General features: G+C 39.9%; 2 long non-coding RNA genes across 2 annotated transcripts; one reads left to right on the top strand and one right to left on the bottom strand.

Moving 5' to 3' along the window:
* Positions 1 to 27,641: 27,641 nt before the first annotated feature.
* On the bottom strand, positions 27,642 to 53,691 carry LOC123371625. Its single transcript, XR_006579872.1, has 3 exons — positions 53,594 to 53,691; positions 37,414 to 37,549; positions 27,642 to 27,771 (listed from the first exon to the last, which is right to left on the bottom strand). It is a non-coding gene; the product is annotated as an uncharacterized LOC123371625 (long non-coding RNA).
* On the top strand, positions 30,980 to 42,152 carry LOC123371627. Its single transcript, XR_006579874.1, has 3 exons — positions 30,980 to 31,054; positions 40,779 to 40,865; positions 42,009 to 42,152. It is a non-coding gene; the product is annotated as an uncharacterized LOC123371627 (long non-coding RNA).
* Positions 53,692 to 72,089: the final 18,398 nt, after the last annotated feature.

Raw genomic sequence — 72,089 nt, 5'->3', positions numbered from 1 at the left:
ATGAATGAGTTTTGGATGCTGAATTTACCAAGATAGATACTAATTACAAAAAACTCTTACATTTGCATTTCTTTCATGAGCCTTAAGTTATATTCAATAATTGAAAAAAGTAATATTAGCCAGGTGTACCTTCCTGTGGGACTGAAAATTCATTATAAGGTCTGATCACTATCACGGAACCTGTTTTGTTTACTATACTACCAATGTCTCAGGAATGCCACCTCTAGAATTGCTTGGTAGTCAGTTAAGCTAATTGAATTTATTTTTCCGACAAACTTTTTTATTGCATTTATTTGAAAGTGAAATTAATTTATTCTGTCCTCCTTTTGCCCTAGTTAGCCAGAGGGGGGTACTGAGGGAGGGGTAGAGTAAGCCACCATACCTCAGTGAGGAGAGAGATATGACAAGGATACACCATCTGCTTGTACAGGGAGCTCACTTACATAAGTGCCCCTCCTGAGAAGTTCTACAACTCCCAACCATGTAGCAGATGCAACTTCTCTCTTCCATACATTATGTGTACCCTACTGATGAGTGTGTGTTATAGGTCCCCCTTTGTGCAATCCACAGAGGGTATGAATTGTTACAGTCCTCAGCTACAGTGCCTTAGCTATTTAGCTCAAACTTATGTTTGCCAATGAACCAGGGACTGAACCAGGGATTTCCAAGCTAAACACATCAGCTACTAAATCTTTATCTAAAGCCCTGTATGTGGGTGTTATAACAGCTCACATGGATTGGAATATATTATCTCCAGTCTCTTATGCATTTTATATAACCTGGATTCTGAGATTTTTATCTGTCCAATATTAAAGAGCAAAACACACATTAAAGCAAGAATTGAGTACCATCAGCTATCGCCAGTGAATGTGGTATTAGGGAAAATCAAAGAGGAGTCACCATGCTGGATTGCCTTCTCCCTATTATCTATGCGTGGTTGCTACATTTTTGCAACTGGCTAACTGTTTTGAACTATTTTTCCCAATAGAGTGGCAGTGAGTTGTATTAGAACAAAGTACTGAATGTGTAGTGAAGAAAATAAATCTTGCTAATGATTTAGAATAATCTAAATTCAGAAATTATTTTAGTCCAGTGGAGAGTAAAATTATAGGGTGTTATACTCTTTCCAATTAGAAGAATTGGAATGGATGAGATATGGAGATTAAGTTCAAAATACTGCATAGATTCCATATAGTGCATACATATACACAAAAAATGAGTGGGTAAAGGAATAAGGGAATTCTGGGAAATTATTTTAAAGAAAGACTACTATCTCATTAACTCCAAAGCATCACACAAGTAAGATATTTTATAAATGTAAAGCATTTAATTATCAACGATGACCCCAATTAAATGACAAAATTGAAAACTACTGCACCCACAAATAGCCAACTCAATCTATTAGAATGCACAATTATGCAATTTGCATATATGTTGGCAATAACTGCACACCCAATTTCATATATTACTCAGGACAGTGGACCCTCTAACAGCAGGAGACATCTCTGCTCCTGCTGCATGACCCAGTTCTTCACTTTTTTTTGAGAACAGCACACACAATGCTACCACCAAAGCTGCTTAACAGAGTTGCTTTGTTACAGCAGCTGTGATACATGGACTGAAGTCTCAGGTGCTGTGTTTTGCTATCGCCATGGTGCTGCGAAATGGAAAATTTATCATGAGTCTGTTCCAGAGCCCAGTGAAGAAAAACAGAAAGACTCCCTTTGATTTCACTGGGTTTTAGGTCAGGCTTTACCAAAGTCCAAGCTACAGGACACTTTGCCACAACACACAATCTGCCCCCAATTATTATTGCTATATAATAATCACTTATGTGACACTATAAGTTTTCATGGCACTTTTCAAAAACGGTGGAAAACACTCATTCCTGAACAGAGAGGGGTTTCTTCAGATCTAGTCTGTCTGAAGTAAGAGTCAAGGCTACAAAAAATTTGACTATCCCATAAACTGTAGGTGTAAAGAGCCTCAGCATGTGCTTTCCTTTCTTTCTCCACACCACACTCCCACTTCACCCCTCAGGGGTCTGCTTGTCCTGGGACTACTGATCAAAAATGTGTGCTGCATGCCAACTAGCTGTGCAGTAGAATAGGCTAACCTGATATAGAGACAATATTTGTCACTGTATCGGGGGGGTCACCCCACTCCGGCCCTGAAGGGGTTAAAACAGCCCTGGGAGAGGGCTGCTCTGGGGAGCCAATAGTAAAAGCAGCCCTGGAGAGGGCTTTGGTTGGGGAAAAGGGGTTAAAAAAAGCCAAGCTAGGCTGATTGGAGTAGGAGCCACAGCTGTGGCCAGTTCAGTTAGGGCCCAGCTAGCCCTGATAAGAGGGCTGTGGGCCAGAAGCTGGAGGAGTCTCTCTCCAGCCCTGGAGAGAGAGAGAGTGCCTAGCTGCTGGAGAACACAAGTACCTGAAACTGGAGCAGTGCTGGGGAATAGGGCAAGGGAGTTGGGGAGCTCCAGCCTGGTAAACCCCCAGGCTTTGGTGAAGGCCTACACAGGTACTGGGGTTGCAGAGGTGTAGCCCGGGGTTAGGCAGAGGCAGCAGGTTCTAACCCCTTGCTAATGATGAGTGGCCAGCAGACTTCGGTCTGCCCCAGTGATCGGGGGCTAGATGATGACTGGCAGTAGCCACTGAGGCAAGGTGGGTGAGAGAGTTGGGGGTTTCCCTGAGAGGGGAGACCCAGTGTGCGGGGGTACTGCTGGCGCAGAACCCCAAGGTAAAGGGGCACCAGGGTCTGGGAGAGACATGGGGCCAGTGGCAGGTGACACACTGGCCAGCAGAGGATGCTCTGAAGCTGGAGTTGAGCTAATTCCCTGGATGACCTTCAGGAGGCGCTGCACTGCTGAGTCGTCCCATCACTATAGTCACCTTTTATGGCCTTGCACAGAACACACAGGTTCAGATACGTTTCAGTTTAAATGACTCCTACTGGGCTCAGCAGAGAGTTTCTAGTTTAACTTTTAAGTAAGAAGTAATTTTTTATCTTTTCAGAACTATTTCCATTAAAAATATCTTGGGAGATCATTATTTAGCCAATAATGGTTATCCAATCTGGAGTCTATTTTATACATACAGCTAATGCTACTAAAGAATTATTACTAACAGTACTAAAGTTCTAATACTACTTCATTGAACTTAGTTTTAAAAAAATTGCTTCAGGTAATTAATATCATTTTATATAGTTTTAGCATCTTTCCTGAACTATGAAATTATTTTTAGTGCAATGATATATATATATATAGAGAGAGAGAGAGAGAGGTAAACTAAAACTAAATATCAGTTTCAGCAACATAATCATCATAAAGAAGATTATTATATCTAAAATGATATCTTGAATCTCTCTTGCTACCATGACAGTAACATGTTTTCTATCTCTGGCTACCTGTCACATACTTGCTGTAAACTGCATGCAGTTTTAAAATATTTCAAAATCTGATGAAATGAACTATTAGTAAATTGCAACTTGATGATGATTAGGCAGGTGGAAAACTGATGACTCTACTGATGGCTAAGAATATTTATTTCTTATCCCATCACTCTCATTCTACCTTAACCTACTTGTTTATGTCATAGATCTATTTTATCTTTTCTTTTAGATGGCAAGCCCTCTGAGGGACAGGAATTGTCTTTTTGTGTATGTTTATACAGCATCTAGTACAATGGGGCCTCAGAACCTGGTTGTGGCCTATGAACTGTACCACAATATAAACGTTAAATAACAAATAATACTGTTTATGTAAATTAAATTATCATATATACTCATTCATTAGCCTGTTCATTTATAAGCTGACCCCCCCAAGATGGATAGGTAAAAACAGCAAAAACTGTATGACCCTTTCAAAAACTGACCCTATATTTCAGGGGTTTGCAAACTTTGGCTCCTGGCCCATTAGAGTAAGCTGCTAGTGGGCCTGGATGTTTTGTTTACCTGGAGCATTCACAGGCACGGAGCCCCTCAGCTCCCAGTGCCTGTGGTTTGCCATTGGCTGGGAATGGTGAACCGCAGCCACAGGGAGCTGCGGGGCTCCATGCCTGCAGACACTCCAGGTAAATAAAACGACAATGTATTAGATATTCAATTCAGTGATTCCATAGAGTTGAAAATCATCAAATGTTGGTGTAGACCCATTTATAAGACGACCTCCGCTCTTTGATGCATCACTTTTTTACCAAAAATATTTGGCTTACGAACAAGTATATATGGTATTATACACACACCATTTTTTTTTAAGCACACTAGTTTGCCAAATTGACTTCACTGAGAAATTTTACTTGATTCTGGTCCTAACTAACATGATGATTCCTAAAAATAGACAGACACTTAAAAAGAAATCACATTTCTAATTCAGTATATCTTTTTATTGTTAAAAGTTAAGAAATCAGTCTCATGAACAGCAGAACTTTAAATAACTGCTTAAATACTAATAATAATTCATAACTTGTAACACATTAGAACCTTAGAGCCCCCAAACAAGGACAGGGACCAATTGAGCTACATGCTTTAAAGAGATATAGAAACCCAATCCTTCCCCCCGAGACCTTAGAGTCTACATAGACAAGATGAAGAAAGTGTGGAAGAAATGCTTTGATTATCTGTATTCTATAGATTGGAAACTAGAGAGATTAAGTGACTTGCCCAAGGTCACACAGAAAGTTATAAAGATTCTACTTCCTGTCTATTCTTGCCATTATGAATAGACTGGGAGATACCAAGGCCCACATACCACAGGAGAGCAATTTCCCATGTACAATAAGAGAAAACAGAATACCTCTCCAAAATCGTGATGCCTGATTTTAAGCTGTTTCATGAATGGAAAATATGAAATCTAAATAAATTTAGAACTTGTATGAATGTTTCTAACACATTTATAATATCCACAGGCATATTAGATTAGACTGAAAAGTGTTTGCTTGATCTTTATAGTCCAGTTTTCATATATGGAGCAATTTAACACTCCCCACAACTTTGCTCCCTTCCAAAACTAGAAAAATGTATTAGATATCAATGGAGCTCTCTTCGTATTGCTGCAAAACTCTGTGGGAGTTACAGGTGCTTAGTCCCTCTCAAGATCAGCATCGTAAAGCAGACAAAATAACAATAAATGAGGGAGGTTCCCTGGTAAAAAGGAAGAAAAACTGTACAGAAAACTGAAATCAAAGTTATAGAATGGGGTCTAGCCTCATGAAAGGGAGGAAGAATTTCAATCATATATTCTGAGAAGCATTCAATAAAGGACCCACTAGAAGAAGTGTGAAAATTTCAGTTGCAGAGCTCAGTGGATGGGCTGAAATGATTGTATGTTTTTTCAGGAGCCTAGAGCAATAAGAAGTTACCCATTTTCTACTCTCCTCCCCATTCTTTCAAACACCCATCTCAACAATGGGTCCAGGATCACATCCTTCCTTTCCCTCCACCCCCAATATGCAATAAGTATTGCCAAATCCAATCAATCAAAATTCCTGAATCGAGCTACACAAAATCATGACCCTTTAAAAATATTAAATTCTGACTTATTTTCATTTGCCTTTGGGCGCTGAAACATTTAGGGTTCATTTTTCAAGCTTTTCTGTTCAGACATAAGGGCTAGAAAGTTGCAGAAAGAAAGAAAATGATGATATCATGAGAGTTGGCTACAGTGTTTAAATGTTCCCTTTCCTGTTCCCTTCTGGATCTGGGTTGCCCCCTTCTCAGTGTTCAAGAGACACCAAATCACTTCTCCTTAGAGACAGAATAAGGCAATCCAGGATCCTACCTACCCCTCACATATGATAGTTTTTGCCAGTTTTCTAAAACTCCAGATACAGCTATATGGAGTTCTCATGTGGTAGAAAGTATAAATATATGCTTTCAAATTCTTCTTCGGTGCAACACTTTTAAAGAACTCAATCTCACTTGGATAATTCCCAGATAAATAAAATGATGGTGTAATATTGTGATGGGGTATACAAACCCTACACTGGGCAACAAGTGGTTAAGGGATTATTTTGGGCTCAGCCTGCCATGCTGCCACGCCTGCAGCAAATGATTTATCTGCTGGAGGAATTAAAAGACAGGGAATTTGCTCATTTAGGTGGTAGACCTGCAGGTGAGCAGACCTGCAGCCCACAGCTCCAGCAGCAGAGACAATCCTAAGACTCTGATATAGCTGCTCAAAGGGGTAATCCCTGAGGGGGGCCACCCCAGAGGAAATCAGAGAGGGAAGTATCCTGTGGATCTTGGACATGGGTAACCCCCTCTTATTTATTGCGGTTTTGATTTTTCCACCGGGGAAAGCCTTGCACTAAGCTGACCTGGGGTGGGGATGAGAGGAAGAGGCCCAGGGAGGACAGCCTTGGTTGCCAGATTACTGATAACACAAAGGCCCCTGGGTTGGAGCCCGTTGGAGTAGAAGGGCCCAGCTCCTCTCCCCACAACCCACTTGACAGTCAGAAGTTGTGGCTGTGACCACTAGGCCATGCTCCCTAACCAGATCCCAAAAGGGGATTGTTACAAATATAGATAAATAAAAGGAAAAAGTCACATGGCTTATCTACCTCACTGCTCTTTTTTCTTGTTTTTCCTCTTTGATTTCTCTACTGATTCCTGATGTTAACTTTCCTCACCTCTGTGTTATCAATTAACTGAATGCCTTGATACATCTTTCAACAGCATACTCATTTTACCCATGTTGAATCTTCTTTATGATAACTATGGGGCTGAGACTGATTTTTTTTCTTTTTTTAATGATTCCTGTCTCTTGTTTTTCCTAGTGGGATTTTTTTTTAAAATCAATGTGATAACATTTATTTATAATTTTACACTAAACAGTCCAAAACAATTTAAATGAAATATTAGGCCAAAATTTTAAAATTTGGCTAACTACAATTAGCGACTGAAATCTATATTTAGGAACCTGATTTTCAACAGCTGCAGCTCCTGATTGGCTTTAAAATACCTCCCCCCCCATCCCTGCATTTGGAGGTCTAAATCTGTATGAGTGATCATTCCAGAGAATTGAATATTTTTGACATTGTCTTATTTCTTTGAATGCACTAATTTTCTTGGCTACCTGTGAAAGTGCCATCTTGTATGAGCATCGAAGTGAAACCAGATCTAAACATTTCAAAGTTGTCTTTTTACAACTTAATTTTTGTTCTGTCAAAATACATGGGTTCAATTAGCATTTACAGTCATATGAGTAGTTATTACAATGTAAAATATACATTAATGGGAGCATAACATCACAGCCCAAAGTTTCCTAACTAAAATTAACTAGTTGGCACTCTGCAAAAGTTTGCAATTCTTTCACACTTAGGCCTTTATATTACTTCAGTGGGCTTTGGATCAAGCCCATAATGATTAATGGTGAATATTGTGTTATTCTAAATGTTATCTTTCCTCTGTAAATAGTTTGTCTTATTTTAGAGTTCCTTGGTCCGTTAGATGTAAACATGTATTCTCACAGCATGATAGGAGATAGGCTACCCTTTTAAAATTAGGTAGCCTATCTCATAACTAATTCAGTTTGATTCAGAAGAATCATTTATGAAGACTTTAAATCTAACCCCAGCTCTGAAGCTGCCCTGCACAGAGATATATGTGTCAACCTATATTTACACAATCACCAAGAGATGGGAAATATACATGTGACATAAAAAGTTACAGCCAACACATTGCAATAGTAAAGGAACCACCAAAAATATAAATAGCAACTACAATTTACCCATTTTAACATGCTGCAGCAAGAGGCTTACATGCGTTCATTTTCCATTGATGCTAGTTATCTTAGCAGGAAAATGGCTGTTTTGGCATTATTGCTACATAAGGAGACATATTCTTATCACTTTACATTACAATTTACTAAAAAAAGAAGCATTCAGAACGCCTACCTACATACAATGCTCAATGCCCAGCTGCACTGGAGGGTACACTTTGTCTAACTGAAGAGGAGGGTCAAGATGGTCCTAAGTCCTGTGTCCACTTCCCGTATCCAAGGCCTTTAAGTTAAGTGGCTGACCACAGCCAGCCTTATAGACAAAATGTCTGGTCTTGCACACCCACCATCATATGGTGAGATGGGAACCAACCATGCAAGCTTTTCCTTAAAGCGTCAGGCTGCACTTTATCTCATAACACACAGCGCTTAATAAAGTGCATGACACTTTGTTTGACCATTATAAACAAGTAAGTATTATAGATTCAAATCATATTAAATAATTTTTATGGCAATAACATAAGCATCCAAGTTTGACATTTTGATGTATAGTTTTAAATGGAAATAGGGCCACCTCTCAATTTTTGACAGTTCAGGGTTCCTTTCTGTAGTGCAGAAGCAAGCAAATTTTCTATTGCCTTCAGTAGGGATTTTGCCAGTGTGAAAACTACAGGATTAGACTCATATTGTGTACAGTTCTGTTGCCATTTTATTGCCTTGGTCACAGCAAGTGAAGCTTAAACAACATCCAGAAAATGAAATGGCAACAAAACAGTATACAGGGAAGAAGGTATCAACCGAAAAGTTTACCTAGCTGCCTATCTTCTAGGAAGAAACAACTAAATTTTAGAAGAGATTGACATTTTGAGGTATTCTACCTAAATAAATGTAGAGGAAACTTAAAAAAAAAAAAAGTTAAGAAAATAACTTTAAAGTTAGATTTAATAAGGTTTGGCTTTCTATAGGCTTTGAAGAAAGGAAAGCACTTTGAAAAGGCAGCTTCCTATTCTTGCTTTTATCATTAGTAGGGGGTCTGAATTTGAAGTGTTACCAAATTGATTTTTTTCATGACAAAAACTGCAGCAGATTCCAACTCTAATGAATAAGCTCCAATAATAAAATGTCCCCCTTTCCAACCACTGCTCACTCAAAAAATATAGGCCCATGTCTCTGCTCACTTTCAAGCCTTGGACTGAGCCCACAAGCCACTGAAATAACAGTGATTGAAACTGGCATTGCTAGAAGACAGCTGCCTTCATGATTACTTTCCAGTGAAAAGACAGAAACCAGGACTGATAATGTTGGTGAAGAGAGATGTAGGGAAAATACTGTTGCAGATGCAGGATGGATTGGGTGTGTGTGTGGGGGGCGGGATGAAGAAGCCAAACTGGGCCTGAAGAGCCACTACATATGGGTGAAGCTTATTTTGGGGCATATGAGGATTAAAGAAGTGGAATAAACTGTCAGGTTTATTGACAAGTAAAGGTCAGAAGTTTCAGAGATTTAATGTGGGTATCAAATTAGATTCATAGTTTTGAAGGAGGCGAAAGCATCAAAGCCTGATGAAAAAAGTCCACTCAAGTTTAGGACCAGGGGAAAATGTCAGCCATTTGTTGTCAACCACGTGTTTTCTTGATCCAAGTCTCCCTTCCCCATTTTATAAATTCAGCCACATGTATTTGTATAAATATACCAGGATGAAGTATTGGGAACATCTCACTTGCTAGGTTATTTAGTCTATCTTCTGCTAACAGGTCACTCCATCTTTGATTTCAATGATCCTATAAAATGTAGTCCTGTGAGATGCATTTGTTAAATCTAGATTATATCTCATCATTTTTTTCCCCAAAGACTTCTTCTGACTGAGATCACCTATTTTTGTTCAGGTGATCTCATGGTACAGCTGGACCAAGATTTTTATTGTCTTCACATTGCCCTTTCTCCCCAAAACCAGAGAGTCAAATATACATGCCTTAGATATGCTGCACAAAGGGTCATTTGCGTCTTTCTGAACACAAGACATGAAAACTTTCATTGCTAGTAAAATACTATCATGGGACAAAGCATGGGGAAGTTTTCCTTCATTGGGAGGTCATTCTGTCTTTGATTTTGATGATCTTATATTTGTAAAAACTACATAATACACATTGTTTTATAAAGGACATTGATGCTCCTAGAATTTATTGAACCCTAATAAAATTAAAGCCCATTCCAGTAGAGCAACTTAGTTAAATGGGAAGAAATCTCTTTATGAATAATAATAAAATAGAAGTTTTATATAAGGGATAGGTCATTGACTTTAATATTTCCACTGATCAGTTTACACAAGCTGATGATCTGATCAATGGTATAGACAACAGTTACAGGGCACTACTTGGACACAAGGTCATCCTTGGGCATGTTTCTGAGAGAACGGGTCTCCTGGTGCTGACTTTTCCACTCCTTTCTTAATTTTTGACTACTCATGATACCCTACAGTCCCTAACTGCTGCAAAGGACCATGCAGAAAATCAAACTGGTCTTTAGAGAACTTGGAGAAAATATGAGAAAGTAAACAAATTTATAATCACCCACACACCTTCCCCCACCTGCTTACACAAACTCCTTTACTCTTTCAACCTCTCATCAATTCTCCTTTGAAATATTCCCTACTACAATTAGGCTCAGAAAACAGATTAAAGCCAATTTACTTAAGGGAGAAAGTTTAGCATCTTCCCCTGTTAGTATGGAGAGAATCTTCCACTATGAATTAAGCACAAATATGGCTTTATGCTCATGTAAGAAAATATGGGATTAACTGACTGACTGCTATTGAATAATTGATATTTAATAGCAGTACTTTACTGCCCCTTGCCCAGAAAATCTTTCTGCTATGCTAGTCATTATTCAATTAACTGTAGGCATTGGCTAAATGGTATTTGTCCTGTAGACTCATGTAATTCATATTTTAATGTCCACAACATCTAAACTACTTGATCCATAATAAAAATATAAATTGTAGACCATAAAAATGTAAATAACATTCTGATGCCTCAGTAGTTTGGTTTCACATCTTTTCATAATATTGTATTAGCGATAAACAAATGTTTAGTCCTGTTTATTTCCTTCAATGAATACATTGTGGTTCATTACTGCCATTTTTCCTTGAGTTTTTATGTTCTTTATAAAATACATTGTGATGTTATATCTCCAAAGCAAATTTTAACCTATTTCTAAGAGAAAATGAACATCTCTTCCCAAGGATACTATAATTTAAAAACGTGGTCTACTGTCTTATTTTAATACCTGTTTGTTCTGCAGCTACTAAAAATTGGAAGAAAATTGTTCTTGTACCAGCAAAACAATTTTTGTAATCACAGAATGAATTTTATCTTTCCGCGGTTCAAAAAATACCCGCTCAAATCCAATGCCCGTCCAATAACACCTTCATTTTCCTCTGTTGGACCAGAAAGATGGATTTTAGATAATTGATTATCACATGAGAAAGTAAAAATTAGAAAAAATTGAAAAACAATACAGGACTGAAATGCAGGTATTAGAATTGGAGCTGGTTAGGATTTGTTTTCTGTCAGAAAATGCTATTTTGTCAATCTAAACTTCACATGTAGCACAGATTTTTTGGGGGGGCGGGGATTTGGATAGAATTGGAGTATTTTAGATTATTTGTTTAAAATAACTGTCTAAATGTATGTTGATATAATATAAAATACAAATTGAAATTGGAACAAAATATTTTGACTGATCTTTAATATGTTTTTGAAAAGTTTGAAGGAAATGTTGACATTTGTGTTTGTTTCAATTACAAGTTCTGATTTTTTTTTTGAAATGTCAGAATATCTCAGAGCATAATTTTAGAATTTTAACATTGTCTTCAGTTTATTGCTTTTCTGATTAATGACTTCACATGTTTGATGGTACTTCAAAATCAGAGGTAAGAGGAAATCTTAGCAGCAAAGTTTCTTAACTCTTTGCCAAGAGTGGCAGTTTCCTGGTGGTTTGGAATATGTTAGTTGCCTGGTGGAACAGTATTTAGTGACAAAGAGGCTCATGATATTTCCTAATTAGTATTTTCATGATACATACACAAGTCCTCTTTGCCATAAACGGAGATGGTAATCCATTGTGAAGATACACAGTCAATTCCACTTCAGAAACCCCAACTAAAACAGTAAATATTAAACAAATTCTGAAAATATGTAATTTACATATTTTCTTTCAAAATATGAATTTTCCCCATTTTGAAAGTGAATCCTGCTGATCTCACAGGTGATATTTAGAGTGATTCAAAACAAGGCATTCACTACTTCTCTCATCTCTGATGTGAAAATTCTGCCTTCTCTAAGCCTGAAGCTTTACCACAGCAAAATCAACTCATGCAAAAGTGAGTAAAATTACACTGGTTTAAGGGCAGGGGGAACAAATCAGATTAGCATCTAATAACATTTTGCATTGCTCTGTTTAGAGACCAATGATAGTTTGTCTATAAAACCTAGAAATACTACTAGAACAACAAAATTAGAATCTACATAAAAGAAAAAAAACCCTCTTTGCTCAATCATTACTCTAATGTAACTTTGAGGCTTCTATATTCATAGTAGGCTACATGCCTTCTAGACCATAAGCAGATGAAGTTCTCACTCTACTCCGAACAGAACATAGGTATAAATTATGTAAGACTTGTTTATGACCCTTCCTTGGTTCAGGCCTTAACATCAGTCTGAATTTTTTCCACAAGCTTGGCTATTTCTAGGGGTTTTTTAAATTATAATCATTTAGTATTACAGTAGCAGATCTGGGCCCCAAATAACTGGCAGGCCTCACTTTTCTAGGCACTGTAAAAAGCAGATGAGAGAGACATTTCCTGTCCTAGAGTGCTCAAAGCCTGCAATTATAATAAGAAGCAACTGAACATATAATGGGGTCTGGAGTAAAGCAAACAGTTTTGCTTAAGGGTTTTCTCAGCTCGCCACCTGCCTAGCCATTGCCAAATAGCCACGTTCTGTAGGCACCATGGCAGAGTTAATTCTTATGGAAGTTTTTAAAGGAAGACAAGTTGGTGGCCAGGTCTGGTCAAAATTCCCTCAAAACTGTATTATCATGAATGAGTTTTTGATTATTTTTTTCACAAAAAGTTTCTGCTTTCTGCAGAAATTGAAATATTTCATTGAACTATTTCAGCTGAAAACAAAACTTTTTCAGCCCAAACTGGGAGCTGTCACATATCATGAAATTTGTACTTTGCTCCTCATGTCTCCATTTTCCACTATTGGCTGGGATCCCTCATCTTGACTGCATCACCCATAATGCACCATAGCCAGGGACTCCAGGTTACTCAGTTTTCCCTCACCAAAGGTTTCACCTTTGGTGCTAGAGGGGGAAGCAGGCTAGAGGACAATAAAGTCACTGGTAGAGCAGAGACTACAACTTTCCCTTTGTCCCAACTCCCCTCTACAACAGAGATGTTCCAATTCATCTTATATTCCAGTTGGAAGTAAAAGAGTAACTGCCACTGCCAATATGTATCAGCACCAGTTATTATTTATCTTTAGTCAGCTTTCTAGCACTTGAAATTAGGATAATTTAATGGTAGAGCTGTGCATTCCATTACAGGGTGCCAAAACCTACTATCCCGTTAAACAAAATTGATGCAGAATTTAATTTGGCAGAATCATTGTTGGTTGAGAGTTTTAATACATTGCAGTACCAGTCATTCCCAGGTAGACAGCCACCTCTGAGGATGTTGCTTGACAACCCACTAGTCCAGCACTGAATTGTAGGGATGCATGAAAGTAAAAGATATTATAGAAATAGGATTTTCAATACAGGATCTAGTCACTGGACCATCATGCATAATGTCTCCTGCAGCAGCCAGCATCTGAGAATGCAATGAATAAAAGATATAATGTATGTAATCAATATAGGGAGGAGGGTTGCTATCTCACACATACACACACACACACACACACTTACTTCATGCCTTGAAGCACAAGTGTTGTTGACTTTAGGGGTTGGGGAGGAATCATGTATTTTCTTTAGCCTGTGGAAGAGTGTGAAACTGTTTTCATGATATGTCAAATTTATCTGCTATATCATGTATAAAATTAAATATTGTCAGATAATCAACAACATTTGTAATGTATTAGCTATGTGTTAAGGGTGACCAGAGAGCAAGTGTGAAAAATTGGGATGGGGGTGGGGAGTAATAGGAGCCTATATAAGAGAGCCCCAAATATCGGGACTGTCCCTATAAAATCAGGACATCTGGTCACCCTAGAAGGCAATTAATTATGTAAGGACCCTAGTTTCATGCCTCTTTAGAGGACTTTCCCCCCCATGATGCTGGCACCTGTACTACAGTATGTTAATTTTCTTGGTGTATATTTTTCTTTATATTTATGTAGAGCAAATTTTAAATGAACGGCAAAAGAAATACGAAATGAAATCTCGACACAGAGTATGCTAGCAGCTGCATAGAAAGAAGTAGAAAATAAGCAAAGACTCTCAATAGATGAAGCAAAGCTGGAATGCTAGCACTGAACCTTTTGTAAGACTCGTACTTTTTGAGCAAAATGCATTGGAGATGTTCCACAATGGGAACATAGGAAATAAAGGCAGATCATGAAAAGTTCAAGATCAAAGCCTGAATCTGTAATGCATTTTCTCAGAGTAGATATATGAATCTCTTATTTTAGTATTTCACTTCCAGTTGAAGAGGTATATAAATAGGTCATCACTGTACTTGAAAGGCGACTCAAACAGGATACTGAAACATCTTTACTAATGGGCCAAATCCTGGACTCTTGGAGTGCATTTCACATAAAAGAAATAGAAATATAAGTCTGGAAGGGACATCAACAGGTCATCTGGTCCAGTCCCCTGCACTGAGACAGGAGTCAGTATTATCTAGACCATCCTTGACAGGTGTTTGTCTAACCTGTTCTTAAAAACCTCCAATGATGGAGATTATACAACCTCCCTAGGCAATTTGTTCCAGTCCTTAACTACTTTTATGCTTAGGAAGTTTTCCCTAATGTCTAACCTAAATCTCACTTACTGCAATTTAAGCCCATTGTTTCTTGTCCTTTCCTCAGTGGATAAGGAGAACAGTTTATCACCCTCCTCTTTAAAACAATTGTTTTCATACTTGAAGATTTATGTTCCCCCTCAGTCTTTTCCAGACTAAACAAACCCGGGTTTTTTTTCAACCTTTTCTCTTCTTTAATCATCTTCATTGATCTACTCTGGATATTCTTCAATTTATCCATATCTTTCATGAAGTGTGGTGCCTGAAGAGAACCTACCCCAGTTGTGGTCTTTTCAGTACTCAGTAGAGTGGAAGAATTACTTTAAATTTCTCACTTATGACACTTTTACTAATACATCCCGGAATGATGTTCACTTTTTTTGCAACAGTATTGACTCCTATTTAGCTTCTGATCCATTATAACCCCAAGATCCTTTTCTGCCATATTCCTTCCTAGGCAATTTTCCTTTTTGTATTTGTGCAACTGATATTCCTTCTTAAATGTAATACTTTGCAGTTGTCCTTATTGAATTTCATTCTATTTATTTCAGACTATATTTCCAGTTTGTCAAGCTCATTTTGAATTTGAATCCTGTCCTCCAAAGTATTTACAACCCCTCTCAGCTTGCTATAGTCCACAAAGTTTGTAACTGTATTCTCTGTGCCATTAACCAATTCATTTATTAAGATACATCCATGTGGGAGTCCCCTCAATATGTCCTCTCTTGCTTGACTGTGAACCACTGATAACTTCTCTGATTATGCTTTTCCAAGCAGTTGTACAACCACCTTATTAGATTTGTCTAGGCTATATTTCCTTAGTTTGCTTATGAAAAGTCACATGAACAGGGCTGGTGGAAGGATGTTTCGCGCCCTCCCCTGCCCTGAGGCGCCCCCCCACAGCAGCTCCCCATCCCCCACCCTCCGCCCTGAGGCACCCTCTCCGCCCCAGCTCACCGCTACCCCGAGCATGCCGTCACTGCTTCACTTCTCCTGCCTCCTAGGCTTGTGGATCCTAAGCTGATTGGCGCCGCACGCCTGGGAGGCGGGAGAAGTGAAGCAGCTCACCCCTGCCCTGCCTCCTCCCCAAGCACGCTGTGGCTGTTTCACTTCTCCCACCTCCCAGGCTTGCAGCATCAATCAGCTTAGGTGCTGCAAGCCTGGGAGGCGGGAGAAGTGAAGCAGCCACGGCGTGCTCGGGGAGGAGGCGGAGCAGGGGTGAGCTGGGGCAGGGAGTTCCCCTGCGTGCCGCCCCCCCCAACCCTACTTGCTGCAGGCGGCCCTCCCCACACTCTCCTGCCCCAGCTGCCTCCACCTAAATGCCGGCGGTGACCGGGGCGGCTGAAGAACCGGCCGCCGCAGTCGCTGCCGAAGAAAATTGCGCCCCACCAAATCCTAGCGCCCTAGGCAACTGCCTAGGTCGCCTAAATGGTTGCATCGGCCCTGCACATGAGAGCATCAAAAGCCTTACCAAAGTTGAGATATAGAATATCTAATGCTTGCCCCTAAATCCACAATATTTGTCACCATCAAAGAAGCATATTAGCTTGGTTTGACATGATTTGTTCTTGACAAATCCGTGTTGACTGTCACTGCCTTATTATCTTCAAGGTGATTGTTTGATTATTTTTTCCATTATCTTTCCGAGCACCGAAGCTAAGCTGGCTGGTCTTTAATTCCCTGGGTTGTCCTTACTCACCTTTTTATAGATAAGTACTATATTTGCCCTTTTCCAGTCCTCTGGTATCTCTTCCATTTTCTGAGTTCTCAAAAATAATTGCTAATGGCTCAGCGATCTCTTCAGCCAGCTTGTTAAGTATTCTAGGATGTATTAAGTGAGTCCCTGCCAACTTGAAGACATCTAGCTTGTCTAAGGGCATGTCTATATTTAAAATGCTGCATAAGTGCAACTGCACCAATGCAGCTATGCTGCTGGAGCTCTTAAGTGAACATGCTCCTATGCTGACAGGAGAGTTTCTCCTGTCAGTGTAGTTAATCCACCTCCCAGAGAGGCAGCAGCCATGTCGATGGGAGAAGCTCTCCTGTCAACCGAGCACTGCCTATATGGGAAGTTAGGTCACTGTCACTACATCTCTTTGAGGTGTAGATTTTTCACTCTCTTGATCATTGTAGTTATACTGATAAAGTGTAGACCTGGCCTAAGTACTTCTTAGCTTGTTCTTTCCGTAATTTAGCCTGAGAACCTACCCCATTTACACCAATGTTCACTGTGTTATAGTCTAATCACTGCTAGCCTTTTTGGTGAAAATAGGAACAAACAAGGTTTAACACTTTGGCGATTGCTGTGTTTTCTGTTATCTTTTCCTGCTTGAGTAATTGGCCTACCCTGTCCTTTGTCTTCCTCTTGCTTCTAATGTATTTGTAAAATGTTTTCTTCTTACCTCTTATGTCCCTAGCTATTTTATCGCATTTTGTGCCATGGTCTTTCTAATTTTGTCCCCATATGTTTGAGATTATATATAATTATTATCATCCTGAATAATTTGACCTAGTTTCCATTTTTTGGTATGACTCTTATTTAGTTAAACCCAGGTTTAATACTTCCTATATTTCCTATGCTTTGGGATAGTTTGCTCTTGTACCCTTAGTAATGTGTCTTTTTTTAAAAACTGCCGAATGTCCTGAACACTTTTTTTTCCCCCTTAGACTTGCTTCCCATGGGATCTTACCTTCCAAATCTGAGTCTGATAAAGTCTGCTTCTTGAAGTCTATTTTCTTTATTCCGCTCTTTTCCCTCCTACTATTCCTTAGAATCATGAACTATGTTTTATGATCACTTTCACCCAAGCTGCCTTTCACCTTCAAATTCTCAACCAGTTCCTCCGTCAGAATCAAATCTAGAAAAACCTCTCCCCTAGTTTCTCTCTCCAACTTCTGTAATAAAGTTGTTTCCAAAATATTCAAAGAACTTGTTTGATAACGATGCCCTACTGTATTATTTCTGGGTAGTTGATGTCCTGTGCTTTGGATGATTGTGTAGGTTGCTTTTAAAAAAAAGCTTCACCCACCTCTTCTTTCTGGTTAGGTGGTGTATAGTAGATGCTATCATGACATGAGGCCTGTTTGTGGGTTTTTTTTGTTTTTTTTTTACTCCTTTTATCCATACCCAGAGACTTTCAACACGTCAGCTTCCCACTTCTATCTCAATCTCATTGCAAGTGTATCTTTGATATACAAGGCAACACCTCCTATGGTAATGGTAAGTGTCCCAATGTCGGAAGAGTAGAGATTATATATTAGGTGGTTTAATATTTCATTCCTTTGATTTCAAGGGTTTGTGCCACGTGTTGTCAGGAATCAGGTCCTGCAGCAGAGCCAATCTCTGGGCAGCCTAAGGCACACAGCTGGCCTGCAGTAGGCTGCCTGAGTGGCTACATCTTCTCATTGACTGAAAGTCATCCCCCTCTTAAACCCAGCAGCAGCAACAGTTCAGCTGCTGCTCAAAGCATTTGCTGATAGATGTGATAGCTCCTGTGCTTGGTTGTACCCAGCCTTGACTCACTTTGGGCTCTGATTCCTGATCTCCAACTTCGGTTCTGACCCTTGATTTGGCATCTGGCCTCTGACTCTGGTTCTGACCTTGGGCTCCAATTTCTGGGTACTGACTCCTGATCCAACCAGTAGGCTCAACTACCCACATCTTTGTCATGTGACAGGTGTTTTTTGTGTGTAACAACCTTAATTACTTCATAGTGAATATTTTTGAATTTTAATTCATATTTCTTAATGATTTAAGTGCTCACATTGTGTCCAGCACACTCCAAGATAATAAGAATAGTTGTTGCCTCAAGGAGCTGATCCTTCACAGAGAGATGTAGAAAAAGGACATGCTTGGAAATCCAAAGGAGGAAACAACTTACATTTTAGAAAGCTCACTAATTCTGTGACTCTGTCTCCATAGTTATTAATAATATTATGGACTCTCATATTGTGGATTAAGTCCATTCCTGGAGGGATTTGAATGAAAAACTATAGTGGGTTTGTGTAGCAGGATCTGTGAAACTGGGAGTTCTGCCATTGTTTTCAAATCCACTGAACAGTAGAAATGCCACTGCACGTGATTAACTCCCAGTATCTGATCAGATTAATAATCATTTTAATGATGGAATCAATTTATATCCACCCTGAGTGTCCTGTAAGCATAAAGTATGTGTGTGTATATGTGTGTGTGTGTATGTATGTATGTATGTATATCAAAATAAGGTGGGTTTTGTTTTGTTTTAAAAGTCAAACATAGTGTTATATTAAGATACTAAACAAGTAACATCCTTCTAGGTGTCCTGAAGTCCTGGCATTTATACGTGACATGCAATCAGTCATGCATGAGAACTACATCAACACATCTCAGATGATTTACAAAATTTTCATCTCCTGAAAAATTATTTTGCAATCAATTCACTTTCACAACTCCCCACCCCCCCCTTTTTTCTGTGTGCTACTACTTAACAAGCTTCTGGAAAAGGCAAAACACTTTATTTTTTTTAAAGCTATCTGTCACACTGTAGCTGCACAGTTAGGAGTCTTAAGATAGTTATTTCAAGTTATGCCTACTGTTCTTATGTTCATTCTTTTTGAGTCTCACTTTTTTGTATTCCTCTATTAAACTTTATTTCTAAAAGCAAATATCATTAAGAAAAACTAACTTATTTTTTAAAAAGAGAACCATAGAATTTTGATGATAGTAATAAAACTAAGTAGTAATTTTAAATCTCTACCCTGCACTGCTTACTCAGATAATGAATTTAGTTTTCATGATTACAATACTCAAATGACTTCAGTGAGAGTATTGGTAGTACCATTGTGCCTGAGAGCCCCTAGCCATGGACCAGGACCTCTCTGTGGTAGGCATTATACAATCTCAGAACAAAAAGACAGCCGCTCTATGTGACAACGACTACCGTGTTTATTATTATAAACTTTTTTTTAAAAGCCTGACCATGTTAGTTATGAAGCCTAAGGAATTAGCAAATCAGAAAATGTTTGGTTATTACTATAATTTATTAATATTATGGTATCACTTAGGGTCCCATTGGACTAGGCCCTGTACATACTCATAGCAAGACACAGTCCCTGCCCCAAAGGGCTTGCAAACTAAATGAGAACTTACAATCTAATAATTAGTGAGAAAATAAATTTGTCTAGCTGTCTAGTAAAAGACCCTGATTCTATCAACCTTATTAACATACAAATAGTTCCACGGAAGTCAGTAGTGAGTAAGGAATTGTATAAAATGAATTTGGGGGGCAGATTCTTGCCTTTGGCTCTTCATATAGTTACAATAATAAATACAAAGAATAAAATCTTCAAAAAACACTTGAACAAAAACCCTATTAAACTGCCCACATAATATCACACTAGCTGCCCACCATAACAACTCAACATCTGACCACTTATATCACTCAACACAACTCAGCCCCAAATTCCGGAAAACAAATTAGTTTTGCAGAATAGCAGGAAGGGTAATAAATCTGGGCTTTGAGGCAGCAAGAAGGGAAATAAGTTCTAAAATGGAATGTTCTCTATGAAATATGCCCTGCCTACACTCAACACACAGTGCAGCAGACATCCAGTAAGTTACCTGAAAAATTAAAATGGATTTTGATTGTAAATCACTGCAGTTGCCTCTATCTTTAGTATAGAGCACTGGACTAGGAGTAATAGACCGAATAATTTATTTTAGGCGTTTCTATGGAGCAATACACTAACTAATCTTAATTTCATCCGATCACCTTCATCCTACCATGTTAGTTGGAGCAGTGCTCACGTAAAGAAGAGTGAGTGTGGGGCAGTAACCATAGACTGCTCCATTTAAACCATGGATTTTTAATAACCTTTCCAAATCTGACAATTTGTTGATGTCATAACCATGTTAGGTACAATCCTTTAGAATATTGCACAATGTCTTTAGACCACTAAAAGCAGGTGAATTTACAAGTGGTACTGTGAATTATGCGTTTGCAGAAAGAAAAATGTCACCTAGTACAACCAGGAAGAGCTAAGGCAGGAGCACTCCAGGTTCCTGTACCCAGTATACAAAGAAGCAATTAAATCATCTCCGGGTCTAGCAAATTAATAGTAATAATTAGGGTTGTCAAGCAATTAAAAAAATCACGAATAATTGCATAATTAAAAATTTGTGATTAATTGCACTGTTAAACAATAATAGAATACCATTTATTTAAATATCCTTGAATGTTTTCTACATTTTCAAATATTGATTTCAATTACACACAATATACAAAGTGTACAGTGCTCACTTTATTTTTGATTACAAATATTTGCACTGTAAAAAAACAAAAGAAATAGTATTTTTCAATTCACTTGGTGATGATGGGCGATCACTCCTTACCGAGTATGCTCATCTTCCATGGGAGTTATGGGTCCTCAGGTGGCTACAAAGGCCAATCCTTGAACCACAAGTTCTATTACAATGAGGGCAGATGTTTTCAGGCTCAGAGGGAGGCTGTTGACCATTACTGGACACCAATATCTCCTTCCTCCTGCGCCTCTTGTCCTCTTCGGCTTGTTGGTGAGCAAGTTCAAAATACAGGGGACCATCACATAGGAATTCACTCCATTTTAAGGGATCCTGGGAAAGTGTCTCCCAAGTATCAATGTCAATATTATATTTTTTTAGGTTGTCCTTCAGCAAGTCCTTATAACGCTTCCATTGTCCACCCACATTACGGTACCCTTCTTTCAGCTGAGAAAACAGGGAGGTGATGGTCTGGCATCTGAACAACGTTACCAGTCCAGCAGAATTGCTGATGGATGATCATTGCCTCGATACTGGTGGTCTTTGCCTCTTCCAGAACACTAATATTGGTGCTCCTGTGTTCCCATTTGATCTTCAGAATCTTACAAAAGCAGTGTTGATGGTACCTCTCAAGGACTTTCAAGTGGTGTCTACAGGTTGTCCAAGTTTCAGGCCCATACAACAGTGTTGGGAGAATAACAGCTTGATAAACAAGAAGCTTGGTGTCTGTTCAAATGTTGTGATCTTCAAAGACCCTGTGCTGTAAATGAGAAAAAGCTACACTGGCACAGCTCAGACGATGTTGAATTTCTGCATCAATATATGCCTCGGATGAAAGATGACTTCCAAGATAGAGGAAATGATCAAAATTCTCCAGTGCCACTCCATTGATTTTGATAGATGGGGCATGTAATACCTCATTTGGAGAGGGCTTACAGAGCACTTTTGTCGTCTTGCTATTAAGAGAGACCAAGACATGTGTAAGCATTGGCAAATGCATTCAAGATCATTTGAAGATCCTTCTCAGAGTGGGGAAAGATTGCGTTGCATCAGCATAATAAAGTTCCACAAATAGATGTGGTGGAAATCTTACTCTTGGCTTTCAGCCTGCTAACCTTGAACAGTTTTCCATTCATTCTGTAAGTGATTTCAACACCAGCTGTAAACTTCCCAGCAATTAGATAAAGAATGACAGCAATAAAAACTGCAAACATGGTTGGAGCGATGATACAGCCCTGTTTGACTCCTGTTTGTACTTTAAAAGGTTCACTCTGGGAGCCAGTGCTGCTCAGAACAGTCACCTTCATGTTATCATGAAGCAATTTGAGGACATTGGATGTCCTGATAAATACATCAATCTTAGAAAGTAAAGTCCAGAGGGCACAGCGAATCATTGAATCAAAGGCTTTAGTTAGATCAATAAAAGACATGTACAGTGGTTGAGTTTTCTCCCGACACTTTTCTGGCAGCTGCCGTACTGTGAAGATCATACCTACAGTTCCACGACATAGTCGGAAACCACTCTGTGACTCTGGTAAAATTTCTTCTCACGGGGCAGAAAGCAGGTTGCAAGGATCCACGCCATAACTTTGCCTGCAATGGCAAAGAAGGAGATACAGTACTTTCCACAGTCCACTTTATCCCCTTTCTTGAAGAGGGTGACAATCAAGGTATCCTTCATTTCCCTCGGTATCTCCTCCTTTATCCAGATTTGAAGGATAAACATATAAAGCTGCTGAATTAGTTCTGGTCCACCATTTTTAATGATTTCAGCAGGGATCCCATCTAGACCTGCTGCCTTGTTGTTCTGCATCTGCATAGTGGCATTGTGTAGCTCATACAAATTGGGAGGGTCTCCGAGCTCGTCACGAAATTGTCGTTGAGGGATTTGCTCAAGGACTTCATCTACAACCATAGAATCATGGTTAAGGAGCTATTCAAAATGTTCTTTCTAGCAAGAACTGATGGCTTCATTGTCTTTCAGAAGTGTGGTTCTGTCCTTAGAGCGAAGATTACAAATTGGCCCATAAACAGCCTTGATGGCACTAAAGAAACCACATGTATTGAGGATATCCGAGATGTTGGAGTTCGTGCACTTTCTGAGTCCACCATTTAAGTTATCTGGTTTTACGTTGTGCTTCCGCCCTCAACTTGGCATGGGTTTCTTTCTTTTTATATTACAATTTGTCATTCTGCCAAGCACGAAATGCCATTCTCTTATCATTGAGTTGCTCAATTTCAGCATCAATTCACCTATACAAGTACTGTAGTATAATCTCTGTCATGAAAGTTGAACTTACAAAAGTAGAATTATGCACAAAAAACCCTGCATTCAAAAATAAATTGATGTAAAACTTTAGCGCCTACATGTCCAATCAGTCATAGTTCTTGTTCAGCCAATTGCTCAGACAAATAAGTTTGTTTACATTTAGAGGAGATAATGCTACCTGCTTCTCATTTACAGTGTCACTTGAAAGTGATAACAGGCATTTGCATGGCACTGTTGTAGTTAGTGTTGCACAATATTTGCATACCAGATGCACTAAAGATTCATATGTCTCTTCATGCTTCAACCACCATTCCAGGGGACATGCATGATGATCGGTTCTGCTTGATAACCATCCATAGCAGTGTAGACTGATGCTTGTTCATTTTCATCCTCACGAATCAGATGCTACCAACAAAGTTGATTTTCTTTTTTGGTGGTTTGGGTTCTGTAGTTTCCGCCTCAGAGTCTTGCTCTTTTAAGACTTCTGAAAGCATGCTCTACACCTCATACCTTTCAGATTTTGGAAGGCACTTCAGAGTCTTAAACCTTGGGTTGAGTGCTGTAGCTATCTTTCAGAATTTCACATATCATCTTTGTATTTTGTCAAATTTGCAGTGAAAGTGTTCTTTAAATGAACAACGTGTGCTGGGTCATCATCCAAGACTGCAGTAACATGAAATATATGGCAGATTGTGGGTAAAACAGAGCAGGAGACATACAATTATCCCCCAAGCAGTTCAGTCACAAATTTAATCAATACATTTTTTTTTAAACAAGCATCATCAGTATGGAAGCATGTCCTCTGAAACGATGGCCAAAGCATGAAGAGGCATATGAATCTTTAATGCATCTGGCACATAAATATCTTGTGACACCAGCTACAACATTTCCATGCAAATGCCTGATCTCACTTTCAGGTGACATTGTAATTAAGAAGTGGGCAGCATTATCTCCCGTAAATGTAAATAAACGTATTTCTCTTAGTGATTGGCTGAACAAGAAGTAGGACTAAGTGAACATGTAGGCGCTAAAGTTTTACATTGTTTTTGAGTGCAGTTATGTAACAAAAAACCCTACATTTGTAACTTGCACTTTCATGAGAAAAAGATTGCACTACAGTACTTGTATAAGATGAATTGAAAAATACTATTTTTATAGCTCAAATATTTGCAATAAAATATAAAGTGAGCACTGTACACTTTGTATTCTGTATCGTAGTTGAAATAGATATATTTGAAAATGTAGAAAAACATCCAACATATTTAATAAATTTCAGTTTCTATTCTATTGTTTAACAGTGCGATTAATCACAATTTTTTTAATCATGATTAATTTTTTGTTTATCTCATGAGTTAACTGTGATTAATTGACAACCCTAATAATAATTTGCAGTCATTCAAGGCCTGTTATAAACATATTATAAGAGATCAGAAAAAGAAGCCTGATAGAGTTAAGTGTGACATTCAAGTTTTGTTATCACGAAGCACAAGTTTTGCAATGATCCAGCATTGGCATAGTCCTGATTTCACCCAGCCTTTTACTGTCCACACTGATGTATCAGAAGCAGGCCTTGGAGCTGTATTGAGCCAGGAAGTAAGAGAAAAAAGCACCCCATAATTTACATTAGTCAAAAAATTCCATTCAGAATTAAATTATTCAACTATTGAAAAAAGTGTGTGGGATAAAATGGGCTTTGGAAGCCATCAGATATTATTTAATGGGAACAGGATTTTTTCCAATTGACTGATCATCGCCCTTTGGCATGTATTAATCAGATGTGGAAATGGAAAGCCTGTATGACAAGATGATACTTAGCTTTGCAACCTTTGAAATTCACAATTAGTCATTGGACTGGTACCATGATTATCAATACAGATGATTTATTCTGATATGGGGATAGTTAGTTTCGTTCAATACAGAGGAAATGGGATGTTTGCGGTACAGTAAGTTAGGAGGATTTTTTGACTTGCCATAATTAGGAAAAAAAGGTCTAGTGCTTACTCTCAGGGAGTCTGTGTGTTTGATGCAGTATAAGTCAAGGCCTTGAGGATCTGCTTCTTTTGTGTTTTACATGGACCCTGAAATGATGCCCCTGAATGAAGTGGGAGTTAGGTAAGAGGGACTCTCACACTTATGTTTAGAGAGAACAAGAGCTTTCCAGCAGTGTAAGGGGAAAGCTACCCCATGGCTGTGTGTGGCAAAGCAGACTCTTTTCCATTGGTGGCCCCTGAAGACAATCTCTTCAGCCCTACATTAGTATGACACTTCTTTTGACTCAGTCCTCCAGTCAGGTCACTTGTAGTCCTACCGCTTTGAGATAAACACACTAATAAATCTGGAAGCATCATACAGGAGCTTCAGTCCAACTTTGAGCTCTGTAAGCCTTCCAGCCCAGGGCTCCAGGTTCTTTACACCACTGTCCCCAGTGTACCTTTAGAGGAACCCAGGCCCACCCTCTACTTGGGGTTCAAGCCCAAAGACTCTGTATGAAGCAAAGAAGGACTGGTTGTTCTGAGATGAAGTATCCCTGGGCTGCTTCCTACTGTGGCCCATACATTGAGTATTTCTCACAGTCTCTTCCCAGGATCGCTTTCAGAATGTCCCAAAAAAGGGGAACCAAACTAGTTATGGGGAACAAAAGAAACAGAAAAGGGCCCACACAGACCCAAGAAGGCTCTGACATTTAGAATTCTCTGGCCCCATCCAGGCCCTTCTTTTCAGGGCTACATCAAGAGGTCCACTCCCTCTCCCCATCAGCTACTACAGAGCTGGACTTTTCCTCTTCTAACTCCTCCCTTCAGACTTGACCCCTCACAGAGGCTCAACGGTGTGTCTGATGCAGCCCATGGTCTTTCATTATCCTCTTTTTGGCCAGCATGGCCAAATCTAACTACATCACAGTGATCATGGCCAAAGTTTGGCTGCTCTATGACCCCTAGGAGAGAGGCAGAAACTTACTACTTCATAAAGTTAAGAACTCTTGGAATTCCCCCTTTTTTTCACCCCCCCCCGCCCCCGAGACTGATTGGTTGTCATCTTCTCCTCCTGCCCCTTTCCACCATATCTTCTTATCATCTCCAGGTTGCTCCCTGAATTAAACCTTTGTTCTTCCCCAGGTGGAGACTACAGAGTGGAAGACAAAGGAATAAAACTGTGTCATGTATCCTTATTGAGTATGAGGTTAAGAATATAAGGGTGAGTAAATAAGCAGGTTTAAAAGAAAACACAATCCTTTTACCTATTGAATGGGTAGAGTCAAATTCAGCCCAGAGGCCTGTTTGGGGCGTGCTTGTGCACATACAAGTAGATAGAGCAATGGACTGAGGCGTCGGAGACTCGGGTTCTAATTCTGGCTTTGCTAGTGGTCTGCTGGGCATCTGTGGGCAAGTCTCTTCATAGCTCTGTGCCTCAGTTTCCCTACATGTACCATGGTTGATACTCCTTTTGTAAAGCACTTTGAGATTTATAGATGAATAGCTCTAGATAAGGATTAGGCCTTATTAATATGTGTGGTCCTTCTGTGGAATTAATGTGAAGAAGGTGAATGGTCAAATGATATATAAACGCCTGACTTGAAGGAGTCAGTCTGAAGATAGATGAAGGGAACTGGATGCTCCCTGCTTGTACCTTAATTCTGTTCTAATAAATGCTGCAATTTGTTAATGAATTAGTGCAACTCTTTTAAACCATTCAGATTGGCTTCTGCACGTATTTTCCCCAACAGAACAATCCAGAAACCACAGAGTGAGAACTTATTGAATTTCCTGCCTCCTGTTTTGGTTTTCCCCTGTAGATCTGACCGAAAAGAGCCCTAACTAATAAATAATCTGTGTGCCCCTCCCCCCCATATATATAAAACAGTATAAAGCATTCAAGGAAGCTTCATGGTTACATACACTTTGTTGGGTACTCTGCAGCAAATTTATTAAGCAGAAAAAAAAGTTGCATTAATTCCATTAGTAAAAAGCCAGACCCTAAAATCATGTAAATCAGCATAGCTTCTTAGAGAGCTAACTTACACCAACTGAAGGTCTCACCCATGCTTCTATTTTTCTCTTGCTGTCTAAGAAAAAAAGAAAGAGGTATGTTCTAAATTTGTTAAATATAAATTGCTTTTAGTTATTCTTTGTCATAAATAGATCATATAGTCTAGTGTCTATGTATCTATTACTCTAATTACAGTATGTACAAATTTAAAGTTATCACCACATCAAAAACACTGACCAAAAAAAAAGAAAGAAAGAAAGAAGCAAGGTCTTTGGAGATTTTGTTTGAACTGAACCAGTCAACCTAGGTTTGAGGTTAAAAAAACTTCTCTACTTAAATCCACATTGCAGATCACTTGCCCACAGTATGTGTCCTCTCCGTGTATTCTGCATTCATTCCATGTGCGGAGCTCCCATCAACAGTCCAAATACGTAGCATATACAATTAATGTTGGTCAAAATTTTTCTGGACAAAGTTTCCATGGAAAATGATTGATTAACCTGAAAAGTTTCACAGAAACAATTCAGGTTTGATGATTTTGGGGAAAATCTCTGTCTTGTACTGCCCCAAGTAAGGGGCAGTTTTTAAACTTACAGTCTGGCCTGCTCTTGGAGTGCTTTTCATTTTCTGTTTAATTATGATCATTTTAACTGTGTGGCTATAGCACTTGTGGATAACACATCTTCTATAGTTGGTAAGAAATTGAGTACTTTTTTACAAAATGATAGTTATGGTTGTTTATGGCTCTAAATGTGAGACCTGATATTAAAATGACTAATAAATCAGATGTTTTTATCTCCAGTTCTTGCATTACTATTTTACAAGACAATCCTAATGTCTCCTGCCTAATGAGTAGAGAACAGGCATAAAATGTGGTTGTATTAAAATCTGATAAAAACCCTTTCATTTAGCTCTATTTGAAACAGAGAATTATCACAGCGTGCATATCCATCAGCCTTTGATGTGCTATATAACATGCACACGTACACTTAAAAAAAAGAACAACTTATTCCTGTGAATGAGATGCCTTAAGTTAACATTTAAATTTTAAAATTATTTTGTCCCTGATCTTACACCAAATATTGAATTTTAACTAGCAACACATGGAGACCAAAGCTACTTTTCATGTCTTGTAAATAAATCATTCTAAAATGAACCATCTTTTTTATTCCTAAAATATGGTAGGAGAGAAAAGTACATTAAATCACAGCTGTCAAATGTACATGCATCATCTGAATGCAACTTTATGGTCTCTATTAATAGTCAAATTCTGTAACCTTATGCAGATAAAACTAATGAACGCAAGCACTAGTACTTCTTTGCAGATTATACAATCTAATATTTAAATTGATTTTAAAAACTTTGAATTTAAATCTTCATTCATATCTAACCATAACTTCTATGGGCTACTGTTCCATCACTGATTAACCCTTCTGTCTATTTCCAAAGTCCTGCCTATTCCTTTACTTGTATTACAACTGTCCAGCTTATATTGTAAGGGTTTTCATGTCAGGGACGAATGTAATGTATATATTCTGTAATGGGCTGAGCACGCTTATGATCATTCAGAAATAATGGTAAATGGGGATGGAATTTCCCAAGGAGGTAGGAGAGGTGCATCTCTAAATTGTTGTCTCCCTTCAGTGAAATCAATATGGGATCTTTTCTTCTAAAGCTGTGGGTCATGGAAGAATATTGTGGCAGGAGAGCGATCTCTAACATTGCCTGGTTATAGTTTTGAGAGCAGGGCAGGAAGGAACAGAACTGGGGATTAGCTATTCTATATTGCGTGGTCTCCTCCAAACCTAGTGGTATTTCAGCCAGAAATCATTCTGAGTTTAATACTTATAGCAGCAGCATTTACTTCCACTTCACATTGTCCACACACCACAAAGGGGAACCAGGATGCAAGACTCTGACCATACTCTGACTGAGATGAAAAACAAACTTAAAGGGCTAGATCTTGCTCCCAATTATCAGCAAAACCTATCTCAGCCACCCTATTCACCCCCATCCAACGTACATCACAACTTTAAAGGTCATTGTGATGTTTCACTCCATAGTCTTTATAAAATATGCTTATGATATGAATGACATAACTGAGATATACTTTATGGAAGATGGCTCATGTAATATCATTGGAGAGGTTATGATATGTGATTGGTTACTGGAAAGGTTACTGAATGTGCTTATCCAATTTGTATGCCTATATCATTTTTGTATCTGAAGTTAAGAATATTGACCATGTATCTGCATTTCAAATGTGTTACTTTGGGTGTCACCCTCAACTAGCCCTTCAGCAGTAGTTCTCAAACTTCTGTACTGGTGACCCCTTTCACATAGCAAGCCTCTTAGTGCGACCCCCCCTTATAAATTAAACACTTTTTAATATATTTAACACCATTATAAATGCTAGAGGCGACCTGGAGTTTGGGGTGGAGGCTGGCAGCTCGCGACCCCCCATGTAATAACCTCACAGCCCCCTGAGGGGTCCCGACTCCCAGTTTGAGAACCCCTGCCCTTCAGGTACAACAATGGAAAAGCCAGAGAGGGCTAATGGCCCATTAGCAAGGACAATGGACTGTGAAAGAACTTAGTCTTCCTGTGGCCGCTCCAGGCAGCCTATGAGTAATGGCTGCCACAGCCCTGCAGAGACATGGGTCTGAGTCACCGATACTGGACCCACCCCTTGCAATGCCAGTGTTCTTCCACTGGGAGACAAAGGGCTCCCGCAATATACAATATATATATATATGGCAGGGGAGTGACATCAGCTGGATTCTCCTCTACCTCCCCACCCAAAGAGACAGTGAAAAACACCTGGAATCAAGAACTGAACTGGGGGGAGATGGGTTGAGCCCAAGCTGGAAGGGTGTCTAGCTTGTGAGTAACAATACCTGAGGTCTCAAGCTGGAGACCTGTGTAGCTGCCTTTCAAGACTTTTTGTAATCTGCCTACAACAATATCTAGGGTGAGAAACTATTATTTGTAACCAAATTTCTTTGCGTGTTGGCTTTATTTGTTTAGTAATATGCTTTGTTCTCTCTGTTATCTCTTATATTCATTTTAAATCCGCCTTTTGTACTTAATAAACTGACAGGGTCAGGCCAGATGGCTACAGGAGAGTGATTTTTTTTCTATTTTAAACAAAATGTTTTATTAACTTCTGTAGCAAACGTTTAGTCAAATAGGCTAAATCCCATGTATCGTCAGATTTCTCAGACTCCTCCTTCTGCTCTTTCTTCTCCTCAGGAGCAGCAGAACATGGTTCACCTGAGACTGCTACAACTCCACCAGCTGGCATGCTGTCAAGTTTGCTGTTACCCTAAGCAATGACATCCTCTATATTTTTTCCATTTAGTTCACCAATAACCTTGTTCAGGCATTCATCATCAATTTCAATGCCTACACTGTCAAGAATCTTCAAGTCCTTTTGAAGGGGGGTACTTGTTGCCCCCAAGGACAGCCAGAAGAGTGATAGAAGGCAGAAATATTAGCCCCAGATTAAGCAGGTTCCTTTTCCCTGGGTAAGGTAACAGGGGCTGTTCCAGGAATCAGGAACTTGCTGGAACCAATTAAGGCAGGCAGGCTAATTAGGACACCTGGAGCCAATTAAGAAGCTGCTAGAATCCATTAAGACAGGCAGGCTAATCAGGGCATCTGGTTTAAAAAGAACCTCACTTCAGTCAGTGAGGGGTGTGCAAGGAGCTGAGAGTGAGAGGGCGTGCTGCTAGAGGACTGTGGAGTACAAACGCTAGGTGACATCAGGAGGAAGGTCCTGTGGTGAGGATAAAGAGTGTGTTGGGAGGAGGCCATGGGGAAGTAGCCCAAGTAGTTGTAGCTGTCACACAGCTGTTACAAGAAACTCTGTAGCCAGCTGTGATCCACAGGGCCCTGGGCTGAAACTCAGAGTAGAGCGCGGGCCTGGGTTCCCTCCCATTCCCCTGCCCCCTATTGGATATAAGAGGAGTTGACCTGGACTGTGGGTCCCACCAGAGGGGAAGGTAGCTGGTCTGTCCCCCGACCCACTAGGTGGATCAGCAGAGACTGTGGGATTGTTGTTCTTCCTTTTCCCCATGCTGGTCGGTGATGAGGTTAACTGAATGGCAGGTGTGAGCCACTAGCAAAAGTGACCAAACTGAGGTCTGCCATGAATCTCTGAGGCAATCTCCCAAGGCAGAGGAGGGACTTTGTCACAAAACATTTTTCTTGTTTATAATATAACCCAGTTTATGCAATTCATAATTGGGGGTGGGGGGAGAATATAGGCTGTGCATACCTTCCTCCCTCCTCCACGTTGAGGGAGGAGGTGGAGTTCATAATATACATTTGGGTCTGCGCTCCAAGGGAGGTGGACACCTGAATGCTGGGGCAAGTCTCTTAAGCGGAACCTTCCTGGAGCTGATCTCAGTGTCAGTTTTGTCTGGGTGTGTCCCTGCCTGTGTGTTTGCTGGAGGAAGTTTAATAGCCTAGCTCAGCAAGACAGGTAAAAAGGGTGCCTAGGCTGGTATAAGAGGCAGGTTCAGTGATCTCTCAGCACATCAGGTGGCACCTTAAGGGGTCCAACCCATCACAGTCATATATGGACAAAAGCCTACCTCTCAGTCTAAACACCATGGATTCCAGAGGCCACAGGTAGCAGTGGAAGAGTCTGAAAATAAATAAGGATCTTGCAACACATTCTAAACTTGTGACCATCTCTGAACCCATCTCAAGTTAACTTCATGGTTGGATGGCTTAAGTGTGCCTGATGTATGCAGGTGTAATAGCAGTCTGAAAGGGAAATATGGCCTCAGGTAACTTGGACCAAGGCAGTTAAGGATTCTGCAGAGTGTAAGCAGCTCCTTGAGTTCCACCTGGAAATGGATTACAAAGTGTGGAAAACTAGCATAATATCTCTCACTGATCTGCTTCACTCAGAAGACAGATGCATTTTGTATAAGGCAAAAACTTCAAAATCAGCCCCAGGGAGAATGTTTTGCAGTAGTGTAGCTTGAAAAAAACAAAGACATGGATAACTATGGTCCACTTCTGAGAGGCATACTTTCCTAGCCAGACCCATATGTTAAAATCATTATTTTCCACAGAGGAAATGAGAGTGTCTAGGATCAATGATTAAACTAGTAAGAAACCAAGATGTCACTGTGATAATAGGCAGGAGTATAAAATATTGCTCAGGCATACAGGAGTGAAATCAGGAAGGCCAAATCACACTTAGAGTTGCAAGTAGCAAGAGATGTTAAGAGTAACAAGAAGGGTTTCTTCAGGTATGTTAGCAACAAGAAGGTGGTCAAGGAAAGTGTGGTCCCCTTACTAAATGATGGAGGCAAACTAGTGACAGAGGATGTGGAAAAAGCTAATGTATTCAATACTTTTTTTGCCTCTGTCTTCATGAACAAGGTCAGCTCTCAGACTACTGCACTGGTCAGCACAGCATGGGGAGGAGGTGACCAGCCCTCTTTGGAAAAAGAAGTGATTCAGGACTATCTAGAAAAGCTGGATGAGCACAAATCTATGGGGCCGGATGCGTTGCATCCGAGGGTGCTAAAGGAGTTGGCAGATGTGATTGCAGAGCCATTGGCCATTATCTTTGAAAACTCATGGTGATCAGGGGAGGTCCCGGATGACTGGAAAAAAGCTAATGTAGTGCTCATCTTTAAAAAGGGAAGGAGGAGGATCCAGGAAGCTAATCAGATTCACCTCAGTCCCTGGAAAAATCATGGAGCAGGTTCTCAAGGAATCCATTCTGAAGCATTTAGAGGAGAGGAAAGTGATCAGGAACAGTCAGCATGGATTCACCAAGGACAAGTCATGCCTGACAAACCTAATAGCCCTCTATGATGAGATAACTGGGTCTGTGGATGAGGGGAAAGCAGTGGATGTGTTATTCCTTGACTTTAGCAAAGCTTTTGATACAGTCTCCCACAGTATTTTTGCAGGCAAGTTAAAGAAGTATGGGCTGGATGAATGGACTATCAGGTGGATAGAAAGCTGGATAGATCATTGGGCTCAATGGGTAGTGATCAATGGCTCCATGTCTAGTTGGCAGCCAGTATCAAGCGGAGTGCCCCAATGGTCAATATTTTTGTTCAATATCTTCATTAATGATCTGGAGGATGGCGTGGACTGCACTCTCAGCAAGTTTGCAGATGACACTAAACTGGGAGGAGTGGTAGATACGCTAGAGGGTAGGGATAGGATACCGAGGGACCTAGACAAATTAGAGGATTGGGCCAAAAGAAACCTGATGAGGTTCAACAAGGATAAGTGCAGAGTCCTGCACTTAGGACGGGAGAATCCCATTCATTGTTACAGACTAGGGACCGAATGGCTAGGCAGCAGTTCTGCAGAAAAGGACATGGGGGTTACAGAGGACGAGAAGTTGGATATGAGTTGACAGTGTGCCCTTGTTGCCAAGAAGGCCAACGGCATATTGGGCTGTATAAGTAGGGGCATTGCCAGCAGATTGAGGGATGTGTTTATTCCCCTCCATTTGACATTGGTGAGGCCTCATCTGGAGTATTGTGTCCAGTTTTGGTCCCGACACCATAAGAAGGATGTGAAGAAATTAGAAAGAGTCCAGAGGAGGGCAACAAAAATGATTAGGGGGCTGGAGCACATGACTTATGAGGAGAGGCTGAGGGAACTGGCATTGTTTAGTCTGCAGAAGAGAAGAATGAGGAGGGGATTTGATATAGCTGCTTTCAACTACCTGAAAGGGGGTTCCAAAGAGGATGGATCTAGACTGTTCTCAGTGGTAGCAGATGACAGAACTAGGAGTAATGGTCTCAAGTTGCAATGGGGGAGGTTTAGGTTGGATATTATGAAAAAAATTCACTAGTGAAGCACTGGAATGGGTTATCTAGAGAGGTGGTGGAATCTTATTCTTCAGCGGTTTTTAAGGTTAGGAGGGGGTAGGACTAGATAACCTCCTGAGGTCCCTTCCAACCCTGATATTCTATGATTCAGAGCTCTTCTGAAGAAGAAAGTAGTAATGACCTGAAGAAGCGCTCTGGCTAGCTTGAAAGCTTGTCTCTTTCACCAACAGGAGTTAGTCTAATAAAAGATATTACCTCACCCAGTTTGTATCTCTCATATTGTGGGACCAATATGGCAACCACCGTACTACTTCTTAAGATGATCTAAGTCTTTTTTAAATTGAGTTTTAGCCCAGTAGCTTGACTTTGGGAAGGTACAGAGAAGGGTATACCTGGGTCTTATAAAGAGGAGCTGTTGGGCTTGATTCACAGGATACTGGCACAGAATTACAGACTTCCCACAATCCCTTGTCCAACAGGAGGGTGGAGCTGGTTGCAGTGGGGGCAGGCAGGGCTGGATTTACACCTTACATGCCCCTAGGTACAGCATCTTCAGGCCCCTACCCCTGCCTACATCTGACCTTTATGTTCCACAGTTTTAGAGAGGTAAGGTGACCCTAGAACACCGGTGCCCCTAGACACATACCTACTGTGCATAATTGGAAATCCGTTCCTGGGGGTAGGTACTGGGCTCTAAAAGATACACAGATTTCTTTGATTCAATTCTTCTGGGCACCTTCAACTGGTAACCTGAGAGGAAATCAGAAGTCACACTTCCCTAACAAAGTGTTGTGGTGATACCACTGTCTGCCCTTTCCCTGTGGTGGAGCCTTGCTTGGGCATTCTTCCATTGGGGTATACATGGGTGTACAGATTGTACCTTCCTGTTCTCAGATGGGTGATTCAAGCCTTTAGAATTTATCATGCTCAGTCATAGAGAAAGGTGGAATATATTTACATTTTCTTTTATGAAAAAAAAACAAAAAAGTTAGATGTTTTTGACCTTGAGAGCTGAAGAAAACAGATGTTATGATAATAGGGGTTTCTACTGTCTGGCTGAGCAATTGTGTAGGATCAGAAAGACAATGGAAAAAAACACAGTCAAATACTTAATGGAAATGGTGAAATCATGGATGAGCAAATTCTGCTCACCTTGTTTATGCAAGTGTCCCATTGACTACAATGGTCTATTTATGTTAATGGGACTACTGGTGTGAGTCATGAAAACAGAATAAAAATCTTACTGCTGTTGCTACTCACTTAATCTCTGCAGGTGCTAAAGAAAATTAGATACCCATAACTGGAGCAGTGCCCAACGTATGGGAGAACAAGATGATCATGTAGTAGTAAATAAAGTGTGTCGTCTTCTTTTACTTTACCAAATGAATGTCTTATAACTTTGAACATGTTCTCCTCACACAGCCTGATCTGGTTACAGTAGCACACTTTCAGTGGTAACCTTAAATCTCTGTCTGCACTAATATTGCATTGAATCAATATCAGGCTAATTCAGGCCTTTACAATTTTTGAAACACATCCTTGAAAAATGAACTGTAACTTAGTAACCTGAAGGTGAACATCAGGCTTATCCACATCAGGTTACTAAGTTCAGAGATCTGATTTATTTTAGCTGGAGGTACTTAAACTGTTCAGCAACAGCCATATGTCTAGACAGATACCACAGCAGTGGAGTGGGTGTTGTATAAAAATCCAAGTAGAATAATTGTGAAGATGAGAAAATAAGGATGAGAAATGTAATAGAAATAGCCACTACCACATCTACTGCCCCAAACAATGGCCTGGTGTTTAAAGCACAGGACTAGGAGTCAGATGGTCTGGTTTTGTTGCTGGTTCTTCTGTGGACTTCTTGTGTGATGTTGCTAAGTCATTTGACAACTTTTCCTGTCAATAAAAGGGTGATGATAATGCGGATCAAGTATCAGGGGGTAGCCGTGTTAGTCTGTAGCTACAAAAACAATGAGGAGTCCGGTGGCACCTTAAAGACTAACAGATTTGTTTGAGCATAAGCTTTTGTGGGTAAAAAACCCACTTCCTCAGATGCATGAAGTGAAAATTACAGATGCAGGCATAAATATACTGACACATGAAGAGAAGGGAGTTACCTTACAAACTTACAAAATAATGCTGATGTATCTCATGGAAGTGCTATGAAGATTAATTGAGCTCCTCAAATGGAAGGTATTGCTGAAGTGCAAAGTATTATCTATATACAGCAGACAAATACTTGCTTTAAGTAGCACTGACTGTTAATTACCTGCAAACTGTGTTTGGAAAACATTTGATCTAAAACTTAGTAGATAAGATTGTGGGTTAGTTTCTTCCCCATCCTTTTTACTATTCTTCATCCCCTCACTTACAGTAAAGTACAGCAATTTTTAATGCAAACCTTAATTTTTTGCATAACTTTAAATTAATTTTTAATTAGATTGGATATTGACCTTGTGACTATTCTGTACTTTAATAATCTTTGCATGTAATCTGCTAAACATTCATAAATGTCATGTAGGTGATACAACACAGATTAATTTAGAGAGTTCTATGAATGGGGTGATGAAAGTTCAGATGTGTAAAGTGTGGTTTAATCATCAAATTAGGTTGAGTGTTAAGACAAGTTCCTTAATGAGTGTAGGGAAAAGTCGTTACATTGGGAGTATTACTAGACAATTGAATATATCAGTAAATGTTTGGTTTTAGTATTTGGGATAATTTATTTGATTTATCTGTAGGTTTTGAATTTGACTAGTGATTTTAGGGTTCCTCAGTTTTAGGGTACCCAATTTTGTATTTCTTAAGGGGGCAAAATTTACAGAAAGTGCTGAAAACCTGATACCTTAAAAGAAAAAAACTGACTGCTAGTGGCAGACATGCCTATTAAAGAGGTAAAACGCTTCAGCCCATTCCTATCTGAGGACCAATTGTAGTTTGGCTCAATATAAATTTAAAGTATTAATATGAATTAATACAATCTACAACATTTTCCAAACACTTATAAGGTGTACATCCTATGCCCCAAATCTAGAGGAAGTCTTGCAAAATACAGTTTAATTTAATAAAACATTTCAAAGAGAAAACCCAAAGCAATATGATAGGTAAAGAAATGTGGAAGTTGGTGGTCTTCTTGAAGTTAGGCTTTTTTTCCCCCCAGCAGGCTGCCCACGGCCCTAATTCAGCAAATATTTTAGCAGGTTTGTAAAATTAGGCACAAGAATAGTCTCATTTAAGTCAATGGGACTACTTGATTCAACAATGCACTTCAGCACAGAGTCCACATCCAATAAAGTGTAAAAATCTAGACAGCCATACCTGCATATTGCCACTCAACTGGCAGAGTGGGGTGGCATTTAATACAATTGTTCTGTACTGTTTGCATAGACAGCCACAAGAATACCACCATCCTTTCGACCACAGAACCATATCTGTTCGATTTCCAAGCCAGCCTCTGTGGATGCAGGACAGAAAAACAAATTTACCCATTATTTACCTCTTTTGGAGGCTGAAAAAGTTGTGGGCAGGAAGCAACTATGAACTTCGAATTGTTAGTAATACCCCTACTTGAAAGAGGTAAACATGAAGGAGTAGGAAATAAATATTTATTTTGGTTTAAGGTGCACAAATGTGAAGTTAAGGAAAGGGAAATTTAGGCTGAACATCAAGGAAAATATCCCAATGTATAAATCTCAACTGAAAATGCATTTTCCATCCTAGTTATTTTTCCGTATCTGAAAGTACAACAATATCCACTTTTCAGTATGGAACACTGAAGAGTCCTTCTTCCATCAGGCATAGAAAAATATAGAAACTAGAATACTTCCAACAATGCTGAAAGATCAGACCTATAGAAATTATTGTTCAGATCTCTATAATATGATGATGAAATGAAGAAACACTTCTCATGGACTGTACACATTCTAGTACCACCTCTGCAAAGAATTATTCCTCCAAATTAATGCTGACGCTTTTATTTATCCAATCAAAGGTGTTCTATCAATAATGCATTGTATATAGAAGCCTTTTGTGTTGAAACATTCCTTACATAATAGTCACTGAAGTACAATATTCCTTTAGCAGTTTCTACTCATTCTCATAAGTCTCTAAAATTGTTTTGTTGTCGCTCAGATCTCACTGGATAGTGAAGTTTTCTCAGTGATCCTTGAGACTTCTGGACGTTATACAAGATGGCAGACGTATCAGAGCAGTTCTTTAAAGAATTCTACAAAGAATTATAGTGTTAAAACAGCTGCCTTGGAGTTCTTACAACACTGCGTAGCCCTCAATCTGATAATACAAAAGATCTCAGTGTATATCACGGGAACAGATACATTTCCCCTTTTAAAATTGGGAGGGATATATCACTTAGGCATTTTAATTGAGTTACAATCTCCCAGGATGTCCAGGAAGTCCTGCCTGAACCTAGGTTATTTAGGGAATCTTATTAAGTTTGTTTTTGCCCTGAAATGTGGTTAAACACCAGGGTGCAGTTGGAGAACTGAGTGGCAGTCAATGTATAGATCTTTAACTCAGGAAAGGATTCCTTGCCCATGTCTGTCCATCATGTGCTAATTGTACAGTTGTTCTCATCCCCCTGAGAAAAGGCTTATATTTTAGTTAGCACCACTGAAAACTAGACTGGGCTAATATCGAACAATATTCTATATAGGCAATCCTGCACTGACAAGGGAATAAACAAGACAATCTTTCCTCTCTACAGGGCTGATCAGAGGCAGGGATGTCAATATGAGTCTTCTTATTGACTTCAATGGGCTTTGGATCAGGCTCTGTGACTTGTATAATTATCTAATATTTTAAATGTTTCTCCACTCAGAGTTTGGTCTTTGTCCTTCAAGTAGTTGTTTGTTTAGACTTGTTTTCGACTGTACCTGTGCCCCTACTTGCCATATTATATCATATATTACGTTTTATGAGAAAAGTATCTTCATCATATTTATTTTCCCCTGTATCTGAAAGTTTAACAATATCCACTTTAAGCAACTGAACACTGAAGAGTCCTTCTTTCATCAGGCATAGCAAAATATAGAAAGTAGAATACTTCCAACAATACTGAAAGTTCAGAGCTATAGAAACTATTGTACAGAACTCACTAATATAATGTGAAAATGAAGAAAAGCTTTTCATTGACTGTACACTCTGCTCCCTTTTTTGAACAAGAATTATTCCTCCAAATTCATACTGAGGCTCTTCACTATCCAATCAAAGGTGTTCTATCAGTAATGCATTGCGTATGGAAGCCTCCTGAGTTGAAACACTCCTTATATAATCCTCACAGAAGTACAGTACTTTCGCAGTATATTGCTGTTCTCATGAGTCCCAAAAATCTCATTGTTATAGGTCAGACTTCACTTGCTAACAACATTTTCTAAATGATCCCTGAAACTTCTGAAAATTGTACAGAATAGAGAGCAAATCAGAACAGTTCTTTAAACCATTTTACAAAGCATTAGAGGGTTAATATAGCTGCCTTGCATGGCTCACGAGATTGCTTTGGTTTTTTTCCTGAAGCTGCCCTGTTAGCTTTTGTAGTGACCCTCCTACTGCTCAGGGGCTTCTTTATAGGTTGTAATTTGGAAATATTTATATGTAAAAGTGGAATAGCAGTTTGTCAGAGTGCAACAACAAATGTAATTGCTACTTAGTAAAATGACAGAGAACCATCAGACCTGTTTGCTTGTGAATGGAGATGTAATGACAAAAATTTCAGACACTCAGCTGCCACATTCAGAAAGCTGAGTGATGGGAAAGAGGAGTTGGACTAGAAATAGTTCAGGTTGCTTAAGTTTGGCAAATAAGTAGCAATTATACACTATGGACTTGCTTATGGATCCACTTGCTTATGCACTAGCCTAACCTGGACTTGAGTTAAAACAGCTATGGAGCTACAGTAATATGCTTCTGAAGGCTTGTCATAGCAGAGAGGAGCTTCACCAAACCCATACCTCATGCCTGTTACAGCCCTATTTCACTCGACATGCCTCCTATGCCAGGAGTGGGGGAAACAGTTGGCTGTATCCCCTACCTTTTCCATAAGTGGGGAGTTCCCCTTCACTATAGGAATTCTCCATTACCCATTTACAGTCAAAATCAGCTCCTTTGCTCTGCCTCAAATTGCTGGAGAGTAATGTGAGCTGTATCTAATATTGATGGCACAACATTAAAGGTTCCATCTTCAAGGTACTGAGCACTGCTGTGAAATGCTGATTGCCCCCACCTCTGACTTCAATGGCCATTGGAAGCTCTCAACATCTTCCAGAACTGAACATTAAGGTTTCAGGGGAAATTTCTTTTTTCAATCCAAAAGACATGTTGGAGGCCATATTTTAAATAATAGTACTGTGATAATGTCCTATTAACTGGGAAAATTAATAAAGGTGCATAGCCCTCACACGCTATCTGTAGCCTCTTACACTATCAGTATTATTGGAACAAATACATTTATTTTTGTAAAACTGGGAGGGATCTATCACTTGGGCACTTGGAGTCACTTACGTTCCCACAGGATGTCCTTATCATCCTTGCCTGAGCCCAGGTGATTTAGAAAATCCCAGTAATTCTACCCCACCTCCTCCAAAAAAATCCTGAAACTTGAAGTTATACAAAAGGGCACAACTGGAAAACTGAGTTTCAGTCAATGACTAGATCTTTATCCATTACAGGATTCCCTACCTACATACCTTCTCTCTGGCTGTTTAGAACCTAATTATGCCCTGATTGTACAGTTTCTCATCTCAATTCACTTTTAGGTAAGTATTCTTTCACTATTACAACTCTTGGTGATATGTGCTGATTCTAAAACCCAGTATTCAGTACCACAAATTTAGGCACATGAGCAGGAACACAGGAAAGTGTTTGGGTTGTTTTTTCACTGTACTCTGTTTTCCCCCAATTTGCATTGATTTAAATTTAACTCTGGGCCCAAATAGTCCTGTAAAACCAGCACCTGCTCTTTTGGAGGGGGGAGGGGAAGCGAGGGAGAAGATTGGGAAAGGGTTTTGTACCATATTCATTACTTAATTCAATGTCTGCCAAAACCCAGACTTTGCTTGCAAGCTAGGGGCTAACACCAGATTCCTCACTTAATTTTAACTCTGTCAATACCCAGTATCTGCACCCCTGAAGGGTGTTGACAGTTGAAGCATCCTCCCCTCCCCCGTCTTGTAACTCTCCCAAGACCTAGCATCTGCTTGCGCAGAGGTGTTGTCAGTTTGAGCTTTAGCACTTTCCCATTGTACAGTTACTCTGCCGAAATCTGGCATCTGCTCACACATAGAGGTGTTGACAGCTTAAGTTAGTCTAAAACTATGTTCCTATGAGATTGGCAGACACAAGCGGACAATGGGTGTTGGGGAAGTTTTTCCTCTCCTAATGCCAAGTCCTTGGGAGATAGGGAGACAAGGTGGGATACTAAGGGTTGAACAATTCTCTCTTTATAAGCAAATCTCTCAGAGATTGGCAGACACAGTGTGTCACTGGGTTACGTGGAGAATTCACCCCTCAGAACAACAAGCATTGGTGTGATTTTGGTCACTAGTCTAGAACATCTCTGTCTCTGGCATATTATGGCCTCATCTCCTTGTCACAAAAATGTAATCTCAGGATAACAAGTGGCCAGTAGCATGGAAGAACCTTTCAATGTCCAGCTATGCAGTTTGGGCATAACCCAATGTGAAATCATAGCCTTCCAGAAGAACTTTAAAGTCCTGCATTTCTCAAGGCTGTGTTAAATCTTTGCAGACACACTGGCACCCTAAGGTTGGTTGGAGGAAGGGAAACTTTTGTGATGGGGCCAGACCTCTTCTGGAATTTTACTACTTCTAGCTAATAAATGGCAAAACACAATGGAGGCAAGGGCTAGTTGTAAGATAAAGTCTCATCCTCTCTCTTAGTGTTGGGAACCAATGAAGAAACCAGAAGATGAGCAAACAAAGACCAAATCCAGGATGGGAAACACCTTAGCTTGCGATTCAATAGACTTTACACACTTTGTTCTGGATCGTGGTGCAGTGATGCAGTTTAAGTTCAAGTCATAGCATAAGCCAAACATAAGAGAATAAAATAAATCAGTTTTCAAAGGACCAGATTCTGATGCAGCTTACTTCAAAACAGTTCTATTGAAGTCCTGGGACCACTGGTGGAGTAAGGTGCTATTCAATATTAGTAAGGGTTTCAGAATCTGGTCCAAAGTAATTAGAGAATATGATTAATATGCTATCGCAGGCCACTCCCTGGAAGCATCATACTGACATGGGTTCTCAGACATCACAGTGGTATAGAAGAGTGAATAGAGTAAGAAAAATTACTAGAAGAAAACATTTTTCCAGATGGAGCAGAAACATTAAGTGAAATAGAAACCCATTCTCTCACAAAACAAGGGAAAATAGCTTCAGCTGTGATAATCTTCATGATCACATCAGCTAATCAAGGACACTAGAAATACCAGACAATTTTCACCATGTGTCCAGTACATAGTTTCAAACCAGACAACAACTCTAAATATATTGCAAACAGCAACCTGATCAAATGAGCAAAAGAGAAAAAGAAAAAAAAATGAAAGCAAAACAAAATAATTGAAATTAATTTGCTGGTGCTCAGAAAATTGAACTAAAATGTAGGCTTCTGCATTAGCACTTCTGCACTTTGATATGAACAGTACATATAGCACTATTCAGAACAGATAATACCAGGAAGTTGAGGATGTTTATGGGCAAACATGATGTAAAAAAGAAATGCAAAGACAAAGTATCCCTTTTATATGACCCACTGTTGTAGTCTGAATTTTCAGTATATTTAAATAAAGTGTTTTATGTAGAAGCACCTGTATATATTTTGTTTTTTACAATTGCCCAAAAGACTGCTAACTCCATGCTGTTCTATTGTATTCTTGTACAGTTCCACTTCATGTTTGTATCAGACAATTAGGGTGGTAATTACTGTAGTGCTATATTTGTAGAGATGGTTCAAGTGTTTCTAACTATTCGCTGCAACTTGGATGGTTACCTGGAAACCATGGTTGAAATACATTAAATATCAAGAGTCTGGCTCTTTACATAGGGAGATGTTGTTTTCCCATGCAACAGAAACTCACTAGTATTATTGAATGAGAGCATCAAGCAGCCAGACAAACTGTCATTTTGTTGTTCTCCTCTGGAATCTCTTCAATTTGTCCACATCGTTCCTGAAGTCTGGAGCCAGACACAGTACTTCAGCTGAGGCCTCACCAGTGTGGAGAGGGACAATTCTCTCCCTTGTCTTACGTGCAACACTCCTGTTAATACACCCCAGAACCAGGGGTGGCTCCAGGCACCAGCGCAGCAAGCGCATGCTTGGGACGGCAAGCTGGGGGGGCGGTGGCGGCATGCCGGTCGTCGTGAGGGAAGCAGTCAGGGAGCCTTCAGCAGCGTTTCTGCGGGAGGTCCGCCGGTCCCGCGGCTTCGGCAGCAATTCGGCGGCGGGTACGCTGAAGGCACGGGACCAGCAGATCATCTGCAGAAACTGCCGCTGAATCCTCTTGATCGGCGAACCTCCCACAGAAACGCCGCCAAAGGCTCCCTGACTGCCGTGCTTTGGGCGGCAAAAAACATAGAACCACCCCTGCCCAGAACAATATTTGCTATTTTTTAAACTGCATCAAATTGTTGATTCATTCATTTTGTGATCCACTAGAACACCCAGATGCAGACCAACACCACAAGAATCCTAAAACAGGAAGAGACAGAGAGACACTACTCACCCCATCATTTTATAGACTCTCTCTTTTCAGATTAAGTCTGATTGCACATTTTGCTACAATACCCCCTAGCCTAGAGGTCTGTTCAGGTCTAATTTTAAAGCCCAACCTGGACCCAAACCTGACCTGTGCCCAAGAGGGTTTCAGATGTGACCTGAACCCGTGTCAGTGCCACCACCTCACATTGGGGCTTGGCTTGATGGGGGCTTCCCCCCTCCACCCCACAAGTGCCTGAAATCCACCTTTGCATGCCTCCTACCTGTGGGATTGGCCTGACGGTAGCTGTGAGAGGCAGCTGCATGCCCCATCCTCACCAGCTGCCAGATAGCTGCAGAGTGAGAGGTTTCACAACTCGTCATCACACTGTCTCTACACCAGACACACAGCACAGCAAGGAGGCAGTGGCCAATAGGAGTGGAGCACACAGCCATCACAACTGTGACTCCAGGGGCAGGAGGAGGTGATTGGAGCTGACCTGACCCAAACTCAAGCTGGTTGTGTCATTTGCAGACCCAATCTGACCAGAAACTTTTCGTCGGGTCCTGTTAGGCTGGAGGTGTGTTATAGGGCTCTATTCTAGCCTGCAAGAAGGAGCAGGAAACTCCCCTACTCTTCAGGTGGTAGCTTGTAAATCCAACACAGTCCTCATTATGCCATGGAGCTGAAAACAGGAGCCTCTCAGCTGAGATCATGTTGGAGACAGAGATATATGGGAGATTTTGTCTGTTTCCAGAGAGAGTGGAAGATGCAGAGTCTTCCATTATGCAAGTGCTAATAAAGGGCAGACCTTGATTTTAGTAAATTCATTTCTTTGTTGAAATCAAACTTAGACTCAAAGATACCACCTTAGTATTTATGGAGACTGGATGTCTCAGCACTTTAATAATGAGCTACAGAGACTTGCAACTGGGGGTCACTAGTTTGAATCCTGCCCAGCTCAGTAATGATTTTAAAAAGTTCCCCTATCTAAAGGTCCAAACTCACAAACTGACCCCAAGGCTTTCCACTAGATTGTAAGCTCCATGGGTCAAGGACTGTCTCTTACTAGGTATCGATATAGTGCCTAGCAGAATGAGGCTCTGATCTCAGTTGGGTCCTCTAGTGACGGACTATAAGGATATGTCTACACAACATATTTATTTCAGCAGAGTGTAATGTAACACTCACATAGCTACCATAGTACAGGTATAAATAGCAGTGTACATGGTGAGACATGGCTTAGGCAAGTAAAGATACACCTGAAGAGTGTCAGTATGTACCTGAGTGCATATCCTACATGGCTCTCTACTCACCCAAGTTGTGCCACCCCAATAGCCTGCTAACACAAGCACTCCCCTCTACGCCTCGCAGGCCTTGCTGTCATTCTATACGTTAGTGATTGGCACTCCAACCCTTGAGCCCTCTAAGCACCCTTGTGGAGGGGGAGTCACTGGTCAGCTGGACCCTCTCAGAATTCATCATTCCACTGCTTCCAAGAAAGAGTACATTCCAGCTCACCAGTTTCACCTCAGATCACCGCTCTGCTTAACACACAGCACTTAGATATATTTATTGTGACATTAAGTCTATGCTTATTTAACAAAGTGTAGAGATTCAAGTAATAGTAAGTAGACATATTGAAAACAAATGGTTACATATAAAATCATTAAAAGCATTGTAGAGTCTAGACTTAATTAATAAAACACTCACATCTAATAAAGTGTTGCTCACCCAAAATCCATTCAGAGCTTTACAGCCAGAGTGGTTGTGAGCATTCTTTCTTGAGATAAAGACAGTGTCTGTTTACCTCCTAAGTGAAGGATTCAGTGTCTCTGAACTCCAACATATACCAGACCAATCCTTTGTATTCATTCATAACAGGACACCCCCTGCGGTTTGTTTCTTCCTGTAGATTTCATACAGTCTTTCAATTTACATCTTGCTGTGTATGCAGATAAGCATACAATACACCAGGGATCAGCAACTTTTGGCATGTGGCCCATCAGGGAAATCCGCTGGTGGGATGGGAAGGTTTGTTTACTGAAATATCTGCAGGTTCGGCTGATCGCAGCTCCACTGGCCGCGGTTCGCCGTTCCAGGCCAATGGGGGCTGCGGGACATGGCGGCCAACACATTCCTTGGCCCACGCCAAGGTGTTAAGGCCTGTTTTTAAAAAAAAGTTTCTAATGGACTGCTACAATTTGATGTCATTTTACCAACAACAATATTCCTAGGTACTTTCAGTTTTGTACGACAACTTCTTCCTTAAAGAACTTGCTTATTTTTTTCCTGATGTTCTTCAAAAATCCAGCCTTTTCGTCTTGGTTCTGTCTTTTTTCTAATGAACTGTCATGTCCAGCAACAGTTTTATTTTTTCCCTTTTGCCTATTTTTGCCAATGGATCTTCACTTGCACTCTGATTCAACAACTTTTTCCTCTTTCCCTTTTGTAACTCCATCAATTTGTTCCTTCACCTTCTATAGTTCTTTTTCAAATACAATCTTTTCAAGACTTCAGGCAATTGTACGCTGAATTTGAAGCACCTTCCAGCTTCTTTGCTTCGCTTCTAGTTTTTTCTTCACAGCATAGCTTTTTTTGTCTATTCTTTTACACAAGTGTATTCCAACAACACTGCTGTTGTTCCTTGACAGATCTCTCCCCTTCTTCTACTTTCAGATCACTGTAGATCAATCAGGATATAAGCTGTCCTCGCATCATATGAATGTGTTCAGCTCAGTCAATATTGACTTCTCTCATGCCCCTGGCCTAACTAGGAGTTTTGTCACATTGCCTGTATGTCTGCATTGTCCATAGTAGGTGGCTCTCAATTTTCCTGACTTGTGTTTGAATGTTATCATTTGGGATAGATGATATAACATTTTTTCTTGCACATTTTCAGCTCTTTTACAAATGTTTGGCAAGCTGAGTATGGTTTGGGTAAAGGTATGATCCATCTCAAATTCTGCAAGTGCTTTGAAACTGAGTCATATTTCTTGGGACTGACGTTATTTGCCTTTGGCATACATACAAGTTTTAAATTATCCTTCATCCTACTGCCCCCTCTACGCCTCGCTTGAACTCACTCTGAGCCTGTAACTCATCTACATAGCTCATCTACTGTCATCAAATATGTCTGGTATGAACTCTGGTTCACTAAGAACCTGTCCAGAGTCTCATTAATAATGCACAATTTGCATTTGATCTGAAGGTCCAATGCAACATATTCCTGTGTGCTTACCAATTGGTATAAGCCAAGAGGAAAGCTTCTCAGTGTTTCTCCTGGTTCTTGGCTCACTTACCTGAAGATTACTGTTTCATAAGCCATATTCTTTTCTGAAGAGAAATGGTCAGCCAGAACATACAGGGCATTTTCAAGTGCATCTTTATCTCTGCCACATTTTGATGCTCGACAGTGAATCAGATGTCTTTTACATCATTGCCCATATAGTACTGCTGAACACAGACTTGTCATGTTGAATTTTGAATATATCCAACATACTTCTGAATCTGCTTATCTATTGCTGCCATCATTCTGCAACATCTGTAGCCTGATAGATAGGCCAAACTGGGAATGAAGGTAATGCAAATACCATGGTGCTTTTTATATTTTTCCTAGTTGTGCCTTTATTTCCTCCCCACTCCCAGACATCATTTCAATTTAACTTATTACTGGCTTGTTCTCATTAGTTTCCTGCAATTTTGTTACTGCAGGCTTTATGAATTGTTCCCCATTAAGTACTTCCAAGAGCTTGAATGTGTGAACTATTGCCCATACCAAAGATGAACACAATGTAATTACTATTAGCTCTTTGGCTGCACCAAAGATACCCAATCTCCCTTCAGAAAACAACTTTAATTTCACAGTTGTAAAAGAATAAAGATTTTCCCCTTTCTTCATTGTAACCTGAATGAGCTTGTTCTCTTGCTAGTCCTGTTGTCCAATTGCAGATTTGTAGTATCTCATTACACTGGACTCATTTTACTTGGCTTTCTACTTTCTCTTTCCTTCCAGATCTATACCTTCACAACACAGATTCGTTAGCCTTCAGCCAGTTATAAAAACTTTTGGAAAACACCCTAAGCCATATTAATGTATTATATTGGGTACACTGACAGTAGCAGGTTATTGCTAGTGTAGATTTGATTAACTTCCAGCAATGCTGAGTTCATTTGGCAGCATTTGGCTGTTAGGATATAGCTCAGTTTCACAGTTTGACTACACATTTACAGCAATGAGAAAGGATCTTTATTGAGAGCAGGCTGGAAGGTCTGTCTAAATGTAGCTTCTGCAGGTGTGTGTTACCATACTTTCTATGATTTATCATCGACAATCCTGTCACCTTTTTGTTTTGCATACAGGTCATGAAATTCATGCTAGTGCAGAAGATTTCTGAAGGGTCAGAATTCCCTCCCCACTCTGAACTCTAGGGTACAGATGTGGGGACCCACATGAAAGTCCCCCTAAGCTTTTTTCTACCAGCTTAGGTTAAAAACTTCCCCAAGGCACACATTCTTCCTTGCCCTTGGACGGTATTCCTGCCACCACCAAGTGAGTTAGACGAAGATCCAGGAAAAGAGGGATGCTACCCTTAGCTCTATGTTTATGACAGGGTCTTTATGCCACTTACCACCACTATTAAGGGATGATGTGAAGCATAAATTGTGTTATTTCCTTCAAAAGTGACTGTAGAACTGGCCCTCACTTAAAATAACTCTCTCATGACTGTATTAAGAGTCAAATCTTCTAATTTTACTGACTAGGAGACACTTACTGCTTTTTAATCCTGTCAGCACTACAAAACCAACTGATCTAAAATTGACTGAGCAGAATTCTATTCCTCCTTGTGCATCATCATTGGAATCTTTGTCCTGGACCTTGCTGGAAGAAAGACAAGAATCCAGAAATGCAATTTCACTAGTCTGCAATGCTGTTAAGTAACTCTTCTGGAAACTATACAGCAGTAACTCATCCAGTGCAGCTCATCTTTCCTTTGTAGTCCATACCACCTGGTGGAGGGCTGCTGTCAGCTGTCCACCTAGTTACCTTTTCCCAGAACCATTGTTGGGACTACATCACCCTCCCCTTCTATGAGGTTTAAGGGGGTGAGGAAGAGGGCAATGTCTCTTTGCTGTGCCAGGCTTCAGGAGCCACAACCCTGTTCCTCTGGGAGATGCTTTCTTGTAATCTCACTTCCAGTTTTGGTTTATCAGGGAACTGGACCTGTTCTTGAACAAGTACCCACACTGGGCACCTGCCATATTGGAATATTATAAATTTTACAACCTAACCTAACCACCGGGTCCCTGGGTTGCTGAGAGGAAAAGTAAACAAACAAATATATGCACCCACTCACCCCCTGCTCAGGCAGTTAGGGAAAAAATCCCTTCCCAATCCCCAAAAGGGGACTGGCATGATGTCCACAAGACCCACCAAAATTCCATCCTATCCTAGTCCCAAAGTCTGTGGGGAGGGAGGGGGAGGAGATTTTTTCTTCCCAATGCAGTAAAACATCCTAGGTAGGGGGAAGAGTTTATAGCTATTCCATTTACATGTGTGAGAGACAGTAGGCTTTTTATTCTGCACCTGGCTGATTGGATGAGCAGAAGAATTCCCCCCCACACCCCCAAAGTTGCTCAAAACAATTTCCCACTCAGTGGGTCCCTCCTCACTCCCTTTACACAGTGTGCACCCAGCATGCATTAACAATTCCTTAACATATACACTGGGTCTGTAAGACTTTTGGTGGGGCCCTGGGGTCAAAGTCCTCAACAGATATGCAAGGTGGAGATCTCCCTATAGTCTGGTCCACATAAACTAGATCAAACTGTGGTGCTAAACCTAGCTAACGCCCTAGCCTGGGTAGGTAAGTGACCACTCTCCTCATGTCCCGAATCTGGTATAAAGACGAAGTGGGTATTCACCCACTCTTTGCTGCTTTTATGGGAACTAAGTGACTCCTTGGGAATGGCAGCCACATTTCAAAGGAGATGGCCCATGCAGACAGGATTGACAAACACCCCCCCTCATGACTTCCTGATTGTCCCCTGAAAAAAAAAAAGGTGTACTGACCTGGAGTGGGGGCTGAAAGGCCTCATGCTCCTACATAAACAGGCTTCCCTGGAAGGATCCCACTGGGGGTCCCACTCCTCGAGGAGCCAGCAGCCCTGCCCAGATCGCCATTGGGGGAAATCTATCCTTAAGAGCACCAAGTGCTGGGACTCCTCGTGTGGGCCCCCACTCCTGCTAAACTCTCCTAAGGAACCCCCTCTTGGTGTCAATCTGAAGGGCATCCTAGAGTGCAGGGGGAGATGCACCAAGCCAGAGGGTATCCTCCACATGAGGCTGGGGGTGTGCAATACATAAGTGGAACAATGTGTGTGTGTGTGTGTGTTTAGGGGAGGAATACTGGGGACAGTCTGCACACAGGATGGGAATGGGAGCCAGGACCCAGAGGGAGATCAGGACACAGGGTATAGCTGGGGAAGACAATACAGAAGGGTTGTTAGCACTGGGAGGTCAGGACCCTAGGGGGTAGGAGGATTGGGGAAATGGAACAGATCCCTGGGCAGGAGGTCAGGGTGCATTTGAGGTGAGAGATGGATGGGAGGATAGGACCCCAGGTGGGAAACAGGCTAGGACATGGGGGCAATAAGGCTAAAACATGGAAGTTAGGACATAGGGAAAAATGGGGGGCAGGACCCTGGGGAGGCAGGGGCAGCTGGGGTGAGGGTATAGAAAAGCAGAAGGACTGAGGCAAGGTGCCATTAACATACTCAGTTCCCACCCTGGGAGCCACTCATGCTCAGGCTCTTCCAAGGAGAGCCTGCTGGGGGCTAGGCTACAGCTGGGCTCCCCATGGGCTGCCGTCACTGGGCTGGACCTCCATCTGCATGGTAAGTGAAAAACATGGAGATCTGGAAGAAGGATTGGAATCTGGGGCGGGAGGAGCAGAGGCTGTTATAGCAGGGATAAGGGAGAGATCAGAGAAAACACAGGGGGAAATCAAGTCAGATCTTAGACTAATGAGAGAAGTATCGAGAATAAGCAGGAAGAGCTTGAAATACTAGTTAATAAACACAAATGATTCAGGTAGTTTTATTTACTATGATGCACATGCCTAGTTTAAGGACAACCTCAGAAAAGTTACAGCTCTAAAGTCTTGTGCAGAACAGAAGCCCAGTGTAGCTGAGACATATTTTTATGTTGAATCTGATGCTGCAAAGTCTATTCAAACATATGAACTAGAGAACTCAGAGTGCCATCATATTTACATTCCAGTTTGAAGATGAATGTGAACAGAATAATTTCTAAACAAACAAATATGGTACTATTTTTCTATACACTTTAAGCGGCTTGCCAATGGACCAATCCATTCTGCAGAGTGGCTGATTTAAAGCTGAAAGCTGTATATTACAAGAAAGTCGTGTTTAGAGATCTCCCAGCGTACAATTAAGAACTGCTTATGGCTCCAAACATAAAACTGAATTTATGGGAGTCAAAGGCCAAGTCTACACCTACACATAAAAAGCTTTACTGGCATAACTGTGTCAGTTAGGTATTTACCAACGTAGTTATGCCAGTCAAATCCCTAGTTGTCCTGATACAACTGTGTTGGCACCAAGGCTTTTTGCCACTTTAACTATGACAGCACAGTTCATATAGCAAAACTTAAGTATAAGTATAGACAAGGTCAAACTAATCTAATATCATTTTTCTTGGTAAATAGTGAATACTTATTTCTGCTGTGCATAGCTGTTTAAAGGGTCCCCAAAAGGGAGGCAAAGGCTCGTCCTCTGAAAAAATCTCAGAAGGAGAAAGGGATAGGGAGACTTTCAGGCTCAGATCATCAGCAATATCTAGGCACCTAACTCCCTTCATTCCAATGGGAGTTAGGCACATAAATATCTTTGAAGATCTGGGCCTCAGTCTCTAAAGCGATCAATCATAACTTTCTTAACCTTTGACATTAAATAAACTCCATGTCCTCGGACACATTTATTGGATAAAATTATGCACATTAACCCTTTAAAATATATTTGCCATTTAGCCAAAATTGTCATGCTTGTGTAAGCTTCTCCATCTGAAGACCATGTGGTTGGCAGTTGAACAGAGTTTAGAGTTTAAATCTGAGCTAGAGGTATAGTGGCACATGAAGCATTCTACCTGGTAAACAGATGGCAATGACAGGACATTTACACTGCTCTATGCAGGCTTAACTTCACCCCTAAAAGAATGCTCATTGACTTCAATGCAAGTTAAATCAGGGGCTAACTCTTCTAAAAAAAGAACAGGAGTACTTGTGGCACCTTAAAGACTAACATTTGTTAGTCTTTAAGGTGCCACAAGTACTCCTGTTCTTTTTGCGGATACAGACTAACACGGCTGCTACTCTGAAACCTAACTCTTCTAAGACTCTCTTGCAGAGAGGACAGCTAAGGCACAAGGCTGGTGGGTGGAACAATGGAAATAGAGCACTTACTTGTATCAGTGCCCCAGGGAACAACATAAAGATGCCTATAGTCTCAAGGTAAGAAAGATTACATTTTCATTTTCAGCCTCTTCACATTTTAATTAGAGTGAGCCCTCCTGTATACACCAACCATTTACCAGAGCTACAGCAATAAACATTAAAGCACAGAGACCTCTAGAAAGAGAAAAAGAACAAAGAGAAAGAAAGAACAATAGAATGAATTCCATCTCTACTTGGAAGTCAGGTTTCTACATCCTTCAACTAATTCTTTCTCCTTTTGGATATCACTCTCAGCAGTAGCTCTGACAAGGATTGACAGGCTAGCAAAGACCAATTAGTACTTCAAGTCTATTAATATCTATTTGTTTTCATCATTAATTCTAGGAAATTATGAATAAAGCCAATAATAACATTTAATAAGTAGTTCATAAAAAAAATCCAGAATTTTTCATGCAATATATCTTGGAGGCCAAATTCACTACACATGTAAGCCAATACAACCCTGCTCATTACAATGGAGTTGAATCCACTCATGCCAATGGTGAAATTGGGAGCCTTCACTTTAAATCCATACAACAGACATCTTTCTATGGATCCATAGCCAAAAGAAAGTTTTATAATTGAGCATTCTTATGGGCCACAAACCTGGTTTCTTTGTTGAGAAAAAAAGTGACTCACCAGCTGGCATGCTAGACATGCTGTAGCAGATTCTTCTCCCATGGAGCCCCCTGCCATCAGCTGCTCCAGACCCACAGTGGTCAGCTTCATCTCATGACTTAGACCTTTGTCCAGATCACTTATAGTTCTTCCATCCCAACCCCACTTCCAAAGTAACAGGCTCATGCCAGGTCTTAAGCCCATTTCTGGACTCAATAGTCCTTACACCCATTGTATCAGGGGCTTTCACACACCCTTCCTTAGTGGCCAGTAGGGAAACTCCAGCCTCCTCTTTAGTCTGAATTTGAGCTTAGGAACCCTATAAACAAGCTCCTAAGGTCTGCTCCCTAAAACTCCTTGTTGCTTCCCCCATACCACTTCCTAATTCCTAGGCCCTTCTCCCACTGCTGTTTCTAGGGCTCACTACTCTGCAAGTTCTTCACCCCTTCCGATACTCTGCAGAGTTCTTTCCTGCTCTTGTACAGAGCAATGCCTCCCAGAGCTTTCTCCTTGGAGGTCCAGATTCTTGTCTACTTCTTCCCAAAGGAGTGAGCGGGGGGGGGCAATCCCCATCCCAGGGCTGCCTTCCTGGTAGCTGGTGCTTTTATCAAGGCTCAAAGAGGAGCTTACATCATACCTGTCTTTTTTCAGTGTCTCTCCTATTTCTTTGCCAAAATTCTCATCTCAGAAGAAGATCCCATGCCTTCTAGCTTCCTTGTACTCCCCTGAAGTGCTTCCTCTATTAGTCACTCCACTTCTGTCAGCTGGAACTCATCTTTAATTCACTAACCCAGTTCCTCCCCAACTGGGACTAGCCTATCATCCAGGTATACTAATTACTCTCATCTCCAGTTAATTCTTTCTCTGCAAGAAACACCCTGTCACACCTGGATTTTAATTAGAGAGAGATCCAGACTTTGCATTTGTTTACTATCTAATACAAAATAATACATGGAGATATACCTATCTCATAGAGCTGAAACATCATTGAGTCCAGCCCCCTGCCTTCACTAGTAGGATCAAGTACTGATTTTGCCCCAGATCCCCTCAGAGATTGAGCTCACAACCCTGAATTTAGCAGGCCAATGCTCAAACCATTGAGCTATCCCTCCCTCCTAGAGTCAAGAATGCCAATATTTTTGGCAATCTTGGAGCTAACATTTTTGTTCGCATCCTTTCTGAACTTTTGGTTTACTTGCCATCACATCTATTTTTTTTAATGATCTGAATATTGGACATGGACCTGGAACTATCCTCTTAGTTCTAGAACTTAGGGTTTAGTGCTCAGATCCTCAAAGGTATTTTGGAGCCTAAATTCCCATTGACTGAGAGTTAAGCTCCCTACCTTTGGTGCTATGCATTGATGGTGTTGGGTGTGGGTGTGCTCCCTCAACTGCACCTGTATATATGGATAGGGAGGCTTTCAGGCTCAGATCATCAGCAATATCTAGGCACCTAACTCCCTTCATTCCAATGGGAGTTAGGCATGTAAATATCTTTGAAGATCTGGGCCTCAGTTTCCAAAGTGATCAATCATAACTTTCTTGACCTTTGACATTAAATAAACTCCATGTCCTCGGACACATTTATTGGATAGAATTATGCACATTAACCCTTTAAAATATATTTGCCATTTAGCCAAAATTGTCAGAACTATAACAAATATTCTGAAATTCAGGTAGAAATTTCACAGTGGGTCAAAGTTCCAAGCATAAGACATTGTTCAAAACAAGAGCAATTAAAAGGCCTTTAAATAACAGGAAATGGGCATGATATGGTTTACCTGTGCATAAAGGGTATGTATGTGGGGGGGGAGAATTCATAACCTAGAAAATCAACGCTAATAAGAATAGAACACAAGTTTTTAAAATTATAATAAACAGCTAATATAAAACTGCTGCAGAGCTTCATTATCGAAAAAGGGTGATCTGCTGTGACAAGAGAGAGAATTCTGGAGACAGCAAAGGAGCTGACAAGTAGCTTTGCTAATTTGCATGATTTTATCACAAGTCTCATATTTGGTCCTCTTCCTAAAGCTTCAGCACCTAGAATTATATGAATAGCTGAAAGTCTCAGCTTTCATAAAAAATAAAGAAGAAATCTTGATTTGTTGGGCTGATTCGTGACTTTTTATTGTTAGGGATTAACAATATTGAGAAAACATAAATGGAATTCTTAGCCAAGATGACAGATATGTTTGGGCCAGACTACCGCTCACCTTATCCATGAATAATAGTTTACCCCAGATGTCCCAATCCCCTGATTAAGGTAGCAGTAGTCTCTGTTGATCCAATCACAAACACAAGAGGGATCCCCAGTCCCCAACCTATTGTACAGCTCTGTCAAGCTGCTGCAGAGCCACTCCATGTCCCCTTAACCACTAACCTGACTATCCTAGGTATCAGTCAGGCTGTTGCAGACTCCCCATACATGTAAGGGGTTAAGGATTTGGCTATTCATTTCTCTGTTTCTATTTCTCCATGTCATCTCTAGGAGGAGGACTTCAGTGCCCCTTCAGTCTCTGACTTCTCTGCTGTCATCTCTAGGAGGGGGAGTTCAGTGCTCCTTCAGTCTCTGGCTTCTCTGCTGATATTACTGATGAGTGTCAATTAGGGTCATTTACAGTGGTGGTTCTCTCTGATGTGCAATTTTGTTCACTAGACTGACGCCAGCTATGGGAAATTTACTGCTTCTAAATTTTTACTGCAAAAGAAGACAAATGAGAAGCAACAAATATTAATCTCAAATACACAACAAAACAAACTTTCTTGAAAATGCTGTAATACATACCATGCACGAGACACTAAAATCTTTTTGTTATAGATGTCTTAATAGATGCTATATAATGTGTGTAGTCGGGACACTGTGAAATAAGAATTTGATTGTTGTGGCCGAGATCACACCACCGAAGACTGCTCTTGCATGTAACATTAAGGAAACCAGAAAGGATGCCATTTTCAAACCCGCATGCCTAAAGTGAGGCACCTAAGTACATATTTAAGTGCCTAAGTAACTGTGTTTTCCACTGAAGTCAAATGTGCAGAACTTGTATGTAAGTCAGCGGCCTCTGTGCTTGTGCACCTGTTAAGAAACTTGAGCTACCTCCCTACATGGCTAAATATGGATTCAAGTACCTAGATTCAGGTATTCGTCTGAAAAATTTGCCTTAAATAAAAATAAGACAAAATATTTTTAAAGTCTGAATTATGGAAACAAATAGGAATTAGTCACCCTTTATTTACATAGATTTAGACCAATCTCCATACATAGTCCTGGCCTTAAAAGGCTTGCATTCTAATGACTCAATCCTATGCCCACTAAACTCAATATCAAAGTTCCCATTTACTTTAGTGGTTCTGACTGAAGTCTAGATTCAGACACAACAATAAAACTTCAATCCTGCAGATCACCTGAGCATGTCTAACTTTAAGCATGAATGATCCCACTTAATTCAATAGGACATGCTCATATGCTTAAAGCTATCCATGTGCTTAGCTGCATTGCTGGATCAGGACCCAAGTGAGGGGTTATCAACAGACAGAAAATGAGTAAAAAGTACCCAATGATGAGATCTGGCAAAAAAGGTAAATAGCCAATTAGTTTTCTCAATCACCTTGGTTTGTTTGGAGAGGTTTGGTGCCAAAAGTAGATTTAGAAAGAAAAAAAAAAGTACTTTTCGTTCTGAGAAACTTAGTATCCTGATGTTTTGTACACCATCTGTGAAATTAAATTATACAAAAATTTAACTCGAAAAATTATAATATAATAGCAGGTTGGATCATATGGTCTATAATTCAAAGAACACTAGTGTATTCCTGAAATGTGAGGTCATGCAAGAGTCCAATTTCAACCTTGTCTCTCAGGTCTTAAAATCATTTTGTGCATTCTTATGGAAAGCTAACTTTTAGGGATCCAATAAGAATATATTTTCAGTGATGGACTAAGAAGAAATATGTGCAGAAAATATTTTCTGTTCTTTTCATAATCTAAGACACTTGACTTATTTCACAGTTCACTTCAGAATCCCAGTTTTGCTTTAACATTTATGATCTTTCTTCTGTTTGCAGCATGGCATGCCAACTTCCCCATTATAGCCATTAATTTTAGAAAATCAATACTCTGATAAAATACTCTTTATTTCCACTTTTATCTTGTGTATTTATCTTCTTGTAAATAAACTTCAAATTATTCAAAAGCACTGTTAATTAATTATTTGATATTCATTTGCTCCTTTCAACCAGATCTGAAATTAGAGGGAAGAGGTAATACTGTATTGTGGTTTTCTGAAATGGATACATCATCAATAAGAATACAATACATAGTATTATAAATTCTAGTGGTATGTATTGAATTATGCTGTTATGTGAGACATATTAATTGATAATTGATTGTCAATTAATTGTTAATTGATTCCTGGGCAGGAACAATTGTATTGCAAATTTAACCATGGGCATTGTGGTCATTTGTCTTCTATTGTAATGAAAAAGGAAAGTCTGTAAGTGTTTTGCTCTACTGTTTTCAATAATTATTGTAACTGTTTATGTGTGAAATGACTAAAAGGATATTATTGTAAGTTCGTATAATGTAGTTTAGTCTATTCAACATCTGATTCAAAAACTCCAATTGACCTCGGTGACCTTTAGATAAGGTCCTCAAAACACTGACTTTTCTGACTTGTTGATAAGATATAAATGAGACCAATGATTTCAAAAAATCTGTGAAAATCATTTATAAATATAATGTTTTGCCAGAGCAAAAGGGATACAAAGTGTATACAATAACAGCAGTGATCATTATCAACATTTACAGATATTGTGCGGTCAGGTGCAATGTGTGTCATAATCTTGTGCAATTCCTACAAAGAGTGAACAGTGCATATTTTGTGAACTGATCCCTTATCTGTTTTGATATTTTATTATTTACTTTTTGGGGGATTGCAGTAGCCTCCTGAGCAGAGCTGGTCAGAAAATATTTGTTGAAACAGTTTTCTGTTGGAAAATGTCATTTGGCTAAAAACATTTTTTTTTGGTAAAATCCTATATATTTGAATGACATTTTCCATAGAAAAAAAGTTTTTGAGATAACAAAAAAGAGTGATTTGGAATAGCTTTTTTACATTTAGGAAAATTTTCAAAACATTTGTTGTTTATTTTTATTTTTTTAAACATTTTTATATTTTATTATTTTTACATTATGTCATGACATGTCAGTAGTGCATAATATGACATGCTCATGTCTTTTAATGACAATATGGTATATTAAATCATGTCAAGATATGTTATTCACTACTACCTCAGACGTCATCGCAATGTAAAAACAATTAAAGTAATGTAAAAACCAGGGGCGGCTCCAGGCACCAGCGCTCCAAGCAGGGTGCCTTCGGCGGCTTGCCTGCGGAGGGTCCACTGGTCCCGTGGCTTCGGTGGACCTCCCGGAGGCGTGCCTGCGGAGGGTCCGCTGGTCCCGCGGGACCAGCGGACCCTCCATGCTTGGGCCGGCAAAATGTCTAGACACACCCCTGGTAAAAACAATACAATTAACATAAAAAGAAAATTAAAAATTACATAACATTAAAATAAAATTTTCATTTTGAAATTTAATTTTGAAATTGTCCTATATTAAATTTTCCAAAATTGATTTTTTTCAGAATTTCCATTTTCATGGGAAAAAAATTGGGAAAATATTTATTTGCAATGAAAACAGGGAGATATATAGATCAGTATGTTAAATGTAATTGTGTTTTTTCAAATAAATATGAGAGAAAAGAGTCCATTGTATCTGACATAATGAGCTAAATATCATGTATGGACAGTCTTTGAGGTGAAGTTTAGGCTATAATGGAAGTAGAAGTGTTAAAAAATCAATGAAAATGTGAAATCCAAATAAAGGTCAAGACAAGCCAGGTCACTATGAGCAATCCAATTACCATTTTTCACACAGTGGGCCAAATTCTCAGTTAAACTGATGTAGATTCCTTGAAACTCTGATATGGACACCAAGGAAAATCAATGGTAAGGTCAAAGGAGCTACTTCAGGTTTATACCTTTGCAAGTGTGTGTAAATGTTGGCCTATTGTGTATTATGAGTACCAGATATTTGATAAAATTGAGAAAAAAATTTCATCAGTTTAAATAATTTGTTTAGCTAGTGTATCTGCCATGTTTGTTTTTGCTGTCACTTGCATGATTAAAGGGATGAAAAACACTGTAAGAGAAGAGGTGACCAGGGAAGCCGAGGTGTAAAGCGGATTAAATGGACTCAGAAAATGATGTTGTGCAGCAGTGCTGTTACAATGCCTTTCTTATTCTTGTTAAAAAATAAGGACAAGGTAATCCCCTACAGTGCTTAAATGGCATTCCTAACAATGAAATTTGATGCCTTATGGTGAGGTTTGATGTCTCAGATTTTAGTAACTCAGTGTGATGTTATGAGACAGAAGGGGCCATCATAATCATTTAGGCTGACCTCCTGCACATGACAGGGCACCGAACTTCACCCATCAACTACTTTAATAGACTCATAATATAAGGCTGAATTACTAAAATCCTCAACTCTTCATTTAAAGAATCCTCCACTTATTCTAATTCAAACCAACAAGTAACCCTTGCCCCAGGCTGAAGAGGAAGACAAAAAAAATCAAGGTCTCTGACCAGGGGAAAATTCCTTCCCAATCCCAAATATGGTGATCAGTTAGGACTGTGAGCATGTGGGAGAGACCCACCAGCCCTCCCCATCCAGTGTGCCATCTGCAGCAATTGGATATATTTGTCAAATAACAGTCACAGCCGGCCTATATGCCATTGTAGGCAATCTCATTATTGCCATCCCCTCCATGAAATTATCAATCTCAGTCTTAAAACAAGTTAGTATTTTGCCCCTACTACTCCCCTTGGAAGTCTGATCCAGCACTTCACTCCTCTGATGGTTAGAAATCATTGTCTAATGTGGACACAAGAACAAATGAAAGATGAAAGAACAGGGTAAGAGCTATTTAGAAAAGCTGGACATGCACAAGTCCATGGGGCCGGATCTAATGCATCTGAGAGTGCTGAGAGAGTTGGCTGTTGTGATTGCAGAGCCATTGGTCATTATTTCTGAAAACTTGTGGCAATCGGTGGAGGTCCCAGATGACTGGAAAAAGGCAAATATAGTGCCCATCTTTAAAAAAGAGAAGAAGGAGAATCTGGGGAACTACAGAGCAATCAGCCTCACCTCTGTTTCTGGGAAAATCATGGAGCAGGTCTTCAAGGAGTCCATTTTGAAGCACATGGAGGAGAGGAAGGTGATCAGGAACAGTCAACATGGATTCACCAAGGGCAAGTCATGCCTGACCAAACTGATTGCCTTCTATGATGAGATAACTGGCTCTGTGGATATGGGGAAAGTGGTGGACATGATCTACCTTGACTTTAGCAAAGCATTTGATATGGTCTCCCACAATTTTCTTGCCAGCAAGTTAAAGAATTGAATTGGATGAATGGCCTATAAGGTGGCTAGAAAGCTGGCTAGCTCATCAGACTCAACGAGTAGTGATCAATGGCTCAATGTCTATTTGGCAGCCAGGATCAAGTGGAGTGCCCCAAGGCTCGGTCCTGGGGCTGGTTTTGTTCAGCATCTTCATTAATTATCTGGATGATGGAATGGATTGCACCCACAGTTGGATGGTTAGGATAGGGTCCAGAATGACCTAGACAAATTGGAGGATTGGGCCAAAAGAAATCTGATGAGGTTCAACAAGGAGAAGTGCAGAGTCCTGCACTTAGGACAGAAGAATCACATGCACTGCTATAGACTGGGGACCGACTGGCTACACGGCAGTTCTGCAGTTCTGCAGAAAAGGACCTGGGGATTACAGTGGATGAGAAGCTGGATATGAATCAGCAGTGTGCACAGTTGAGGCCACATCTGGAGTATTGTATCCAGTTTTGGGCCCCCTACTCCAGAAAGGATGTGGACAAATGGGATAGAGTCCATCTGAAGGCAATGAAAATGATTGGGGGGTCAGGGGCACATGACTTATGAGGAGAGGCTGAGGGAACTTGGCTTATTTAGTCTGCAGAAGAGAAGAGTGAGGGGGGATTTAATAGCAGCCTTCAACTACCTGAAGGGGGGTCCAAAAAGGATGGAGCTCGGCTGTTCTCAGTGGTGGCAGATAACAGAATAAAGAGCAATGGTCTCATGTAGCAGTGCAGGAGGTCTAGGATGGATATTAGGAGAGTGGTGAAGCACTGGAATGGGTTACTTAGGGAGATGTCTCTTCCCCTGTTGTTGTAGGACTGGCCACTCTTCTATTCTTCCTTGCTCTCACATCTTCTGTTACTGCCTGCCTCTCCCCTTCATTTCCCAATTCAGTGAACCTTTTCTTCATCTCTGTCTTTCCTTCACTAGCCAGTCTTTTCCTCTGCCTTGTTCTCAGTCTCGTGATTCCATAGGCCACTTTCCTCATCCAACAGTCTACCCTCACAGTTCTCTATTCCAGCATACATCTTCAGTCTTGATGTTTCCTTTCAGTCTCCTTTCTCCTTCCCGCCATCATCCACTCAACTCCCCCTGGAAACTCAACCATAGTTTCTGGCTGCATCTCCAAACCTCAGATCTTCTCTTCCATCAGATCTATGAGGCGGCACTTCATACAAACAAAGCACCTTTCTAATATCCTTAAACAAAGATTGTAAATGGCTAGCCAACTACAAAAGCAGTTTCTCCTCCCTTGGTGTTTACACCTCAACTGCTAGAAGAGGGCCTCATCCTCTCTTATTGAACTAACCTCGTTATCTCCAGACTGATTCTGGCCTGCATATTTATACCTGCCTCTGGAAATTTGCATTACGTGTCTGACGAAGTGGATATTCACCCATGAAAGCTTATGCTCCAATACGTCTGTTAGTCTATAAGGTGCCACAGGACCCTTTGTTGCTTTTTACAGATCCAGACTAACACGGCTACCCCTCTGATACTTTCTACACTAATGTATATCTTGCAGCTTCCGCATTTAGTCATCTCTATTGTCTCTTCCATTCTACAGGTCAATGGCACTGCTGTCGCTGTAGTTGTCAGAGCCTTCCCTCCTAAGCTTCTGCCAAGAAGGGGAAAAAACAACAACAAACAAACACCACACACACACACCTTCCTCCCAGCTTACAAACTTCTGCTGAAACTCTTGTTTTCAGCTCTGTTTGCTGACTCTAGGACCAGTAGCTGGCTGCCTTTATAGGCCTCCTGTTTAGGGAATTGCTTCCATCTATTCAAGGTTCAGCTGTGCCCAAAGGCTCTGCTTCTTTTACAACAGACTGTCCACTACTGACATTCTTTTCCACTATATTTAATCCATACATTGACATTTGCACTCCTACTTATGGTCAAGATCCTGCAATTCTTCTATATGCAATATTCACATTAAAGTAAATGGAAACTCAGTTTGAGTTCAGTTACTTTGTAAAATATAGGTTGTACTATCTTTCTCCCTTTCTCTTCAAGGGTAGATTTAGCTAGGTAAGGACTTTAGATGCACCCCACTCTTAGTATGCTGGGAGCATATTTTACTGACAATGGGAATATAGTCTCTGATTCATCAAAGAATTTAAGCATATATGTGACTTTATTTAATGAATCATGCTTAAAATGTTTTACTGGATCAGCGCATAATGTCCTATACTAAAATACTGCTTTTTTTTTGGCCCTGATCCTGCAAAATTTTATGCATATGCTTAACTTCTAATAACACAAGTAGTACCATTGAGTTCACTGGGACTACTCACAGGATCCAAGTAAAGCATATGCATAAGTCTTTGAAGAATCAGGGTCTTAGCTGCCACATATATCCAGTCAATGAGAATTGCTTCTGAATCTCAGAAGAATATGTAGTGTCTAACTGTGAGGCTGTCTGAACTCACTGATTAATTCAAAACAATTCTGTTTTAATCAACACTGAAATCCTGATGTGAAATGTTGTATGTATGGGAATTATAATGTGAGAAATGATCACATTTTAGGTTCCATATTGAGTACAGATGGCTACAGATTCTTTAATATATGTATCCATTTGGCATTTGCACATTTGTGTATAGCAGTCTCCTTCTCATTTATGTTTAATGATGGATTGAATCCAAACATTGCAAGATGTTCTCCAGCATGTTAAGCTTCTGTTAAGTGGACTGATAGTAGGATCCTTCTGCATGGGATCCTTTGTGCTCTCAGCATGCTTGCATTCCAAGACATTCCAGTTTCATTTTTTACAGAGTTTAATTGACAGTATGTCATATATAAGCAAATAACGGCATAAAGAGCCTCCTTGGTTATACAGGGAGATGCCTGACCTGACACGAATGCAGTAGGGACACATTGTCATATCCCAACTAACCTCTCAATTTTATTTGAACTCAGACCCAGTCCTGTAAATATTTGAAAGAAAATTAGAGCTTTGCTATAATATTATTTGTCAAACTGCATTTACTCCTGCACCATAGCTGCAATTTTCAATAAGCATGAATTACTCAAGATCATTTATATTTTGTGGGGGGAATAGAATTCCAGACACTCATTCCATCATTATGATATGTTTCTGTCTTCTTGCCTCTGTTCCCCCCAGCCCAAATAATGTGTGTTTCTTTACTGCTGGAAAGTAGGAGAATAATTAAATGAATTCCCACTAAATAATTCAATTCACTGAGATAAAAGCTTGTTCTCAGGTCAGGTCCAGTGAGCTAGCCATTTGAACATTACTTTTCTAATGGAAGAAATAGCATGTTCATTAGGAATAGACTTGAAATTTGCTGATAATCATAATATGGGAAATTCTAAGTGGCTGCCTTTGTGTGCGTATGCATGTTAATACTATGAAAAATAGGAGGCACTGGAGCTGTTGAGGGTTTACTGTAGCTTAGGAGTACTCTTAGATTCCTTGCTGACTTTGCAGTGTCTTCAAGTAACACTTTCTATCTTTTTTACTTAGCTAGAAGTCTGTCCCATGGCCTGGTTTCAGTTATACATTCTTTTGTCACCTCCTCGTTGGACTACAGCAATATGATACATGTGGGCATGAAGCTGTCAGTTCTTAGGAAATTCCAACTAGTACAGAACACTGCAGTGTATCTTATCAGTAATCCAGGCTACTGAAAGCACATAAACGTGTGCTTTACTCACTATGCTGGCTTTCCATATAATATTGAGTCACGTTCAAGGTGTCAGTATTTATCTTTAAGGCGCTTAATGATCTTGGCCTAAGATATCTAGAAGTTCAGGTGATCTTTTAAAAGGAGACAATGGTCTGGCACATCAGACACAAAGAAAGTTCATGTAATCGCTATATAATATAATATAAAACAGTAGCTGTTATTAATTAATAAACTATTGCCTCATTTCTCTAGCCATTCTTTCTCACCTGTAAAATGTGTTCTTGCAGTTTCTCATACAAAGATTCTTCCAGAGGCAGCCCCTCTTTTGGCCTGTTAAATTGGCTCTGCTGGAAGCATCATTGAGAAGTCACTGCTTATCAAAGAACCAATTTATTTCTGCAATGAACAGGTGGGCTGGCAATAGCGGGCAGTAGCTTTTAAAAATCTAACTTTATTTGACAGTTTTTGAAGAGTAATAAAGTTGTTAGCAAGTCTGTTTGCAGAATGAAGTGGCAATTAACCTTGGGTTGATTCCTTGATCCATTCAAGAAAGTGGCAAAATTCCTACTGATTTCCATGGGGCCAAGATTTCTCCCCTTGACTTTAACAGTGTCTATTTAGGTCCAATACTGGCCATAACCTCATATTTATTTTAATACAGGTATATACATAACACTAAGAGCTGTGTATGAAACAAATATTTTAAATTGGAAAGACAGTTAATATTGTGACAAAGGGTCTGGTATCTGTCGGTAAGTAATTGTGGAGTATAATTGCGTTACGACTGAGTTATGAAAGTCTCTAGACTGCATTTGTAAACACCAAGAAAATGATGTGTAATGTATCTCACTCGGCAGGCCAGGAACTGTCTCTTTAGCCTGGAAGTTAAGCACTTGAAAGGAGGTCAATTAGCACCCCTTAAAGACCTTGCTCCCCACAAGCGAAAGTTATCTTGAGTGTGGAAGGATGCAAATGTTTACAGGCACTTTAAAGGAGTGTTTGGGGGCAAACCCCAGGCTGGGGGTAGCGGAGGAGTTCTCAGTCAGGCTCCAGGCAGGAGCTGATACCAAGGGTCAGAGTCTGAGTCAGGTTTCAGGGTCCAAGTCAGGAGGTGAATTCAAATCAAGCTAAAGTAAAAGCCAAACATCCAGGGCCAGGAATAGTCATGGTAACTAGAGAAGATCCATGCTGTGACCTGGACACTTCCTGGAATGCCCCTTGGGTTTATATAGGGAGGGAATTAGGAGCCATGGGAGGAAGCAAAGAAAAAGAGTTTGTTTTGAGAAGAGCACTGGCTGGGAAGGCAGACTTGAAAACTGTAAGTAAGGAAATTGCTTCCTGTTGTTTGTTCCTAGGTGGTCAGGGAAATAGGATTTTGTGTACATTCTTTGTCAGTAAAACAAGATCACACCAACAAAATATATGACTCATTTAATCAATTCTACCTCCTAATAGAAAACAGCCAACATGGCCCTGAATGTTAGCTAACAGTTCAGGCCAAAGGGGCAACAAGAGACCCTGGAAGACAGGAAGAGGCGATAAATTTCTGTCAGTCTCTGACAAAAGTAGGCCAGTTGCCCTCTAGAAATGTCATGTGTTTGTTTTTTATTACAAGAGAGCTTTATCTCAACCACATGGAAACTGTGGACATGAACTTAAAGGTTTCAAGTTCACACTAATGCAGCCTTCCTCGTAGTTTGCACTTGCAGCTTCCACATGGGAGAAATACAGTGCATCATTTTGGTGCACACTGCTATTCAATTCTCCTTAGCCATGCCCTAACACCCAATATGCATTCCTTCCTTAATACTCTCATTTAGCTGGAAAGCATCTAAGTGTTGTCATTTCATATTTTGCTTGACATACTTGTATCTCAGCTTCAAAAGGAGAATTCTTCCTGATATTTGAATTGTTTTGTGTCATGGCACTGAGACAAAGCGAAGGATTTCTGGACAAGAGGGGAGAAGTAAGGGGTTTCAGTGAACAGAACATTTGACAAGGTGCAGTGCTAGTTATCAAACTTGGAGTCCTGCTATTCCCACATAGTATGAAACACAACACAAAAGAAAAAAGATGTAAGGAAAAATCTGCTAACTTAGTGGAATGCAAGGTACACTTAAGCATCCTCATCTATGCACAATGGTCCATGCTCAGAGGCTTCATTAGGTATCTTCAACAGCAGCCCTCCACATTCAAAGTCAGAGTCTGCACAGCTATAACAGCCTCTCTTTTATGTCAATCCTCCGGATAACGGGGGGGGGGGGGGAAGGGTGACATCATGAAGAGAACAGCACTGAGGAGGGAATCTCCATATTACTTAAGCAAAGCATGTTTTGGCTGCATGAGAGTGGAACCTGCTAGGCACAGCAATCTCCAGCTGCCATAATGGCTATCTGGGCTACTGGCAGTTAGGGGAAATTAAAATAGCCTTGATGCCCCAGAATTAGAGGAACACAAAATTGGCCTATACCCATATTTGCATATTTACCCGAGCAGCAGCAAGGAATCTTCATCAGCTGATCTAAGGACTCCTCAGCTGCAAAGCTAAACTTCTCGCTCAGGCATTCTGGAGGTGGGGTTGGGCCATGCCACTACCTAGATAGCTAGCCAGATCATTCTGATCATCATCTTGCTTTCTCATCCCCGTTCAGTTTCAACAATCAATATTCTCATTAACTTCTAGGGCTAAATATTAGTGGTTTGATGCCATTTGAAAGGTGGGATTACCCAGCTTTTAGATGCTGTATAAGGTTTATCTTTACCAGGTCTTGAGATAGCAGCCACTAAAATAAACTGAAATAAAATGAACAGAAAGAGGAAAATCTCAATGATGTGGCTTTAGAGACTGATATTTTACAAATCACAAGGCTATTTAAGGGGAAGATGAAATTCCCTGCTTTCCAGTGGTGGATGTGTAGCATTAAAGCCAATTTTTTCAAACTTGGGTGTCTATAGTTACATTCCTAACTCCATATTTAGAGGTGCCAAGGAAACTAGGGTGCTCAGCATCTCTGGCAATCAGGTCATTTTTATTTAGGTGCTTAACTGTAGGCATCCAAGCTTGAGATACAGGCCTTAGTTTTTGCTATCCCTGTTGTGTAATAAGATTTCATGGTTGCTAGTCCCTCAGACTAGGAAAAAATATAGGTTATTAGAAGACATTTATGAGACTGGCCAGGATGCTTTTAGCACCTCAGGAGTCCATCAAAGAAGGCATGGGAAAAAATGGCAAAATAATCCTTTGTGTTTCTTGTGAATGTGGTTCACAGAAAACTGAATTAGAAGCAGACTGCTTTACTATGCAGGCAAGAAATTATCTTTATATGATGAGAAAAAAAATCAGTTTTTTTTTTAACAGTATCTGAAAAGTTTGTCTTGTGTTGCACATCTCTGGTGTCATGCCACCTGAATGTTATCAAATAACAATATCAAGATAGATGAACAAGTATACACTGGATACTCCAGCTGCAACTGAATAGCTGGAACAAGAGAAATTATTTATCTGCCATTTCACATTTTGCTGCAGCTACATTATCTGGTTCAAGGCAAGCAACAAAGTCTGAAACATTACAGAAGAAAGGCTGCTTTACCATCAATCACTCTGACATCTGAGATAACTAGAGGAAGTGCAAGAAATCATAGGGCTTTAATCATTCCCTGTTAGACAACAGAGGTTTTAATAAGTCTACTCATTAAAGGTTTCAGGCTGCTTAAAATATTGAACTCTAAAAAAAATAATAAACCACTATTTTAAAATTACATGAAGGGGCTAACTTAACCCATCAACATCCAATAAACTAAGATAACATGTTTTTCACTCATGCATTAATGCAGATTATTGTACCTAAAATTGCAGAATTATTGTAATTGGAGATGCACCATCCTGGCAATGTTTGTTATAATGAATGTAGAGAATTGAAATTACAAGCTTCTAGTAATTTAAAACCTCACTGAAACCACTGACACTAAATCTTTGCCAAGAAATGGAGTACAAATGGGTGAGGTGCAGAATGTACAGGTTCTAGTTAGAACTGACTGTGAAATTATTTTATTTTCTGTGAAAAATGTCAATGAAATCGAATCTTAGTTTCAGATATGAGGAAAGTCTTCATTTAAAAAAAATATTTAATTTTAATAAAAATCCAGAAATTTTTTACACAATCAGATTGGGCACCTAATTCCTGAAATAACCTTTGAAAATCCAGTCTTAGCTGCTTAAATTTAGGCACCGCCTTTTGAAACAGTGGTCCAGAAACCTCATGTGGAGCATTGCAACAATGGGTATGAAGGAGTAAATGGTTACACAGGAGTCCTTAATGTAGGTACCATTGACATCCCAGATCACACCTCAGGTCCTCTTTTTAATTATCCAAAGTCACAAATTCATAATATAGATTAAAAGTCAGAAAGTTTTTAAGGACAGAATATCTTTTTGAATTCTTGTTATAGAAAACAGCATCTGTCTCACTAACAGACCCCAGCTATCAGAATCAAACCTGGGCTCTTTGAAGCTTAATGTATGAGCCTTTACTGTATGAGCTATATACTACATGACTCTGACCTAAGGCTGTAGCAGACTCATCAAACTTTAGCTGGGCTAGGTACCACTTGAGAGGGACAGAGCACCACACAGAGCAGGCATGTGTTACACATCTACGAAACTTTGCTCCATATCCTGCAAATATGCCCAATACACATGAAGTAAATAATGTGTCTCACTTCTAAGCTAAGATATTTTATCTCAGAAAAACAGTTCTATTAACTTTCTAAAACTGGGATTTGTAATAGAAACACAGACAGAGACTTAACTAAAGAAGCTCTAGTGGAAAACACAGTAAATAATAACATAATTTATCCTCTCAATTCTTCTTTGTTGATTCTTCAAATTTCAGCCTGCAGCTTCCTGGAAGGGGAGGAGAGGGGAAGAAGAAGAAGAAAGTTTAAAATTCAGAGCTTGGTGACAAATATTAGATAATAGTATAATAAATGGCAGGTGCTGCTCCTATCTGCATTTTTGACCTTTGGGCTTTACTGTATGGAGCACATTCTTCAAAATACAAAGAGGAACAACAGATTTTCACTGGAAAGAAGCAACAGAGAGTCCTGTGGCACCTTTAAGACTAACAGACTAACTGGAAAGAAGAAAGATTCAGAGAGCTTTCTGAAGGCATTCTTTATTAGGGAAAATAAGCAGAATGAACAAGTATATTTCCTGCAGCCTCTCTGTCTTGGGTTGTAATTTCATCACATTTTTCAAGCCTGGCAGAATCAAGCTTTATCAGTACTTAGACCCCAAGGAAAACCCATTGTGCTACAAGAACTAGCACTGATGTTTCAGTAGGTGGCTCTTTTCTTTCTTAGTAGTGGTCCAGTGCCTTAGATGGATGAGGCATCTTTAGGATTAATTGCAAGGTGAGACACTGAGCTATAATTATTGATCATTTATACATTGCCATGAGCATAAGTGAAACTTTACAACAGATAAAGCAGGCTATACAAAGAACAAAAACCCTGATAGGAAAGTTTTGGTTTTTTTTAGTTTTGGTCTCTGCTGAAAGGTGACTTTCTTTATAGCACTATATTTTACTCACTCTTTGAATTCAGAAACATCTGAACTATTTTCCCTCAATTTATCAAAACAAAAACATTCTTAAGTAGAGACCTCATCAAAGGTAAGACTTTCAGAAAGTTATGAGCAACTGGAAAAAAAAAGGTTTAGAAAAAGAAACTATTATGTAGCCATTACTCTTGTGTTCAGTGCCACTCTTGCTGGAATGGAGAACCTCACTGAACTTGTGGGATAACTGAAATAGGCAGAATATAATTTAATCAATTTTTAAATTGAAGAGCTAAATGTGGCTAAAATCAATATTTTTACCAAACTGACATGGAGCCAGTTATTTAAAAAAAGCCAAAGGATATTCATCTTATATGGCTGTCCATGAAGAATCTAGTATTTTATACTAAAAATAACAAGGGTGAGATTTCGAAAACACAGTTAGTGCCAGCTTAAGTCTGCCCCCCCTGCAGTCAACTGGAGTTTTACCATTGCGACCTATGGGAGCAGAATTTAGCTACCAAAATGAGATTTTCAAAAGCTTTCATTAAGATTCTTAATTGAAACAAACCTGTCCCGAAACCTAAATGGGATGATTATATGAACAAATACCGTTGCTTCTGCACTAGATATCTCTGCAGCTGAATTTTGAGGGGGGAAATTGTTCCAACTACACTTTACTTAATAGTCAGAGAACCGAGAACCCAGCAGCAACGAGCTGTCCCAATACCAATACTGTAGCACTGTGAAACCAGGTCTCAGTGATGACGGTGAGTTTCACAGCATACCAACAGAAGTTGGATAAACCCCCCCCCATAAAATATGCTTGCAGAAGGATGCACCATAACAATACTATTTCTTATCATTCAGAACCCTAACACACAAGGTCCCAAACACAGAAAGTGACAAAGCAGGCTGTTTCGTAAACAGAAAAGCACAACTCTTCCACCTAACTATAGCTTGTCTGTCTGCAGACTGACTGAACAAAACCCAGATTGCAGACTTCCTTAGAGAGGTCCCTTCTTGCAAGCAGGTCCAGGAAACCCTTTACATTTATTCTACATCTACACTTGGAGGTAGGTTTCTGATTCCCAGCTTACATAGACATACACATAGCTTTCATTGAGCTAAAAATAGTAGTGTATCTGCAGCAGCACAGGCAGCAGCAAATGGCAGCACAGGCTAGCTGCCCCGAGTACAAATCCGCCTGGACCCCATGGATATGCACTTGAGGCAGCTAGCCCATATTGCTGTTCACTATTGCCCATCCTACACTATTTTTAGCATGCTAGCTCGATGAAAGCTAGCACAAGTATGTCCATGTGACCTGGGAATCACCCCCGCCACCTTAGCTCTAAGAGACAATGCAACCTCAGAGTGATAGCCTGCAATTTTAACACAGTTTTTAATACACCACATGTGGCACATACTAATTTATTATTCCATTGTTCCCTAAAGATCTTCCATCCACATAATGGCTCAACTCACCCTTGCAAAAACTATAGTATTTACAGTTTTTATAGAACAAAGGGGAAAGACCACTTATTGACATAGTAAGTTGACAGTGAAATATAATCCCACACTTTTTCAGTAGAAACCTGCCTCCCCCACAAAAAAAGGCAACAATATAAATTTGACGTTGATTAATTGTGAGAAGTGTAACTCTTTAATCATCCTGTAATAATGAGTTATAACTGTGATAATCATATAGCATAGAATTTGATGTGAGCTATATGAGATTCACGGTATAAATACCTAATTTCTTATGTACAGGAGAGAAACAGAAAAGAAGAAGTATTCCCATTGTCAAATGGTAACCACTCAGGCTTTGCTCATGTATGTAATAGTAGAGATGAAGATTTAATAGGCAGCTTCTATTCCCATCACAGAATGGTGGATGGGTAGAGAAGTGATGACAGCAAAGAGAGGTTGTTGAAATTTTCTGGTGAAACTTTTTTCTCAAAGAAAAATGGCCTTTTATTTTTTTTTTCAAAATCACCATTTCCATAGAAAACTTTTGTTTAATTAAAAAAATGAAAACTGGAAAAATGTTGAAAATCAAATGATTTGATATTCATTTTTGTTTAAAAAAGAAAAGAAAATTCCCTTGAAATTCTAGAAAAAGAATTTAACTTTTTATTATTATTATTATTATTGTTGTGCTTCTTTTAAGATTTATCAGGGAAAATCTTTACCATTTTCTGACCAGCTGTAACTTGAGGCAACCATATTGCCCTGGGATCTGTGGTTTTGGAGATTGCTTTGTCTATGGTTTTTTGGGATCAGTAGACATCACATTGGTGCCTCCTTCACCAGGCCACAAATCTTTCCCATGTCGAATCTCATGGAATATTGTGAGTTCTTTCTTTCTTTCTTTCCCTACAATTTGACCCTGTGCAAATAATTATACACCATTTAAGGAAATACACATGGTATAATATGAATTCCATTAAATAGCAATG

Source organism: Mauremys mutica, chromosome 5, assembly GCF_020497125.1.
Source record: "Mauremys mutica isolate MM-2020 ecotype Southern chromosome 5, ASM2049712v1, whole genome shotgun sequence".
In the NCBI taxonomy this organism is placed as follows: domain Eukaryota; kingdom Metazoa; phylum Chordata; order Testudines; family Geoemydidae; genus Mauremys; species Mauremys mutica.
The sequence above is the reverse complement of the archived record's forward strand: the minus strand, read 5'-3'. Positions and strand labels throughout refer to the sequence as shown.